At 40.0% G+C, this 51,064-nt stretch overlaps 1 protein-coding gene across 1 annotated transcript; it reads left to right on the top strand.

Moving 5' to 3' along the window:
- Positions 1-1,549: 1,549 nt before the first annotated feature.
- Positions 1,550-23,939, top strand: FAM91A1 (family with sequence similarity 91, member A1; the record flags this gene model as incomplete). Its single annotated transcript, XM_010011493.1, has 23 exons — positions 1,550-1,634; positions 2,362-2,513; positions 3,412-3,469; positions 5,177-5,244; positions 6,502-6,615; positions 7,665-7,755; positions 9,988-10,050; positions 11,130-11,236; positions 12,078-12,116; positions 12,222-12,334; positions 13,118-13,236; positions 13,653-13,765; positions 13,960-14,046; positions 14,824-14,956; positions 15,794-15,942; positions 16,395-16,529; positions 18,107-18,220; positions 19,025-19,097; positions 20,338-20,487; positions 20,963-21,070; positions 21,337-21,460; positions 22,329-22,398; positions 23,763-23,939. Coding segments are annotated over 23 exons (2,442 nt in total), but the record flags the coding sequence as incomplete, so codon positions are not given.
- Between the last annotated feature and the right edge of the window lie 27,125 nt (positions 23,940-51,064).

The following is a 51,064-nucleotide window of genomic DNA, read 5'->3' on the forward strand; positions in this document are numbered from 1 at the left end:
GGGGGGACACGAGGGTGCGCGGCCCCTCTGGGGGAAGATGTCTGTGTGTGTGTGGGGAGAACGGGGTAGGGAAGTGGTGCGGGGCGTGTATGTGGGGATAAACGCTTGTGTTCGGGGGGCTCTGTGGGCAGAGGGAGATGGGGGGGTGGGTTCTCTCAGCATGTGCAGACCCAAGACCCTCTGATGCGGGTGCTCCTCAGCAACGCGAGTGGTGAAAGCTGGCCCAGCGCAGGTGTCGGTGTTGGCCTGTGCAGCTCTGTTTCAGTAGCTTGGGAACTGTTGCAGTGAGTGGCTTGAGGAAGAGGAAACCTCATAAAATTTTGATTTGCTGGATTTGATGGGCCTCTGATAGCAGAGGGGAGGTATTCTGTCAAGTTGAGAGGAGGTGCACATCTCCATAGTCTTACACTGCATGAAGGCAGACACTTAAACAACTCCTGCTTGTGCACAAAGGAAGGACTGAGAGGATGAGTAGTGACTGCAGGCCCTGAGTGGCTGAATTCCTTGAATCTGGGATTTCAGGTGTTGTAAAAGGGACATGAATGATGATTTCTCTTTGCCTGCCCAGCTGAGTGCCATACTGTTGGTGGTGTGATTGAGGATAGAAAATATACTAGTATTTAATGTCTTATTTACTTTAATGTAAGTTCTGGAATACTGTTTAATTTAGTGTTAGAATAGTTTGTAATATATTTATACTTCAAGCAAATATTTGGACTCCTCTTTGGATATTTAATCCGTCAGACCCTGTCTGTGATACAGGGCATTTCTTTTCTGATACCAGATTCTGCAGTATGTGTACAACCTGTTTGCCCCATGTATGCAGTAAAGTACCTTTTTATGAAAGGTTCTTTTTTAATATAAGCATCATGAGGGAACCAGGAGAGCGGGGGGAGGGGGAAAAACCCCAACCAGATCACTTGTTGCAGATGCAGAGTAGAAAAGTAATATGAAGAATTTTAAGGGGGCAGTTTTTTAAATAAGCCATTCAAAGTATGAGCCAAAGTTCTCTTTTTATCTTCTTTCATGATAGTCAAGTAATGTGCTATGCTTGTGCCTTGATCTTGTGACCTAAGATCACTTGATGGCCTTGTTTGCATTAAGCTATAACTTGAGCTGTTTTCTTATTTATTTTTTGCATTGTAAGGTGCTTAGGTACAGCAGCTTTACCTGTCATTCACCAAGCTTGGTTTGTGCTACACTAGTTCTGGGTAATTCTTCAAGGCTGCAAGATGCTGAATGCTTGGTGAAATGCTTGATGCTTCATGTTTTCTAAACCTTTTATTTGAGAATTAGGTGCTTCCTTTTTTTATTAGAATGGTACTAGTAAAAAATAAATCTAAAGATTGTTGCTTAAATCTGCATCCTGTGTAGAGAGAGCTGTGTAAAGATACTTTTGACCTTACGCAGAGACTAAAGATACCATAACTGCTGAACTTGGGGACTCTCTGAGTAATGACATGCTTATGTTTGCTTTCAAGACACTCTGCAGTGGTTTAACTAAAAGGGATTTTGTGTGTGTCAGCTAAAAGGTCTGTGTGTTTTCAAGGGTCTTGGAAACTCTCAGAGGGAATATGAAAGGCAGGTTGTACTCTACAGCATCCGCAATCAGTTACGATACAGGAATAACTTAGGTGAGTAAAGAAGCTAAGTAACTTCTAATTGCTGCTCAGTTCTTCTGTGTGGAAGCCTGTCTTTATTGTCAAACTGCAAGAACTAGCCCTAATCAAAGTTCCTTCATCCTTCCCTGAAAATAAATACTTTTAAATAATAAAACATCAAAAAGAGTCTTGACTTTTGAGTCCATTTGGCAGCTTTTCTAGCAAAGCACTCTGTAATGCTGAGTTGACAGGTGAACTGAAGTCCTGTTGTACTTATGATGCCCTTTTCCAAGGAATTAAGAGATGTTAAGAGAGGATTTGACTAATAAAATAAAGCCTGTCACTAGATGAGATGCGGACTCACATGAGCTATTGGCTATGAGTTGTTTGTAGATTTTCAGTTCAGTTTTTATTGACTGTGTCCTTTTGTCTTCTCAAAGATAGATAATAGTTTCACTAATTAAAAGGTAGTTTTCTACAGCCTGCATGAGTTGTGTCTCAATGGGCTGCTTCGTGATAACCTGTAAGATAAATCTGCTCTGTTCTAATGTCATCCTGGAAGGCTCTGGGACTACTTGTGTGTAGAAATCCTTGGATACTGAATACCAGTCCTTTATTTTGTTCTTAGCTTTCTGTCAGTTGCCTCTATACTATTTGTAGTCCTCTCATTGTAACACTATTTTTGTTCGTTTGTTTTTTGGGTTTTTTTTTGATTTAACATCATAGGACAGTGTAACACTCTCTTTTTCTCCCCTTGTAGTTAAGCATGTCAAGAAAGATGAACGCAAATATTATGAGGATCTGTTAAAATACAGTCGAGAGCATCTCATGTTGTACCCTTATCATTTGTCTGACATCATGGTAAAAGGTCTGAGGGTAACACCATTTTCTTATTACACGGGCATAATGGAGGTGAGCATAGAGCTATGTTGTTTTCTGTCCTAGAGATGTTGGTAATGGCCCTGTAATGCATATGAGGCAGTGTCATGTAGTTTGGTTGGTTATAGTTAGGGTCTGCTAACAAGTAAGGACAGAGTAAGGAAGGTTTCTAGAGAAATGCTTGTGACTGCAGTTTTTTTCCCCTTCTGCCCCCGTGAGCCTTTCAAGAGCTGGACTTTGTCACGTGGAACTAGGGTGGGACTCACTCTGAGGCCTGTCTTTCTCTTTCAGTGTTTGAGATTTGTGACTCTTCACTTCAAACTGTAAAAGAAATACCTTATTCTATCAGCTTAATGAAACAAAGAGAATTATAATTTTTAAAACCCAGCACATTTGAATGGTTATTTTCTTCTGTGGCCTTTTTCAAAAAGAACACTTAACCATAGTAGAAGCTTTTTTAAAAGCTTGAAGCACATCCTTTTTTTATGAGAACAAAGATGGTTCTGTTTCCTGTCAGCACTCTGGCAACCTTCTGTTGTCACTGGATACAAAAAAGCACTTCTGATATCTTGTGCATAGTGATTGCAGGCATAACGGGTTAGTTGTTAGTTTGTTCTGTTATTACTGTTAGCAATTCCATGTGCTGTTTTTTGTGTAAAGACAGATGCAGTATTATGTTTATTCTTTCAATCAGCATTTTTTTAAAAGCTTGCATTAAACAGAAGTCTCATTTTTTTATGAGACATTTACACAATAAGTTAATGATTACTCAAGTAATTGGCAAGTTTGATAAGGTAACTGACTTTAATAGATTTGGTGTAATTTCATTTTGTTCTTAAAAGGCAGGCAGACTGCTGGACCTGCTTGTCTGAAATGATAACTTTCTTGATGCTGTAGCTAATTTTTCTTGGATTTTTTTTTTTTTTTTTAGGATATAATGAACAGTGAAAAAAGCTATGATTCATTACCCAACTTCACTGCTGCTGATTGTAAGTATTCTCTAGTTGCATTACTGCTTCAATGAGGTGGAAATAAGGAGCTTCTGAAAACAGATTTGTTGGCATCTGTTTGCTTGAACATAAGCATGTGAATGAAGGTGTAGAAGCATTTAACTAATGATACTAAGGAGTGTGTGCTCTCCATACAGAGTTCCATCCGTATGGTCAGTGCTGGAACTGGGCTACTGTGAGTGCAAGCGGGCAAAAGCTTGTGCAGCTTCTGGCCTTGCTTGTATTGCATTCTTGTTTGCTTGCACTTCTGGGAGTAAAGTCTTACTTGGCTGTTGTGTGTCAGCAAGCTGAGCTGCTGATTCTTCCCTAGTGTGTTTTTTGGCACATGTTGGGCAGAAAGCTTTATCAAGCCACTGAAAGGCTGTTGATGCTCCTGTGAATTACCATCAGTGAGGATTAAAGGATGATGTACCAGAAAAGAGAGAGAAGAGAATTTGGTATTTTATGACACTCCTGGGTGTCCCAGATGTTTTGTTGTGTTTTGAGGGTATGGGGTAGGGAGATTAGGAAAGAAAAAAACATTGAACTTAGTGGAGGAGAACTGAGTAAGAGCAGTAGCCTGCTGCTAAGTCTGACAGAGCAAAATGCAAACTGCTGTCTTAGGGATGGTGTTAATCAAATCTGTCTCTTAGAAGTTATTTATAGCTAGAGACTTAATTCCTCACCTTTAGTATGAATTTAAAAAGTTCTCTGTAAGGATAGTGTGCAGTTAGATAAGGAGTAGCGTGCAGCTTCTGAAAACAGTTTTGTTTGTGCTTTTGTTGGGTTTTTTGTTTATTTGTTTGTATTTTTAAAGGATATTGTCAGTCAACTGTCCTAATTTGCCTCTATATAATGTTCACACTGGGGAAACAGATAAGGAAAAACTTTTTCTCAGTGCCACGTAACTTGTTGGAAATCTGATGTTAGTCAGGAGTATGAAGAGAAGAAAGGCTTCCCTGGTTTTTGTTCATTTGTGGTTGTCTTCTCCCTCCTCCCACCCAGAATTCTGTTATTTTAGCAGTAGCTGTATGTTAGTAACTGTGGTGTAATTAAGTTAATCATCTTTATTAATAATTTTATCATAAAAACTAGTGTCAAACTAGAAGGTTGGAGTTAAAACTGAGACAGAATATGGGTTAAAACTAAGGAGTAGTTTTCTAGTATCTGTTCATAGTTCCTTAATGGTTGAAAGCTAGAGATTATGGTATTAAATTTTGATTGAGTTTAACTCAACTGTATCTTAATCATCTTCCTTAGAAGTTTATGTGGTCTTTTGTGCTCTCATTCTTAGTTTAGAGCTCTAATCCAGTGTGTGGTATGAGCTTTGTTAGGGGGAAGAAAAATTTACTGATCAAAATCTCATGCAACTTTAGTCCTGTTAATTTGAAGCATAGTTATTACCTGTTGATGTGAATATAGGAGAGAAAAGGGTTGGATTATTCCCTTCTACCCTGTCACTGTATCACAGAAATCTTTTTTTTTAATCTGTACAGAGTAAGTGAATGTAGATGGATTCTTGTTGTAGATGCACATGGTTCTCTGTCAAATTCAGTTAGAACTGTATTGAGCTACTATAACTATCCTTTCAGTTTGTGAAGAAAAAGTAATTAGAAATATTATTATAGAAGTAGTCTGATTCTTTAAAGAATATTTTATGTATCTTAAACCTGTCTTAAAAGAAATAAAACCTTCCTTACTTTTCAGGTTTAAGACTTCTTGGTATAGGAAGAAACCAGTATATAGATCTAATGAACCAATGTAGGTCTTCAAAAGTAAGTTTGTCTTTAATTTCCCCTTCCTTTCCTTCACCCTTTCCCCCTCCCGTCCCATGTTATTTCATAAGAAATGAAGAATGGAATGATTTTATGGGCCTGTTTAGTTTAATAGTGTGGCTAAGTGTGGCATAGTGTGTTATTAATTATATTGTGTTTCCTGAAGTTAAAAAAGAGCTTTCTAATTCAAAGTCAAAGTATACTAAAGAAAATGATGTTCAGTGCTATGTGTTTGTTTGGGGATTGGCTGGTTGGTTTGTTTACGCTTACATTTTCAGAGCTATATTTACTCTATGGCACCAGATAAGCAATACCTCCTGGTCACTATAAACATGGTAAATGATACTGGTTGTGGAAGAAATACTCCATGTGTCTATGGGTGCAGTTGAGATCAGAGTTTATTCTGGGACAGTCCTCTCTAAATTTTTGTAGCATGTGTGTTTTTCTTAAAGACAACAGTAATGAGTCTGAAGATTGGTGTATGTGAACAGCACATGCAGAAAACACTGCAGCGACTGCTGATAGAAATAAACCCTTTAGTTCAGAGCGGTTTCCTCCTTCAGGAAGCTCTTGCTCTTTCAGTAGCTTCATGGTGCTCCTTCAAACAAAAGTGTGAAAAATACGAAGCTGGTTGGGCGAACCAAAAAGTAATGGCTGTACAATGGAAGAGAAGCTGTTTAGGTCTATAAATAAACAGTATTCTCCGTTTTCTTTCTTTCTTGGACTGGCATTTACTCTTATTTTTTTATCACCATGCTTACTGAGAATGTGTGGTACTTTGTCCTTAGAAGTAAATAAAATATGTTCTTAAGGTTTTGGTTTGTTTTTTTTTTTTTTTTTAAGATCATTGAAATTCTTTAAGATCCCTCATTTATATACTTTGTTTGCTGTGCTTTCTGACCTGTTGACATTAGAAAATGTCATAACCGGTTAAAATTTGGACTCGATCCTAATGTGTTTGAATAGCTTGGCTTTTAATTAGTAACACATACAATACGGCTGAAAATATAGGTTTATGGGAAGACTTAACACTATCAGATGTAGATAATTTTTTTCCTTCCCACTTTCTTGTGATCTGAGAGAGGAGGGAAATTTTGACTAAATGACAGCGCTAATAGTGTTTGTGCGAGTCCAGTCTGTGAATATAATGTACTTAAAAAAGGATGTTTATAAAAATAAGCTTATATAAATGTGGGTGTCTGTCTGCACATGTGAAGAGCTCTTTATTACTATCTCAAATGGACTGTACCACTGCAGAAATTTTTCAGAAGGAAAACCGCTCATGATCTGTTACCTGTGAAACCCGTGGAGATCACTATAGAAGCGTGGTGGGTCGTGCAGTCTGGCTACATCACTGAGGATGACATCAAGGTATTTTAGTATGGATTGCATCTCTGATTTTGGTTGAATACTGATAACCCCTGAAAACAGGGTCTTCCTTATGTGTACGATACACAAAGACTATGTTGCAGATTTATAACAACTCTTTTATGGAAACAGAGATTGGAGCTCATGGAAATTGTGATGTTTTCTTTGTTGACATATTCTGCCTTTCCATCCTTTGTGCTTTCTGCACTGTGTACAGTGCTGAGGTGGTTTTGTGTCAACCAATCTGTGGTAACTAATAGGTGTGATAATAATGTGCTTTGTTGGGAACAAGCAACAAAATATGTTTTCTTAAATTAATATTTAAGCCCCAGTAGCTCAGTTTTGACTGAATCCTGTATAATTAGTGCACTTCATATATTTTCATTGTGCCTGCTCCTTGTGTCTCTCTTTTCATTGTTTGCACGTGAAAAACTTGTGAGCTGACTTAATGTTTCATCCTCACTCGACTTCCATTCTCACAGCTTCTTTTTATGGTTAGTTAGTCATTTGATCTGGATTTAATTCCTTCTCTGCAAGTCTTGTTTAGATTGGAACATTTAAAGCAGTGGTGGAAATTTTTTTTGGCTACTGTTTGGAATATCTTAGGCAGTGGCTACTTACATTCCGACATCCCATCAACCCAGAGTAGTTACCCTGAAGCACATTGGTAGTGTAATGGACCTTTTCCTAGAGTCGTGTCAGTTGTGTGGCTGAAGACTCAGTCTGGAAGTTTTAAAGAGCAAACCTATTACAGTGTGGACTTCACTTGCCAAATACCTGTTCAATCAAGTACTGTTCCTAGAGTATGTATAATTCTGTATGGGGACGAGTAAAATATGTTAAGACTTTTAACAGGAACTGTGGTGAACTCTTCAGTGCAAATATTTTTATTAAGAACATGGGTTACTTTCTATATTCTTATATTGCTTATGACTGATCTGAGGCTGGAATGTTTGGGATTTTTGTTTTTGAGCTGTATTAAGTAAGTTGCATAGACTCATGTTTCTTGCGCAACGTTTCTATCAAAGACTAACTTGATTTCTTTTGCTTAGATTTGTACTACATCAGAGAAGTCTGCTATTGATAAGATAATTGATTCAGGTCCTCAGCTTGCTGGTTCATTAGACTTCAATGTAGTTCACAGTAAGTTTTTAATGAGCGTTCCTTTTCTGTTTGTAGATCTTGCTTAGTAAATTCTGAAAATAGTGTCTGAAAACTAGGAATAAAAGGGGATGTAGACAACTGAAGATAAGAGGGGGTAGAAGAAAATAAAAGCTTGTGTGGGCTGCAGTCTAAATCTTGTAAATAATTTAACAATGAGCTATCAGCAGCTGTTGCTCTGTTATTGTTTGATTCAACAAATTCTTTCATTAGCAACCATCAGTAAAGATTGTGAGGGAGAAGGGTGTAGATGAGGACAAGAGAAACTAAATTAAAAATGTCAGAGTTGGTAATTCTGGGTGGTAAAAGTTCACTCCTTCCTTTTCAAAGAAGGAGACTTGTGATTTTTGTACTGTTTGAACACCATAAAAATGGGGCTTAAATCTGAGAGGCTGTCTTGTTTCTGCACCTGCTACTGAAAAATGGTGTATAAATGTCTCCCTGTTTCAGCAAGTATGTAACAAGTATTAGATACAGACAAATCATATTAGGCAAGGGAGTACAAATTCACTGGCAAACTTCTTGAGAAGTCAGTTGGTAAATGCTTGGCTTGCTTTAAACAATCAAACTTGCGCACTTAAGTTCGCCTGACAAATTGAGGGAGAATTCCACTGCTTGTTACTGAAGTAGAACAAAACAAAAACAAAAAAAGAGGAGGTATGTGAAATTCTAGCTCTGGAGTGCATCTGAAATAGTATAGGGCTTAAGAAAATTTAAATTCCGAAAGATCATGAAGTGTTTTCTCTATACGTGGCCTTGCGCTGCTTGTGGAGAGGGTTACAGCTCAGATTTAGTAGGTTTAGAAGGATCTAATGTACCTTTCTACACTAACTCATGGGTGGAAAAGCAATGTACAGATTATTAATATAAAGGACTGCCAGTAGGGGGGGATCTAAGGGGAATGAGGACTGTTCAGCGCAAACTGTGATGCCCTCAATACATTTTGTGTACAGTGAGTAAGGATGTATCAGCTATGAGAGCTGAATCTGAAGGAGAGACAGTGGAAAGCACCCTCAGCATGCTGATGGTGTGTAATGTCATCCTGATCCATTACAGCTGGTTTGTTGATACACCTCAGTTTGCATAGCTGAGTATGTGTCACTGTCTGTGCTGAACAGCAGCTGTATCAGCATGAATCCAAGTTAATGCAGGTATTTTATTTAAGATTTGATGGGGGGTAGTAATTTAACTAGATAAATTATAGATATATACACACATGCTATAGCTGGGCTGTGTGTATATGAAGCCTCCTGACAATTCTACTTCAGATATTTAATAGCACTTCACCTGAGGGTTCTTGGTGCGCTTACTTCCTTCTGTAATGAACATGGTGTAGATGCAGTGGTCATGGGTAACACCAAATGCACCACTGATGACAAGTTTGGCTTATTTTATACTGTGTAATTTAGCTTTCTGGTTTATTATTAAAGCAAAGCTTTTACAAACCTTAGGCTCTAAAGGTAACAATGCTGAAATGCTTTGTGCTTTCTTAAAAGCTTCTCACTGGCTTATGTACACAGCAGAACTCAGTTGTGATGCTTCATGCTCAAATCAATGTCGTGGGGAAAGTGTAATTTTAAAATCTGCCATATTATCGTCCTTTCTGTATGCAAAGTTCATCTGTATCTGCTGCAGCTTTGCTGATGCCTTGTGCTGAAGTGCCCCAGAACTAATTTTTGCAGTAACATAAACATGACTTTTGGTGAAGATGTGAGGGAAGGACATGCAAGGACCATCAGTACTGATGTGATTTAGTTTGTATCCGTGCAATGAAGTATGTGAATTCCAGCCTAAGTTAGGCAAGAACCAAAATGTAGCCAGCATCCCCAGCTGACAAAACTAATTAAAGATAAAAAACCCCACTTGACAGTACAGTGGTGATGATGAAAACTTAATATTTAGTCAGAGCTGTGTTCATCTTTCTCAAAGATAGCTGCTTTGATCTGTGGTCATTCTAGTGTGCTGTCCTGAAGTACTTGTAGAGCTCCAAGTATACTGCATCAGACTGCAAGTAAAGAACCCTGGTTTAGGGTGATACCTGGTTAATATTAGATGTGGTTTATTGATCCATGCTTTGCAAAGTAATACTCTACCTTGGAGACAGCTAGCAAAAATTACTTCAAATTGTGAATTGGCTGATGGGAAAGTCTACTTTGTATCATTGGTACTCTGGAAAATGCTTTTTTCTAAAATGTTTGTTTGTTTTTTGTAAAGGTTTGTATAACAAAGGATTTATTTACCTTGATGTACCAATATCCGATGACAGCTGCATAGCAGGTAAATAAATATTTAATGGAATTATACTGATGTTTTCTTGGTTTCATTTCAGTTATCCTGTAGTTCTCTTGTCTTGGAAGCTGCTTGTCTGTGTAGATAAGTTTGCTTAAACAAAACATTAGAGCTGTGAAATTTTTTCCTGACTAAATGTTTTCAACCCTATTAGAGCATTGTTTTTATTGTATATAGGATTTATTTCAACTTGAATTCTTAGGTTATTTTGTATACGTTTAGGTAAGATGAGATTCTTTTAGAGTTATGGCATGAATTAATAAGTACCCTCCTATACATCTGTAATGAAAAGGAAAAATAGCATAGAAAAACATAGTTTCCTTATCAAAAGGACATGGGGTTTTGACTCCTGTTTTCTAGACAGTTGAAATGTTTTTATAGATATCAGTTCCCATCCTTCATGGTCTTGTCGCCTCAGTTATAGTCATGTGCTGTGTCTGGGGACTATGTAGGAGCTTAAACTAGCACAGCATATGGGTGGCTTTTGAACAACTCATTATGCTGTGCTAGGTCTCAGGGGGTTCTGAATTCAGTATAATCTGCAAAGGCATAAATCATTTAGAATCTGGTCATGCGGAAGCACTTGTCATTGCTGTAGTGGAGATCAGTCAAGTGGAAGTCCTCTAAATGCAAGACACTAACTGCTTAGATAACAGCTTCGGGAATCTCATCTCGGGAGTGTGTGGTAAGGGTAGCTTATTTTATGTCCCGCTTCAGTCAGAGCCATGATTTAATCTCCATTCACATTACAAAATCATTTAATGGGCTGGATGACTGGAAATGATCCGTAGTGGATGAGCTGGAGACTGCAAGGCTATGAGGCAAGGTCGAGTGGCTCTAGTTTTTTAAGAAAACATATTGAAACCATTACTTAAGGAGTGAGAGAACTTTAAACACCATGTATACTGTCTTCAGGCTTTTATTCTTCCCGACTGGTAAATCCTCAAAATTATGGGTACAATGAAAACTATATAAGTAAGCGTAAACTTACTTTCTGGCTTTATGTGGTTTCAGTTTAATAAGGAAAGTTGCCAGACTGTAACTTTGCAAGTAATTTTTCTTCTTAGTGCCACCACTTGAAGGTTTTGTGATGAACAGAGTGCAAGGTGACTACTTTGAAACGCTCCTGTACAAGATATTTGTTTCAATAGATGAACACACTAATGTGGCAGAGGTAAGTAAAACCCTGTGTCAGGGAGATAGGAATATTTGAAAGGGCTTAAAGCATATTGCTGAAAATACTTAAGGCAGAGAGATGGATAAATATCAAGTGATTTTATCTAGAGGTGTTGCCAGGCTTAAGATCCTACCTATTTCTTTTATCTTGAATGTAACTTACAGTGCTTCAGGCTTGAAGTGGTGCCTTCAATTCAATGAATCAATTCATCAGCTGGAATGAATTCACACAGGGGTGACCAATGTAGAATATTTTCTACATCCTAGAACTGGAACACAGTCTGCTTTACTAATGTGCAATAAAAGGAGATAAATAATTTTTTTCTTTGGCAGTGAAAACATGCAGGGTGATGGCTTAGAGTAGGAATGTGACTTTTGCATAAGTACTTCTGCAAACATATTTCTTGTACTAAAATCATGCAAGTACTTATTCTCAAAACTTGGCGAATAAGCACCTGAAAAATAGCCGTTAAATATATCCTGGATTTTTCTTCTTTGACTGTCCTCTGATATACATGATTCACCTAGAAATCATAAAGTGGAAAATAACGTCAATATTTCTTTTGCATGTTTTCAAGTGGGACAGTCATAGAATAGCATCATAGAATAAACTAGGTTGGAAAAGACCTTTAAGATCATCAAGTCCAACCATTACCCCAGGACTGCCTTTATCCCTTTTTGCCCTGCTTTCAATGAAGCCAAAATTGCTCCTACTGGTGTAGATTGTGTTTAGAAGTAAAGAAAACCAACAAACAGATGACAAAGCCCACAAGTGGTGAATTGCCCTGCATTGTTAATACTCTTGTTAATTCTTCTTTCTTTCTTTTCTTCTTTTGTAGCTTGCAAACGTCTTGGAGATTGATTTATCATTAGTAAAGGTATGTGTGTATAATGCATCTGTTGAACACAATATGGAAAGTTCAGTGTCGTGCAACCTGGTTTCATCCAGCAGTTGTTGATTATGTGTGTGTGTGTTTCTGCAGAATGCTGTCTCCATGTATTGTCGGTTGGGCTTTGCTCATAAAAAAGGCCAAGTAATAAATCTGGATAATCTTCATCCATCATGGAAGAATGTTCCTTCAGTAAACAGACTGAAGTAAGTGTACAATGACAAGAATACTTGATCCTCTTTTTATTAATCTGAGGATAAGGGATATTGGGCTTTTTTTGTGGCTGTCACTTAGTGCTGGCTTTTTGCTCTTTAAATGCCTAATTGCTTACTTTTCAAGCAGACAAGTGTATGCTTTAGACTCCTGGGGCCAGAAATAACAGCTGTTACTGTACTAACACAGAGACAATGTCTCTTGGCACTGCTGTCAGTGAACGTGTACGTGAAGTTCGCTTGCTTGCTGTCAGGTACTATTGCAGTTCTGTCACTGACACTCATATATATGCTTACTTATATCAAATCCTGGGAAAGTGGTGTTAATACCAGTCAACAAAGGATTCTCCAAGTTGAAGTGCCAAGCTGCATTAATTAAGAATTGTCAGGCACTTCTAGCTTAATATCTATTAAGCCATTTAAAATGACAGCTATGCCTGAGTTTTCTTTAATGCTAATTCAGACCGTGAGATCAAAGTGAATTAGGGTGGTTCTTTTTTTTTTTTTTCCCCCATTGGATTTTTCTTCAACAATGGTGTTTGGATTTTTCAGATCTCTCTTTTTCAAAATCTGGTATTTTCAAACCCCCAGATAAACTTTTCTGCTGAAGCTAAAGCAGGGCTCTGAGGGACATCAAGCTTGACTGGTTTAGGGCTTAGAAGTATTGAAAGGCATAGATCAGATATGCCTGTGCATGGACTATTAGCACTGGAAGGCAAAGATACTTCTCTGGTGCTACAGTGACCGATAGATGTGGATTTTAATTCACATTAATAGGAGTACTTTGGACCCTCAAAAGATGCTGCTTTCATGGGACAGTGGGGAAAACAGAAGTCCTATACAGGAAGCTGGGTCATCAGCCACAGATACAGATACCAACAGTCAAGATGATCCAGGTTAGCACTAACAGTAAATTTTAATATATTAGGATTGATTATCTGAGATTTTTAGAGTGCCATAGGCTGTAAAGTGGTCTAGAAACAAGTAAAACACAGAGTGTGTAGACCTTTTTTTTTCATATGGAATATAGAGTGGGGGAGGTGGTGTCTACTACATGTTTAAAATCCTTAAGCCAAATAGCTTTTTTTTGTGAAGATGAGGCTGATCTATATTATGGATATCAGTTGATGCAAAGATACCGACTTCTGAATTAAGTAAATCAGTAGTTTAGCAGTGATAAGGGAATTCTGTTCTACTCAGTGTGGCAATAACTTTTCCCCCTTGTTTCTTTAAGATAGATTTTGCTTAAACTTGATGATTTTGCTTAAAATAAAACAAATGTGATCATGTATTTTCTTTTTGTTCTCTATAGCTGAAACAGCCAGCGTGAGCAGCCTGAACCTGTCTAGTGGACACACAAAGCGTATTGCCTTCCTGTTTGATTCTACTCTCACTGCCTTTTTAATGATGGGAAATCTTTCACCAGTATGTCAAAGTTCTTCAATGTATTATGCCAAGAGTAGATACATAGAGCTCTAAAATACCTTAACTTCAGTATAATACAGCTGTTAAAAAACCTTCCATATTGTTTGTTGTTAAGAAATGTTTTTGCGTAATAAAACTTCTACTTGCCCATTCCATTCTCAAAGAAATAAGACAGTTTTGTTTTGTTGTTCCAGAACTTGAAAAGTCATGCAGTCACTATGTTTGAAGTTGGGAAACTGTCAGATGAGAGTCTTGACAGCTTCTTGGTGGAGCTGGAAAAGGTAGTCTGTTACATGTTTGACCAAATGCTTTTCAGAACTTGAAGTGTTAAGGGGCCCTTAAAAACCCCAGTGTTTTCATTGTTTAAACCTGCTTGCTTAGCAATTCAGTGGTAAGAACAAGCATCTTATCATATTGAACCTAAGTAGTTCAGATAAAATGTTTCTGATTCACAAAATTTATACCTCTAGTGACTTTACAGGGACACACTTCATGCATGTGTATAAATATGGTGGGTCTGATGAGCAAAGTTGAGTTCGCAACCTGCATTTGCCCAAGTCCCTGTACACACACCTGTATTAGGGCTTGTTCAGTGGAAATCACTTTCTTTCTAGTAAGGTGTTAATATTTCTGAAACCTGCACATCATTTCTGTAGGAAAATTTGGCCATTATATCCTGGAATGTTTAATCTATCTACCTTTTAAGGTTTATTCCAGAAGGACAACTGTAGAGTTATGTAGGAGGATTGCTGTTAATTGCTGTATCATTTTATACCAGTTGGGATGACTGGACATTTAAATCCTTTTACCTAAACTCAGAGTTGTAGTTCTGATTTTATAGATACTGTCTTTGTGTACTTTTTGACTGACTGACTAACATGGCCAAGACTCATTTTTCATTTAATAATTGCTGTAGATCACCTTTGCCCTTAAGCTTCAGGGTTGTTACTCAGTTACAAAGCTTTAAAATTCTCATTTGTTAATCTTCCCTTTTGTGTAATTGATGCTTGTGGAAACAACTTGCCATTTTTATGCATTTAATTTAATTTCTTGTTTAGGTTCAAAGCACAGGAGAAGGGGAAGCGCAGCGGTACTTTGACCATGCACTAACACTGAGAAACACAATCCTGTTTTTGAGGCATAATAAGGACCTGGTGGCACAAGCTGTACAGCCTGATCAGCCAAATAACGGTACTGTGACACATGAGGAAATCCTTCTAAGTTTGCTTATCTGCCATGAACTCAGCTTTCTGATTAAGCTGCTATTTCAGGAAGCAATTCATATCAGAAAGCTGCTATTTCAGAAAGCAATTCAGAAAGCAATTAAGCTGCTATTCAGAAAGCAAAGTTTAAGAATATTTTAGAGCCAAAACATCACTGTTTCATCAATATTTGAACCTGCCTTCCAGGGTTTGCCTGTTGAATGAGAGCTGTGGTTGCCAAAGCTTGGACTTAACATAAAATTGTAGAATCATAGAATAATTAGGGTTGGAAACGACCTTAAGATCATCTAGTTCCAACCCCCCTGCCGTGGACAGGGACACCTTGCACTAATCCATGTCACCCAACAGACTGAAGCATAATGATGGCAAGAGAAGCTGAACTTGGGTTAGAGATTGTTTTCAAATCATGTGCTTCCAAAGGCTATATAAAGGATTCATTGTTTATTCAGGGTTGTTCTGTCACAGAAACATTTTTCAAGTCATGGAAGGGAGTGTAGTTTTCTAATGAGCATAGTTTCCTTTTGTTTTTCAAATCTTACCCTGCTTCCTCAGTATCTCTGTACTTATTTCCTGGCATCAGTTCGTTGGTGAGGAGCAAGCTGTAGTTCTATGCCAGACAATCCTGTATGACTTGAGTTGCTAAAATAATGTACAGATTTATTAGAATTCACTCAAATAATTTAAAACTCACTTGTGGAAAATACTGTGTTCATGGCTTTAGAGGAGAATGGAAAATCTGAAATCACAGTTTGGGTTGTACATTCCACTTCAAGTGATGATTTAAGAATCTTGCATTTTCATACAGGTTTTCCCTTGGACCTCTTACGATGTGAGAGTTTGCTTGGCCTGGATCCAGCTACCTGCAGCAGAGTTCTCAACAAAAATTATACTCTGCTGGTTTCCATGGCACCACTCACCAATGAAATTCGACCAATTAGCAGCTGTACACCCCAGGTGAAAAAATACTGGGGTTTTTCCCCCCAGTATCTAGAAATTTACTGTCTTCATAGCTTTGTTTTGGATGTATTTAACAGATATCCCTTTTAAAGTGACTCAGTTATTGGCTTATAGAATTGTATTGGAAAGTAGTGTTTAGTGAGGAAAAATGGGATTACTTAGTAGATTACATTTAATTTATTGACTTGTTAAAAGTAAATTGTTAATGACTGATATTTTGCTCTTGAATTTATATTCATCGAAAATACCTTATTATCACCTTTCTGTGGAGTCTTGCAATACTCAGCTAACTACCTAGGATATCATCAGTAGCAGAGTAATGCATTTGAACTCCTGTGCTGCAAAACTAGGGTTATATTTCTTTAGAACTGTTGATTCTGAAATGATATCTGTACATGTAACAGTTGCAAATATTAAGTTCTTTCTAATTTCTTGAATAATCTCTTTAGCATATTGGACCTGCAATACCAGAAGTTAGTTCAGTTTGGTTCAAACTGTATATTTACCACATAACTGGACAAGGGCCACCCTCTTTGTTGCTCTCTAAAGGAACACGTCTTCGGAAGCTTCCAGATATTTTTCAGGTAGTATATGTGTGGATTTATTCTCCCTCCCTTCTCCAAATGTTTCAAAGATGCACTGTACACTATTTAGGGATAACAAGTGAAGTCAGAGGTACAATTCATTGTAGATTATGTACTTTTCCCAGAAGCAAGTTCTTTGTAGTATTTTGGTTTGTGTTCTTTCTAGGTTTTGAAAAAGGAATGCTCCCTTGTCACAATGTGACTCCAGTGTATTTGACCCCTTTCAATTTTAGTGTAAAATGTGGTGCTGCAGTCACTGTGAATTTAATCAGTGCAGGTGATCAATTCATGCCTGAAAGACTTCAGATGCTGCCTTCTCCTGTTCTGTGTCTGAGATGCTAATAAGGACAAATTTGCCACAAAGGAGTATTGCTAGGTATTGTGTACATTAGTTAAACCTAGGTGGAAGTGGCTATGGCAACTTGCAAACTTGCCTGAACCAAAAATCATTGTATCTATTGACTTTGATTTGAAAGGCTGGGGATGCTTGGCAGTGTTCTTGGTGCTTACAATGGAATTGGTAAAATAATATTGTTCAAATCTATAGTTGCAGAGAGGCCTCCACAGTTTTCATCTCATGATTCTGAGTAAATACTTGAGGAGCTAAATACATTAAAATGGTATGGAGACCTTCAGCAGTCATCTCTGGCTCTAGGATTTTAGATGTATTTTCCATTCCTCAAACCTTTCACGTGGCCATTCCCTTTCCAATTTCAAACATTTTGTAGATACCTCTGTTTCTATAAGATTTGCTTTAAGATAACATAGGATTAAGTGAATCAAGGCTTCTAAGCAGTAGGCATTTCGTAAGGCCATTGGTGATGGGCTTGATGCAAACCCTAGTGTGTCAATAGCTTAAACTACCAGTAAATGTATGGATGGTGCAGTTTTATTTGTAAAAATCATTTAGTGTGGTAGCCTTGGAGAACTTTGGTACTGCTGGAATCTCAGTGTGCTGACAGCTCAGGTTTTCTTGTAGCATATGATCTCACATTCTGCTCTGTCACAGACTTACTAGAGCTATTTTCCTCTGCGTGCATATGTGAATTCTTCCCTCCTTCTGCTGTTTTTCAATGTCATTTTCTTAAGGAACTGTCAAAGATGTTTCTAGAAATCTTATGGAGATGCAGGAGAATTGAATCTTGAAAACTGAGAAACTAGGAAATTACTTCCTAGTCGGTGTTCTTGTCTTCCTGTCCTTCTCTCTTGGATAGGTATTTTGGGGATTGATATATCTTTGTTCTTTGTAGACAGTGTTACTTTATCTACCTTATATTTTGCTTTTCAATTTGTGGGATTATTTTCATCTCCTGTTTGCTAGGAGGCTGCTGTAATAGCTCTCTACCGGAATGAGTAACAGATGTCTCCTGTTCAAAATAGCATCTTAACTTTGAGGTTGGCAAACTTCTGTCTTTACCAGGAATATGAACTTGAGTGATCCTTGGTACAAAGTGTAATGCTGTGGAGTTGTAGTTACCTCTTGTGACTTCTTAATTACAATAGGCTAATGCTTAACTTCTTAGTAGTGCTTGGATACTCCATTGCTGCTCTAAGTACTCTTAATTTCTCTCTTCTAGGCTTATGATCGCTTACTAATAACATCATGGGGCCACGACCCAGGGGTGGTTCCTACTTCAAACGTGCTCACAATGTTGAATGATGCTTTAACACATTCTGCTGTTCTAATTCAGGTACAATGTGCTCTGTATAAGTGATGAAAACATATATGATATTTTTGAGTTAAGCTGTTATGTGGTAGGAGATAAACAGTAGGAGAGCTACACTTTTGCCAAGAGCTGAAAAATATGTTTAACTTCTGTAGCCAGTGCTGCTATGATTCAGTGGTGGTGAAGACATGGGGTTTGAACCGAATGCATATTATGTATGTATTGGTGTGTTACAGGCAGACAGAATTGAGTTTTGCTAGCTAAAAATGAGGTGTGGATTTATAAGAGTGGGAATATAGCAGACTGGAATAAAAGTGAAGACCTCACAAGCTTTTTCGACAGCAGTAGTGGAAGGTAGCTGGGAGTATGAACTGTTACTCAAGAACCACTTTTTCGGAGAGCTTAGTATTCTTATGGTAAAGTATGAACAAAACATGCCCCATAGATTGAGTTTGTCTGTTTCGAAGAAGTAAAATGACTTCTTCTTCGGTTTCTTCTCTCTGAAGTCTCAGCTGAAGTCTCAGAATTAATCATTTAAATAAATGTTTAATATTGTAACAAACATAGTATTACATATTCTCAAAGACCCACTTGTAACTAGAGAAAAGAAATTGCACCTCTTTACTGAAGTTTAACTTCATTATGTTTAATTTAATTATGTATTTCAGCTAACTGAAATGGGTAAACTGTTCAGAACTTTAATATAGAAATATATCTGTTCATTTGCTTCATCAAGTTCAATGTTACTCTTTAAAGGGAGCATAAGTAGGACTAAGCTGAGCTGATGAGTATATCTTTCTGCTTCTAATTTAATTTCTTGATGTTCAGGGGCATGGCATGCATGGAATGGGAGAAACAATGCACATACCTTTCCCATTTGATGAAGCTGAGCAGCAGGGAGGTAACTGACTGTCTTTAATGTGATCTCTATGCCACCGTATTTAACTTTCTTGCACATTACCTTGTGCTGGAAGGTTGCAGTAATCCTTGTAATACAGATTTCCTTGGACTTGCAAGTCAAGTTAGATAAGAAAATTGAAAGAACATTTAAATGGTTGACAAGTCTGTTCTGAGCTTGAGATACGGTCTTTTCTTTCCTGTCTAACCTGTCTTAATTAGAATGTGTTTTCTGGCCTCTCTTCTTTCCTAGAACAGATGTAAAGAAGTAAATTCCACAAACACCTTTGAATCTTTCTTTGTACATACTTACTGACTAGCATATTTATTAACTTCATAAATAGAATATATGGAAGATTCTAGCATCTCTTAACTGTAAGACTGATGAGACCAAAATTGAACAAACAATCTTGATTAGTAGCACTAGGAACTATTATGGATGGTTTTCCCTGGGAAGAGCTTAGCTAGCAAAATCTATTTCTCCAAAGTCTACCTAGCTCAAATGATTCTGAAAGGCAGGCATTAACATGCTCTGAAATACTAGTGAGTAGAACACAAGATTTGCATAGCTGAGGCCATAGGCTTCCCAACTGAGAGCTGTCTTAAAAGTATGCAGTTCCAGATACGAACTCTAAAATTACTGAAGCTATCACATAGAAGAATCTGGGCCAACTGGAAGTAAAGCGAACTTCCTAAGTTAGTTTTTACTAGGTTCAAAATGAGTTATTTTTATATTCATTCTCTGGGATGTCTGTGTTCTTCCAACTTGATGCTAGGTGAAAAACCTTGAAGGCAGAACCTGTAAGTTCTAGTACGAACAACTCCATGTTGAAACTCCTTGTTAACCTCTACTAGTCTGTTTTAATTCTGCAGAATTTCAGTTATGTGGAACATGTATCTTGTATTGAATTTGCCATGAAAAACTCTGGCACTGAAAGAGCTCCCTAGCTGAACCTTGCCATCTCTGCTGTTTGTATGTGTCTGTGTGTGAGAGAGAGAGTCTTCTGTTTGTATTTTTCATTCTCCTTTGCTTTTTTACTGTACTGTAAAATAGTGATGAGTGTTTGGTGTGGGAAGGCTGTGATCACTTATCTGTTATCCCAGACCTACCAATTTGATCGCTAAGATGGAATGCTACAAGAGAGAAAAACCCAGATAAGAAACTTAGCTTGGCCTAGAGATGAACTGTATGAAAGAGGAGGTTTCTCATAAAGTAAGCTGGAATATGTGTTGTTTTCTACTAGACTTCTCTCGTGTGAACATGGGTATTCATACGGCTTTGAAGATATTGAGAAACAAGGTAGACCTGCAGCACTTTTGTGGCTATGTCACTATGCTGAACCCTTCAAGTCGGCATGCTAACAGAAAGCTGAGTGATGCTTCTGATGGAAGAGGTTCGTAACCAATAATTGTCTTTTTTGCCTGTATTCCCTTAATTTTGCTTACAGTCACTTTAGCAAAGGATTAAATTCCTTGATTTGGAACTGTACCGAATACTATCCAACACAAGAACTCATTTTGAGTGCAGATCTATTGGCAGTAGGCTTACTTCATATTCTTTGTGACTAGCTCGGAAATAGCAGATACAGACTAAAAAAATCATTGGACTAGAACAGTCAAAAGAATTAAAAAAGAATAATTTCAAGATTGTGTCATTGTAATGTGCAAGAACTTAATCATTCATAAGCATGTTTGGGATCCTGAGGTAACCAAGTCCTAAAAGGAGTCAGGCCATATGTTTTTCCATGTCCCCTTCTCCAGTTATATAGCTGTATGGTGTTTAGGCAAAGCTTGTGTCATGTTCCTTACACCCAGTGGTAACTAAACAGGTTCATATCCATGTTAATGTAAGAATTACTTTACCTTTAGGAGAGGCTGACCTAGCATCAGGATCTGATGTAAACGGGAGCACAGAATCATTTGAGATGGTAATAGAAGAAACCCCAGTGGATTCTGCAGTCAAGCAAAGCCTTGAAGGTAAAAACATGTCAGATGGTTTGTACTAAACATTTTCAGTCCATTGAGATGGATTGAACATAGAGGGTTTGATTATTGTCTGGGACAAGTGGAACACTAACCGTGCTTCCTCCTTAAAATTCATATTCCCTTAAATCTTTGAGCAGTTGTAAATGTACTGTCTTAAAAAGAATGAATGGTCTAGTGGATCCTGATCTAACTGATTTTGGGGTCAGTATTCTTCCTGTGTCTTTTCTTTTGAATGTCTTTTGGTTTACTTCCTGTAGTACCCACAACAGAACTGGAATGGGTTCCCCTGGAATTATGCTTTGGCATTCCTCTCTTCAGCTCTGAGTTGAATCAGAAGGTCTGCAGAAAAATTGCCACTCATGGGTTATGTAGAAAGGAAAGGTGAGTTGTAATTCATCAGCTATTGGTTTAACAGGTTGTATGTGTTATGTCCAGAGGTTGTGCAAAGAAATGACACCTACAGCTCAATGAGTGTTAAGAGCAGAACTGAGCTAAGATGAGGAAATAAAAGTAAACTTGGGTGCCTTCCTACTCATCTCCCCTTCCTAGTGCAGGCTTGCTTTTTCCTCCTAACTGTTCAGGGGTGGGGGTGTGAGGGAAGCTTACTGGCAATGCTTTGATGTAAAATGCATTTAGCTCTTGTGGAAATTTTCTTTACTGTTGGTATCTTATTTGCCAAGTTTAGTCATGGTTCATGGTCACGCTATCTTCTACTATTTACTGTAGCTTTTCTTTATGAAAGTTTACTCTTCCAACAATGGGATTTGGGGGTTTATTTGTTGTTTGAGTTGTGGGTTTTTTTTTTCCTTCCCCTAGGGCATGGTTCTAGAGAACAAAAATAAGGTTGCTTGAAAACATGCCTTAAAGATTTTATTATAGTAGTTGACCTGCTTTTTAAGTGTGTCGCTAATCTGCTGCTTAAGTCGTGTTACCATACTTTTGTAGATAAGCATAAGACATGATAAATTCTAATATATTAATGTCTTAGTAAAATCACATTTTCCAATTGCAATAGTTTCACTTTAGTGTGGTGTAAATGGTGGGGAAAAGCATTTAGCTGTCTAGACTCTAGAGCAGATAAGTTGAGCACCTCTTCAGTAATGACAATATTACCAAGCTTTCTCTGGGAAGCTTTTAGCTTTGTCACATGATATTAGGTACTATTAGAGTTACTCTTGAGCAAGTTACTATGGTGGTACTAGTAAAAATTTGTGCATGTCAGACATAGCTTCTCTCTTGTTTTTTACAGCCTTCAAAAACTCTTACATTCCAGTAGAAAGCTGTCTCTTCAGGTCCTTAATTTTGTTCATTCATTCCAGGTAAGGAGCAGTAATCCAGATGTAAATCGTTCTGTATAGTCTGTCATCCCTTTTTGTCCTCCTACTTGCCATTCTTGGGTGTATGGAAACGTGCATGGTTTGGTTTTGCTTTTTCTTTAAATGGTAACTCTATAACAGTACTGTCAATGTCAAATGCTACTGGTAGTAGAAAGTGAGTACTTCCCTATTCTTTTTCTAGCCTTATTTAATACTTGTCTCTTCTGTGGTTGCTTTTTGTGTAGAATTACTTTCATTGCTTTTTATGGGATTTACACAACACAATTGTTCTTCACTCCTCCTGTTGTAACACAGCCTACTCAGCTGATTACTTGGTTGCTTCTTAGATATGTTAGGGAGACTTAGTGCAAGCTAATCTTCTGAGATTTTTATCTGTATCTCAAGTCAACTCTGTTCAAAAAAAAAGTCCATTAATGCGTATTTCATTCCAAGTTACTTCTTGCATTTATCCAAAGATCCTCTAGAACCTGGTGTTGAATGAGTATAAATATGAAAAGTTGCATACTCTGAGAGGACTATTTTAAGAGCAGAGCAGAGTGGTTTTGTGTAGCAAGTAAGGAGAAATGCCAGGTCTGCAGCCTGCTATAATTCTGCATGGAAGTTTAGGCTAGCAAAGCATGTCCACATGTAACATGGAATCTGCTTAGCTGCTTATGTCTTATGATACTTTCCTCTAAAACTCTGTTTTCAATGAGGAAGGGAACTTTCAGGTTACTTAACCAGGTAGTGTTATGAATGGGCTGATCCTGAATCTCCTTATGAGAATGTTGAAGATTTCAGGTAGGTTTGAAGCCTTAAAACCATCCTGTTCTAATCTGTCCGATGTTCTCTCTGAGATACACTTCTATTGCTGATAATCATAAGAAGAAAAAAAAAAAGAAGGTGCTAAAGTGATTTTTAAACTGAGAAAACCAAACTTCTGGGAGATAAAACTACTCCAAATATGATCAAGTCAGTGCCTCCAAATACATGTATACCTCTTAGCACAGTATGGGATAAACAGCAGGACGATAGTTGTCCTGAAGATTTTATAGCTTTGCATTCTTTTTGCTAGGTCTTTCCTGTACTTTTAAGCCTCGGGCTTCCCTGAAGGTTTCTTGGAAGCCAGATAATGCATGCACAGATGCAGCTGAGGCAGCTGTGTGCTTATTTCATGCTTCCCTTTGTTTATTCCATTTTTGCTTCCATAATGATTGGGTATTTATTGGATTAAAGTAACACACTTCAGAAACACTAGGTGTATTTGTGAATTAGTTCAGCCTGTCGTATTCTATCTGCTAAATCCTTTGTTGTTTGTCTTGCTTTTAAGCACTGTTTCAAGTTTTTTTTCTTCCTTTTGCTTTTAGGAAGGTATTTCAGCACTGGATCAGCTCCATGACGCTGGTTCTTCAAGTTCTCTTTTGCAGCCTTTTTCTGCAGATATGGGTGTTCCACTTCCTGCCAAGAATCTCGTGTTCAAAGAAGGCGTATTATCCGAATGGAACGGATGGTCCCCTTCCTCGGTTTTTTTCAACCACACCTAAGGAACAGGTCAAGTAGGGGTTCTCATGCATCGATCACTAAATGCCTTTCTTCTCTTATGGTTAATTCCTAGTGCCAACCACTAAGAAGTGTACTGCTGCTGCAGCATAACCCATGTAAAAGTAGTGTTACAAAAACGTGTTGTGTTGCAGTATTGGGGAAGTGCTTAAACTGTCTAGAACTTGTTACTCATTACTGCATATCTTGCTGCAACAGAGAGCTTTTTAGCTGTCAGCACTATTTTTATCTTGAGACAATCTTTCTTTTATAACTAAACACGCCCTTTCTAGGCTTTCTGATGATTGTTAAATTTCTATGCTGTCACCACAAAATTGCAATAGTAGTTTTCTATGTTCGTTACTCAGACATAAATTCTGTTTAGTTTTGTACTGTATTGCTGAAGATCTTTCTGTATAAAGGTAAGAGATTCGGCTCTTCCTCTGAAAGCTCAGTGATACCAACTGTTTAAAACAAAAATATCATGGTGATATGGGGCATTAAGAATTGTTGAATTCTGTAGTTCATCTTAACACTGGGGCCTTGGCAGATCAGTACAATGCAAAGAGTTTTGATGCTTGCAGGAGGCTGAGATAGTGCAGACTTGAAGGCCTGATGATGATTTAAGGCCACTTTGAAGACGAGTGGTGCACTTTCACCTCTGGCAAAATTTGATGGAGGTACAGAATTATGGGAGGGCTGAAGTGGTTGGCTCTGTTCATGGGGTTCTTCATGATGAGGGATTCATCTTGTTCTTTGTATAAAACCAGGAGAGTCTTGAGATTTGATCACACTAGGAGTTAGTCCCTTATTGTTACTTGAAGCTGGTGATGATTTCTATGGGAAAACCGATGTTGTAAGTTGAGTTTAAGGTAGATAACTAGATCTGTCCTGTTGATTAATGTTTGTAAGAACAGAGCTCTTGATAGTCATTAGCGAAGGAAGATGACAGCAGAGAATGTGTAGGCAGAGATGTCTCTGAATCTGTTTTCCTTGAACCATGAGCTGCTGCTGCTGTCAAACATTAACGGTGAGCTGTTTCATTTAAAATCATGTTCTGGCTCTATTTGTAGGGGGTGATTTTATGTAGCATGATTTCACTTTGTTTATATTAGGCATTAAAAAAATTTTTTGCCAGCTTAAAAAAAGTCTGTCCCATTTAGCACGAGGAGAACAAGAGATGTAAAATGTTAAGACTCTCAACCCAGCTGTCTAAAGTACTCTGCCAACTCTCTTTACTGGAACTGCCTTGTTTTAAATAGTCATTATTAAAAATGAGACTTAACCATCCTGTCATGACAAGCCTACAAGACGTAATGGACCAAGAATCTGTGGCATAGATGATGGTGGACAAGAGCAAGAAGAAAAATGGCAACATTTTGGTTTATGCCTTGTTCTGTGTGGCTGTAAGAAAAAACATGACAAGTTTGAAAAGGACAAACATACCACCACAGGATAATGCAGTGACTTCAGTTACAACTGTGAAAATCCCATTCTTCCTTTTTACCTTTGCTTTATATACATTCCTAAAGTGTAAGTGTAGGACTTGGGCTTTAAGAAACTGGATCTGTAGTACTTCAGTTTGCTCAGTGCTGCTTTCATACATCTGTTTTGGTTTTGTATTTTACCAACAGCAGCTGAACTTGGTATTCTGCATATATTACGGAGCTAGATTATCTATATAAAGTCGATCATTTACACTACAGTGACTTTTGTACTGGATGTGCATACTCTCCATAGTGTTTTTTCTAAGTTGCCTTATTTTCTTCAAGAGAAATTAAAGAGGAATTGGATGTCAATCTGCTAGAAATGCCAGAGGAAGCATTTAACATGAGAATTGTTATGTGGAGATTAAGCCAATATCCAAGCACTGTAGAGGAACTAAGCAGTAGGTGATGTCTTACACTTTTAAGTATTGTAGATGTTACTTTAAGTGCTACAGTGAGCTGCAGTAGATGAGCTAGTTTGCTGTATTGTATTGAATTTTGCCATGCACTGTCTATACTGATATGTAAAGTGATGGCAGTGCAACTCGTATGGAAGTTTGAAAATAGATGAAAATTTCTCATTCTCACTGCATAGTCTTCAGTGCTACTAAGTGAAGGATACCCTTTGTTACTAGGTTGTCTAAAGTATAAAGTCAAGTTTCTAAATAAAACTAGCCTGCTCTTCAGAGTTGTTAAATACCCATAATTTTACAGTTACTAGTGAGAATTCCAGATATATTACAGTTTCTTAGAACTGAAGCCACTCTAATTTAGGTGTTTTGACACTAGTTTAGGAGCTTGTTCAAGTCTGCGTATCTGAAGTTTACTGAACAGATTGCAACCAAAGAAGTCCATAAAGTAACTGAAACTCAACTACAGTACCAGTGCTTGGGATGGTCCAGAGGCTTTACTCAAAGTATGTGACTTTTGTTTTAAATATGGTGTAAAAAGTAAGATCTCAAAGATCTTCATACCAAAAGAATCTATTTTATATTGTATTGCAAATAAAGACAAATTAAATCAATTTCTTTTCTTCAGATAGTTTTATTGACAGTCATGAAAATCACATGCATTACACACTGTAAAGCTGTTTGAAATTTGTCTTCAGTGAGATTTTTAACTTGCAGAAGAGAGGTTGGCTTTGTGCTCTGGCACAACCCAAGTAGTGTTCAGTCTAGATGGATATAGCTAAAGATGTTCAGGAGCCAACTAGAAAGTGTTATGTTTGTTTTCAGGTTTTTTGATCATGACATTGCTTCACAGTTCTTTTTTCTTTTCTCTCAATTTTCTCATTTTCCTTTGCTTCCTTGTTCAGTGTTCCAAATGGTTTGTATTTTGAAGGTTTTAAAGTACAACTGGAACTAAACAGAGTTGTGCTCTTCCAGTGTGACGCTGTTAATATTATACATTGAACTGTACAAAGTCTGTGTTCAATTAAATTATTGGCACATGTAACAAATGTTTACAAATAAACTGTGGTGTAGGTTAAACCAATTGCAGAATCCTTCACATGCAGCAGTTTTCTTCTTGGGCCTGGTTTTAAATACTACTCTGTGACTGTAGTGCTCAAGACTTCCCAGTGTCATCAAAGTAGCTTTCCTGTATGCATGCAATTCTGCAGAAATGCAGTTTTATCAATGGAAATCTCTTATTTTATGCTTTAACCTCTGAGGAGGAGGAAAAGTACAAGAGGGTGGTGTGCACTGTATCTCCTTCAGCCACAGTCTAAACCTGTAAGTGTTCCTGGACATTAGAAAGCACTTGCCTGTGTGATATCTTACTTATTTTCTTTGACAGAAGACATTTTTGACTAGGAACTTGGAGGAAATGAGACCAAAGTTATTAATTGTTGGTTTCTTTAAAGCACTCCAGGCTGAGGAGTCATCTTAGCAAAATAACTGTGGAGAGTCTGAGTGTCTCATTACAATATAAAAAAGAAATACAGACTTAAATGATGAAAGAAACCTGATCACTTACTACTTGTGTCTAAACCTTCCTTTATTCTAGCTTTCTTGAGAAAATGTATTGTAACTTACATTAATGCCTTTAGCTTTGTCACTGTGATAGAACACAAGGCTCCTTCTGGACCACAGAGGAAATATGTCTGGTTTTATTGTTCAGCACTTAAAGCTGATATTCCCTCCCATCCCCTGGAGCAAAGCCAAGGTTTTTTTAATGCTTCTTGAAGAGGGCTTTGGGTGGCTTTGATAATCAAGATCACTTGCTTAGGAACTACTTGGTACAAGATGCCTCTTGGAAATGGGCCTTCTGATGAGCTGGGAGCAGGCAGGCTTTTGAAATTGAGCTGAGCTCAGAAACATAAAGTGCATCCAGGGCTGTAATGAGGGGCTCAGCTCAGGGTTCCATCTTGCACATGGAGCTGGATGATGTTGCGTGATGTGCTCAGGTGGTGTAGACTTGAATTGCTGTTTTCAGTAGCACATGCTTTAAGGCTCCAGGTAACTCCTTGTATCCTTGACTGTTAGGTGATTCTGCACAGCTTCACACAAGTGAATCGACGGTATCACTATGCAAATAGGATGGTGGAGGCATTAATTTATGACAGCTTTAATGAATGCTGATGTTGGATTCCTGCAAATTAATGGAGGCCTAATTTGTTTACTTGTTCTCTCTCTACATTATGAATCTATGTCAGGTACCTCTAGGCTCCTCCTCTCCACCCTTTGCTTTCCCCTTCACCCTCCCAGCCACTCAAAGAAAACTATTGTTCCAAGTCCAAGCAGAACTGTGGGAGAACCTGTGCAGCCTCCATCCATTGGGGTTTTAAAAACCAGACTGGATAAAGCCCTGAGCAGTTTTGATTTCATGGCTGACCTTGCTCTGAGCAGGAGGTTGGACTACAGACCATCTGAGGTACTTTTCAACCTCAATTATTCTATGTTTCTGGTTATATAAATACATGAAGTGATTTTATGCACTCATTTATAAGTAGGGCAGGGTCAATGCATGACAAAACTCAGGGTGTGGGATTGGAGAACACTGGAATAGTAGAACATCCACCCAGCACACATTTTTGTAAAACTCTAATTCATCGCTACCAAACTACCATCATTAGACCAGCTTTTTGTATATTGTGTTTGTGTGGTTCCGGCTGCAGGGAAGCAAATGAACCAGTGACAAGGGAACTTGATGGCAGCAGAAGAGTGGGGCTAGAGCCATTATGATAGATGTATGTTCACCTGGGGAACAGAAATGGAAATGAAAAGAAGTTAATGATGAGAGGGGGGAAGGAATAATAGTGAAGAAAAAGTGTTCGGAGAAGGGGGGAAGTGACTGTCTGACCTGTTACATCCTAGAGCTCACTCTTACAAGGTAGATAAATGGAAACACACCTCTTAGTTGCAAATCCTCAAGGACCATTCCTACCCAAAAAAACCTGGGAAAGAGGTTAGAAGTAGAGGTGCTGAGAGTGTGAGCAAGGAATAGAAATAGGACTGGAAAGTATTCTTATGGCTTGTTTTTCCAGCTCTCTGAACAATTCAGGCAATCAACATGAATTGGCCTGGATTGTATTTTCACTGGATGTAGAAAACCAAAACACGTTTTGAAGCGAGTATGAGGTATTACTGCAATAACTTTGTAAATCAAATCAGATCAAGTAGCTGTCATACTCTGAAATCATATGCTTGTTTGACTGGACCATACAGTGTGAGTGATGTAGTAGGATTTACCAGATTGAGGTTTCTAGACAAGCAAATGTTCTTGCCCTGTAGGTGTCAGCACTTCTCTTGTTACTGACTTTGAGTCACAGGCAGCATCAGGAAAAGACAGTGGATTCGTTCTGGGCTTTTTTAAATTAGAAGTATTATTCAAGTGGATGTTCTTTTGCTAGTGAACACTAATGTAATTAAACGGGCAGAGTTCTCCTTACTGGATAAAGATGCTTCAGCAAATAGACTTGATTAAAATGTTGCTCACAGAATACCATGTTGCTGTTTATAGAGCTCAATAATAGGACTAAGCCTTTGGCAAATATTGGTAAGACAAATGACATTCATCAGTTGTAATGAGCTTGTTGATTTCATAAGCACTGCCATATATGTCACTATCTCTTAGGTGAAGCATTAGCTGCAGGTTGGCCAAGTTCTGGCTTTTGAAGCAGAGCCAGGAACCTCTGAGAGAAGGACAGGGTGTAGGATCTTGTTACTCTTTCTGTGCAACTGATTCACATTCATGTTTGTTTTCTGTCTATATACTTGATAAGGATCAGGTGGCAAATTTAACCTCATCCACATTGTGGTAAGGAAGGGCAGACCTGTGAGGTTCCTGGATGGCAGAGTTGAGATGTCTGTGTTTTAATGAGAATGAAGGAAGAAACAAGTGGAGAGTTGCAAAGATGTGTGTTTGATCTGCTTAAAACGGCAGGTCAGGGAGATACCCTCTGAGCTTTTGGATTTGGATGAAAGCACTCAGGAAGGCAGCAAGGAAGGTACCAAAACTGGACTTCTCTGGACTGAACAGCAGTCAGGGTGCTCAAAGCATGAAGTGGATCCGAAACACTTGTCTGGATAGGGGACTGAGTATGCCAGGTTCATGAACAATACTTTGTCATGGTAATTTGAAAGTTTACCATAGTCCCTGCAGACTTCAGCTGAGCTCTATGGCATTTTGCTGTCATATCTAATATTTGCTTGTTTTTTACTGTAAGCAACTTCCCAGAGTGATTTTGTGAGCTGGCTTCCCTGGACTCAAGCTGATACTTTCATCAGACTATTCTGATGGCAAACTAATGGGAATAAAAACTCAAATACATGATGCATAATCATACTATAATATTTTATATCTATAAAACCTTTTAGACTGTTGTAGACAGAGGAATTTAGTATGATTTGTGTGTTCATTTATGTACAGGAATATTAGCTGGTATTACCTGTATTAGCAGCTTGTGGATGGAGTTGCACTTCTGAGAATATGATGCAGAAAGGATTAGAGGGTTTAGTGTTTGTCTGCAAAGAAAGTGATATTTAAGTGACCATCTTCCCCACAGTGTTTAAACCCTGCCTACTACCTTTGGCTCTGATGCTGGTGCCATAGTTCTCTACAAAGCATTCAAGAGCTGTACAGGGTGCTGGTATTTCTGTGAATGGGTTTAGTTATCCCCCTGAAGAGATTGAAAAGTCACTGAATTAGACTCTGGAGGAGCTGTTCTTAGTTTTACAGATCATTTGAGCATGGCACTTGCTTTTTCCAAAAAGGCACCTAGCCAAGCTGAAAATTTTAAGAATAATGCAGGGCTTTTTTGTTCTGGTGTTTTGTTTTTTTTTTTTTATTTTGAACAACAATTAAAAGAATCCAAATATTGTTTTTAAGTTAAACACAAAACTTTTAAGTTTCTAGAAATTTATTGAGCTGCAATTGCAAACCATGTCATCAGCTTTCTTACGTGGTTGAAGCAGATAGTGCTGAAAACCTAGAAATGTGTTTGGGAACTGGGGTTGCAGTAGAAAGTCTGTTTGCAGTAGTGATACTCATCTATTTGGTTCCACTGAGTGCTGAAGTGAGAAAGGCCATTTTCAGCATGGAGGTTTTCTGAACTGTAGCATGGCTTGAGCGAGGACGTGAGAAAGACAAGCTGGGATGGCAGCTCTTCTAAGCCCAGCTCACAGCATGGGCTGAGCTATGGCAGTGCTGGGCGCTCACCCACTGGGACATGAGCCCTGGGAAATGATGACTAAAACATCCCTGTGCAGGGCTGGGTGTCTGACACAGGGTAGATCAGGCCCAGTGTGGCTGTGGCCATAGAGGAAAGCACACAGCATTCCAAATTCCATGTGCAGTCAGAAGCGAGGTGTTGGGGGATGATAGGTGTCTGGCAGGGGATGGAGATGGCAGCTGGCAAGGCTTCCAGTGGGGATAGGGCTGTTCTTTCATTTGCCCAGTACAGGCAGGGACTGAAACTGCTCCTCTATAGGAAATAAGTCACTGTTTTGCATCCCTCCCATGTGCTCAGTTCTAGCCTGCGTATGCCATAAACCACAGCGTAACCGGCAGTGAGCCTGGGCTGCTGCCTGCCCTAGGGAAAGCCAAGGAGAAACCAACTTCTCTAGTGGGTTTTGGAGCAAAGCCCGCAAATGTTTTATTGGCCGAGATGCGTGTGACCTCTTGCTGGTGTTACATGTTAAATGCCCTTTGCATGTTTTTACTGTACTCACTTAAAGAAGCTGTGGATCAGACAGCATTATGTATGTGCATTCTCTAGTCTGTGTTTGAATTGTTCTTCCTCCCTTCATAATTCCTTGCTATGGAAATTACAGCTGAAAAGGTTTTGTAAGAGAAATACGGTCGAGACAGTGCCTAGGAGTGTCAGATGCTTCATTTCAGGGTGCTGCGAGACCTTCTTTGGAAACAAAAATCACTTGAAGGTCTTCCTTTGATCGTATTTTACTTATCCTGAAGTAGGCAGAATTTCATCTGCCTGTCATCTCCAACTGAAAAACTGGAAGAGTTTTTATATCTGCATAGCCAGCTACGGAGGAGGAGATTTGGTGGCCGTGCTGTGCAAATCCTCTGCTGTGCCGCATACCTCTCGCAGGTGTGCACAGGGGCTTTGCTTTTGTCAGCTCTTCCTTGGGATGAGCCACAGACAGCCACAGAAAAAGAACTGCCCTTGTTCTGCTGCTCAGATTTATCTGGAGATTTCACCCTCGCTTGATTAAAACATTTGCACACCCCTCTGCAGTCCTGCGCAAGGAGCGGGATGGCAGCAAGATTCATGCCTGCACCAAGCCTTAATTTGTTTTTGTCACTCCAAAGAATACAGATAAATGGTATTTTCTAGAGAAATGTAGTTAACCTTTATCAACACAGGGCATAAAACAAAGTTAGAGAGAACTGTTGAGGCAATTTTATATAAGAAAGGAAAAAAACTTCACTAATAGTGAAGTAGTTATTTACAGGGTATGTGATGGTTTATGATCATCCCTGAAAGAATCATCACAATGTTTTTAAACAATTGAGGCTGAAGTGCCACCCCATTTCCTTCCTGGTGCAGACAAGCCAGTTAAAGCTGAAGAACGGAGTTGAGACACTATTTGAATGACACATTTTTGACAAATAGTTCACCTGTTGTAAAAATGCAAATGAAACAGTCTTTTTTGCTGAATTATTTGCTGATTTAATCTAAATATATTCCATCATGAGAGATTTTGCCTGCATTTAAATTTGAAAAGTAAAAATAAATAAAAATCATGCTAAAATAAGCATTTAATCAAATCTCAAACTGATCAAGTTTACATTCTTCAGCAGCAGAACCAAACTGGTCCTCTCCTTTTGACTGCTGACCCACCATGAGACAGTTGTGAGGCTGCAGTGTGTTCCCCAGCTTCTGATGGAGATCAGTGCTGGCTGCTCCCCTGGGGAGACTCCTGACAGGTTTAGAGGCGCAAACACATGTTCTTCCATGGACCTTATAGAAGTTGCTGCTTTTTTAAGGGAAGAGATGCTGCATTGAATTTGTGGGGCAAATTTCCTCTTAGAACTGTAGAATTATTTAGGTTGGAAAATACCTTAAAATCATCAGGTCCAACCCTTAACATTGCTAAGTCCACTGTTAAACCATGTCCCTAAGTGCCATATCTACATGTCTTCTAAATACCTCCACGGATGATGACTCCACCACTTCCTTGAGCAGCCTGTTCTAATGCTTGACAAACCTTTCAGTGACGATTGTTTTCCTAATAATCTAATTTAAACCTCCCCTGGCACAACTCGAGGCCATTTCCTTTTGTCCTGTTACCTGGGAGAAGATTCTGACACTCAACTCACTACAACCTCCTTCCAGGTAGTTGTTGAGAGCTATAAGGTCTTTTATCCAAACATCCGTGGTTGAAGCTCCACCATGGAAACATCCTTGCAGGGGGGGATGCCCAGCTGAGGCTGGTGCTGTGCCCCATCCCACTGGCAGCCCTGTGGTGCCTGTGCCTGATGGAGCAGCAGCCACAAACCTTGATGAGCTGGTGGGAGCTGATCGGTGCTAAAGCGAGATTGCAACCATCTATGTCTATAGGCTTTTCTGTTGGAGAGATGTAAAGGGCAGAAAGACTTTTAACCTTCAATTTTCTTGACTTGCTGAGCAGCAGTGCTGTGTCCATGTGTCATCTGGCTGATACCTGGAACTATGATAGTTCATATTAAGGAGTGAAGACCTGGATGAAAACAGAAGGACAGAAGTGAAGCGATATACTAATTACAGCGGTCTCTACCAACCTCCTAGGTCTGATCCATCAGCTCCACCATCACATCAGTTTGGTGTATGTCATTGTGGTAGTCAAACAGTTCCTTTTATTTTAGGGGAAAAGAGCAGAGTTCTGTATCATCACACTGAAGTGAAGAAATGTTTATTTTCTAATTGTGCTGAATGCAAGATTGCTGAAACACTCCAAAGCCAGTATAGTAACCACAACAGCAAGTTCACCAGGAGCAATCAGGTAATGTGATCTGTAACAATAAAAGAGGCAAAATGTCTGTCTTTCAATGCACCAGATTACTTCCAAAAATACCTTGCAAATTCTTGAGTCTGGTAGTTCCAAATACAGGCTTGTTTGCATAGCATAGTTTGAAATGACTCTTTGGCAGAGAGTAAGTGTATTTCTAAATAGAAACACAGAATACACTGTGGCCTGCCTTTCTGTCAAATATTTGGTTAAATGGATGTTGTTAGGAATGTGCCCTGCTCTGCTGTTCTTGACGCTAGAGATTTGTCATTGCAAGTTAGAGGACAAAATGGTTGGTTGTTTCCAAAGATGATGATGGAGCAGGGGGAACCCACATGCCTGTCCTAGTGCTGGTTGCAGTACAGTTTTATCCCACTGTCAGCCAAAACAGGGATTTTATTTCTGCTGTGTACTTGAATCAGGGTATGAAAACCTATGAATGTTATTGAACTCATTGCTGCAGTCATTGCAGTATAACGGGACAGTAATACAAGGTCTAGCTTCAGCTGCTCTGACCTTTGCCTATAGGGACCCTTGCAGTCCTGAGTTATTCAAGTTACTGCTGGCAAGATTCAAGGCTGAATTTATCTCAGTATCATAAATCCATTGGAGCCTTTAAAACCCACAAGAGACGAGGTAACACTAGTCTTCAACCAGACATGTCATCTCTGTTCTGCCAAGGAAATCAGGGCTGCGGTTTGGAGGTAGAGAAGCCTGCAAGAAGAGACATGGGCAGGTGGTTCAAGGTGTCTCATGCCATGGATTTGCTTTATGGGAACAGCCTGCAGCTAAATAAATGTGCTAGTGAAGGTGCCCTTAGAAACCAGCCCAAGAGGGAATAAAGTGCAAAGGGAAAGCTCCAGCAACCTGGGAATTGTCATCACAAAAGAATAAAGATGGTTGTACCTTTCTTGCAAGTAAACTGCTTTTGGAAGTAGCTGGCCTAAAAGTAAAATAGGAAACACTGACACCACCCATCAAAGTCTTCTGGGGTGCATTTGCTCTGCATTCAGCACCTCACTGCCTGTCCACGTGCTCTGCTGGCATCCTGTCTTCCCAGGCTGCCCCAGCCATAACAGCCTAGCACCTGAGAGATGGGGATGGCAGAGATCCGAGATCTTGTTATGTTCTGGTTTGTTCTATTTGGATAACACATTTGTTTGCTAGCCCCAGACCCAGCCCAGCTGAGGGCAGTGAGCCTGTGGCTGCACTGGTTCAGGGAGCCCTTTCCTGGTTGCCCTATGAATATACTGTTATTTATATAGAGCAGAAGAGCAAGTTCAGGAGAGACTCGTGTTTCCCTTCTCATTTCATATTTCCCTAAACTCATAGTGCCATGGTTAGTGCACCCAGACAGGAGGCAGAAGAGTCGCCTCCCCATTGGGTTTCTATGAGACAATTACTTGACCTGGCATTTCCCACATTTTTATGGAAATACCTTAGTGGGTGTTGAGTGTCACAGCTTTATCATGGAAAACTTCAATTGCTCTATAGGCACTTTAGGAGAAATGCCTAGAGGTTTTGGAAGTAAAACCAGATGAGTAACAGGCTTTATCCAGCCCTTGATAAGTGAATAATTGACTCCTGAATATGTATGTTATGCTCCAAGGTATGATATTGTTTGCAGCACATGGTTAGAGCTTTGTGTGTGTTCCTGATGCTGCAGCTGAGCTTCCAGCTGTGCTGGAAATGGGTCTCTTAAAAAGGGGATGAGAGTTCTGCTGCTGCAGCTTGTGGGGAGAAAGGGAGAGAGCAGGCAGGCCCCGGGCTCTGCTTGCAAATGATTCTTCACTCAGAATGAAAGCAATTAAGTGACAAAGGATGTCAGTTATCCTTTGCTAAACAGCATCAAGCTTTCTTCCCTTCAATTCTGTTCTGTGTTTGTGCGAAAACATAATGACAGTTAAATGAGCTTTGTTAAATCTTTCATAAAACATGTTAGCTGTGGAGAATGCAGAGGTGTTAAAATAAAGCCTAACGTTTTCCCTGCAGACTTTCTTGCAGAGACTCCTACAAACACCAAGGTCTGCAAATCTATGATTCCTTCATGCAGTTGCTCGTCTTTGCACACACAAATTCCTGCAAGTGGCTGTTTCGAGAGGAATCTTGCAGATCCCGGGTTTTCTTCTGTTCCATCTGAAGTTATTTTCCTCGATCCAATTTAATTTTGGAAAAAGCCATGGCTGTAGGTGCTCAAATGCTGATATATATGAGTTATATCACAGGTGACTGACAGTTGTACTTCCAGTGTCAGTGGTTATCATAGTGCTGCTTGGATTTGGTTTGTACTAATGAAATTTCAGCATATCTCAATTTGTGTTGGCATCCTTTTATTAATATCTAAGTTCAAGTTGAAAAGTGTGGCTAGAGCCTACATGGTCCCTTTCACAAAACTAAATTCAATGTCTTGAAAAAAATATTTAAAGTCACGTTTATTGAGAAAACTGTCAGAAAACTTCTGTCCTTTCTCTCTTTTTTATCTGTGTTCCAGGATGCCCATTTTATCTGGCTTTCACATCTCCAGTGCAGTGAAATTCTGCTGCTAAAAGTAAAGCAATTCCTTCACAGGCCAACAAATGTGCTTCCAACCAGGAAGACAAGTATTTGGCTTCTGTGCTTCACTAACCTGGGCTGATGCTGTGAGGAGGTGGGTCGTTTCTGTGTGGATCCCAGCAGTGTTGGTGTGTTCAATAACCAGACATCTCCACTGTGACTTACAGCAGTTCAGAATAGCAAATATTATCACAAACTTCATTTTGTGCTGAATAACTGACTTGAAGCAATGCAGCTTTTTCTGTTGCTCCTTGTTTAACAAGGGCTATGATTTGTGCAGCATGTGTTCGGTATGGAAAGACAGTTTAATGGAGGCATATTTCCTCCCATTTATAAATCAAACCCTAATAAACAATGAGTCAAATCACAGGGAACTTAGGGTGATGCTTCATCTCTCATATGCTTTTTCCTTGGCTGGATAGTGGGTGCTTTGAGGCAGCAGCTACGTTTTCCTGTCTCTGGCAGTCCAGACAGTACTCAGTGGACTGTTGGCTTTAGTATTTTACAGAGTATTATAAAAGGAGCATAGAAGTGGCTTGTATAAAAAGAAATATCTCCTTTTACCTTTGCCTTTCATGGTTACTGTATTTTTAGTATAGTTTGAGGCAATGATCAGAATGAAGATGTCAAACTCGCACTGTGAAACCAGTTCATCCTGCAACCAGACTGCACACTTGGTGTTTGGAGAGGGATGGAGTAGTGTGTGCCATATACCTCCCTTCAGCCCTTGGTTTGGGTTTAAAACTAGATTAAAGCCTGGGCCCAAAATGCTCTTGTCTATTTTTTAAACTCTCAGTAGGGAAAAGACGCTGCCACAAAGAGAGCCTGGATCAGCATTTCAGGCAGCTCTATGTAGGTGATTAAAGATCCCCACCACAAAATGAGAGAACGAAATGGTGCAGTGTATGAATGAACAGGATTGTGGTTATTATAATTATTCCTATTAGGGGTCTGGTTGATGAGGATCAGGTTATGGGTACTGCAAAGCAAAGGGGCAGCCTGTGTCCCACCATTGTCCCACCATTCATGAAGACCAGCCTGGGTTCAGTTTTATACCGGAGTGATGTGAAAAGTGAAACCAGTGAAGAAAAGGCCATGCCACAGGGTCTATTTATAAGACAGTGCACTTTTACTGAAGCATGACCTGGTTTCCCAGTTGCTTTTTTCAGGTTTTTAAGCTTTTTGGGGCAGGAACTATCCCTCTGCATAGTTATGAACGAGTCCTAAGACAGTGGCACCGGAATTTTAGTGAGATCCTTAAGGAGTAATCACTCTTGCTAAAACAGAGACACTCATCATCAGCACTTAGCAGTTGCCAAGGCCATTCAGGGAGATGTAAAATATTTGTGTTTGGGCAACAGCATCAGCATCTTTCTAAGGAAGAGACTTGAGTGACCAGGGTAAAAGATGTGAAGTGCAAGCCAGGGGAAGCAAGGGAGCCATGGGGCAAGGCTGGTCACATCCACAAAGGTGACTCTGTTGGATGATGTTTGCTATCTTGCCATCTCCTTGTCCTGAAAAGGGAGATGAGTCCCCATGAGCCAGAGAAACCACCCTCCTGGCTTTGCACATTCTAATCTGAGGCTGCACCTGCAATAATGACTGTTTTAAGTACACATTTGCCACAAGCACAAGGAAAATTCTCATGGCTGCAGCACTGAAATAACAAGATACTTCCTCGATTCAGCTGCCTGTTTGATGTTGACTCAAACTGGTGTGAATGCACCGTGTACAGGGGTGTTGACACACCAGCCTACTTGGCAGAAGCTCCCAATTTATATTTGTACCTGGCCTACCATTTGATCCATGTTACAGAAGCTGCACCACATAACAATCCCAATGGCCTGACTACCAAAACGAAGCCAAGAACTGAAAAATAGCCATTGCAAGGGGACAAACTGAGTGCCATCAGCAGAACTGTAGATAGGAGTTTGCATTGTATCTCCTTCCCCCTCTCCACGCTATGCCTGAGTAATTGGCAAAAAGTGTGTCAAATTGATTTCTCAGCCTGTAGGTGGTTTTGCTGCACATGTGGATGAATTTTTCTCTGCAAGAAAGCCACACTAGAACTGGAATATTTAGGAAGAGGCTGAGATTCTCAGGTGATACTGTTCCTACAGCTCAGCCTATTTAAAAAACAAAACAAAACACAACACTGGCAACAAAAGACAGAAAAGGAGACTCTGATACCTTGCAAAACCTTTAGTGATAGAATCATGATAAAATAAAGATAAACCTGATCCTGGAAATACTTGTGAAAAATTTTTGGCATTGATCCTGTCAAAGCAGTGACCCTGTACCCTACTCACTAGGAGAAACCCCGTCCAACTTGCTGCCCTGATATGAGAAAATGCAATATTTGTCCATCGTTTTCTTCAACTGAATTAAGCTAGTACTGGCTGAGTAGTTTGCAAGAGCTAGTGAGATCTGAACACCATCTGGGATGCCTAAATCAGGGCCAAGTAATCAGATGTTCGGAAGTGCCAGTGTGGCTATTTGTGAAGATGTTTGCGATGTCCCAGAGTTACTGCAATCATCTGGAAAGCTTGTTTGGTGGCGAATCCACTCCTGAATCAGCTGAATCACAATCTGCCAGTTCAGAAGCAATGTTGGTGTTTTCTAGCCCAGGTGACCCACACGGTCAGTATGAGGAACAGAGAGCTGTTCAAGGGGGGAGTCTTTGCCTCCCTATAAAAGAGAGTAGCACCTCATATTGGTAAATGGGACCACATTTGAGAAGTCTCTATCAACCATATTGGAAGTTATTTTAGGGCCTCTGAATTACAGGGTTTGGGGAACTGGGCATTTTGGGGACTGTAGTACCTATGCTGGAGGCTGAAGAGGCTGTCTGCATGTGGCCGTTTGCCATATTTTGGTTTCTGGAGCTGGTCTGCAATGACGTTAGGGCATCAGGAAGGGAGCTTGCTACCTATTTCTGCTGTAATCTCCTGTTTAAGACCTGCATGAAGCTTTGAAGCTGAGCCATATGAAGACATCACCATTCTGGTCTCATTCTGGTTTGAGACATCACAGAAGAAAATTAAGTAAGAAGGCAATATAAAAACTGCTCTACAAATTATCCCACAGGTGTTATGAAGGCAAAGCAGGGCAGATAAAATACACAAAGCAATTCCAAATCCATTAGCAGCGGCTGTGCTTAGAAGTCCCATGGAAATTTGTGGGCAGGTGTCCATAAATTGATAAAAATGAATAACCAGCAATGCTCACAAAGCTGAGGCTGGAACAGTAATGGAAAAGCTGTGCAAGGCACTGACACTAAATATTCTCCATAACTATGCATATAGAAAACAAAGGTGAGGCTGGGAAATCAGAATTAATGGCAATCTAACTTGAGAAGGAGAAGTGATACTTTCACAGGGACTTAGAGAAGGAATTAAGTAGAAATTAGGAAGAAATAGAAGAATCATTGTGCATAATCAGGGACTCAGTCTGACTCACACCAAAATCAAAAGCATTTCAGAAGTATAGTGTCTTTGCCTCATCAAGCCTGAACTATGGAATAAGATCCAAACAAATGGAGAAGCATATGATGTTAGAGATACAGTAACTACTTGGTCATGCAGAAGGGAAGAAGGTATACAAATGATCCTACGGGCAATGTTACCTTTAAAGCAACTTGTTTGTAGATAATTAGGTTCAGGGGCAACAGAGGAAGGTAATAATATGAATTTTGGAAAGGAGAATGAAAGATTACTGTGGGCAATGCTGTGTGAGGTTTTAAAGCACAAAACACTCCTTCGTCCATATGATGAAGCAGCTGAGGCTTGGAAGCTTGCCTGGAGGTGGGATTTGTATCACGGACACTGCTGGGAAAATTCTATATAAGCTTGTTTCTGTTTGAGTAAAAAAAAAGCAAAATAGGCATCTACTGACACACGAGCATAAAAATGTCACCCACAGGATTTCAGGTTCAACTGAAATGAATAAACCTGTTGTGAATTAAATAAACCAGCAGAGCATATCTATATGGGATACCAAGAAGCGCAGTTGATAAAAAACCTGCCTTTCCCTTTCCTAACACAACACAGTCAAGTTTTTAACACACAGTTATGTTTTTAACACATGACTTTGTCATGGTTTTAACTACAGTTTTGCAAACACAACTGTCTGAATGGTTTATACAGAATTTTATCACAGAAGGAAACCAAAACATCTATGTCTGAGCTGCATAGGAAGCTGTAAGAATGCAAATGAGGAGAAGAAATCTGATTGATTCACATGGGAGAAATCTGGCCATGTAAGTTCCAGTCTCTCCATACTGTAAGTGAGAGTGAGAAAGGGATGCACGTGAAGCAGAGACATCTCTTTGTAGGATGCCTTCAAACCATTGGGAAGGGCTCATGTGACAGCAGTGGGGGCTCCAGGTACAACCCTTTGTAAACTACATTTGAGGCTACTAGGTGAAGGAACCTCTTTGCCTGTGAGGCAGACAGATAGGCGTCAGTGATCACACGCAGGACAGGTCAGTCTGGTGCATATTTACATGATGTCCTTTCTACTTGATGCCATCTGCAATCATTGCAGAGCTCTTATGTGGTGTCAGCTAATGAAGTATGGGGAAACTGCATTTGTAGCAAGACTATAGTGGTCTTGCTGATGGGAGTACATCAACAGGAGTAACTTCCTTCACAGCGTTAGTTACTAGATACGTGTTCTTACTGTGCCAGTAAGTGTAATCTTAATACCACAAAACTAGGAAGGACTAATGGGGTCTTTTATTACACCTTCTTTCCTGGGCCATGGCTGCAAATGTTGAACCCAAACCTGCTGTAAGAGCTCAGGGGGTTCCCCTGGCATGCCCACACCTGCATAAGTTCTCTAGAAGTGTGCTAGGTCAGCCAAGCCCTCAAAGTGCTTCTTCACCTCCACTGACCAAGAGGCTCCAGATGATTAATTCACATGTGAACATTTAGTCTGTGGGCAGCTGGAGTTAGAAGAGGTGCTGGGCTGAAGTGCTTTGCTCTTCCTTCTCTCCCCTCCCATTTCAGCTGCTACAGACCAAGAAAAAATAAATCCAACTCTTGGGGAGCTTGTTCCTCTTGCAGAGTTTCTGAGGAGTATGCTCTGCCATCATACCCCAGCAGATATTCCTCTTGCTGTATCTGCTGCTGCTATCTCTACTAACTAATTCAGAGAAGAGAAACAGGATGGCTCCTTACTTCCCTTTCTCTGGAAGACTTGGACCTGCGGGAGAACTCATGCCCAGGCTTGTGCTTTATTCAGGCTGCAGCCTCCCTGATATGCTTCAGAATGCACAACAACTTCAGATAGGCATCATGCCATCTCTGTGCCTTGGGGGGTTCCTGTTCAGAAAGCAGAGAGAAAGGGGCCATCAAATTTTGATGTCAGTTCATAGTTAATTTACATGAGAAGTCTTCTTCCATTTCAGTGCATGGAAAATGTTGTTCATAGTAGGTGTGCATAATGTCTGTTCCAATCCTTTTACATAAATAAACATCTTTTCAGGACTGAATTTATTAATGAAAACCCAGCAACTTCCTTTGAGAAGTCTGAACTGCTTGAGAAGCCGAAGATGGTGAATATTAATGGTGAATTTGAAAAACCTTTGCTTTAAAAACCTACTGTATTTGAGAACCTTGTACTCTGCTCTGAACAGAGCAGCTTTACGCTGAGCTTGTTCTGATACAGCAACTTTACATGGTCCTGTGCTAAGTAGCAGCAGCCGAACTGCTTCATCTCTTCAACACTGTAGTTATGATTCTTATGCAAAGTGCTTCTACAGAGAGAAACAGCGAGAATTGTTTCCTGCTTGTTTTTGCCATTCCTCTGATGGCCCTAATGTATCCCACCCATTCGTCCTTTCCAAGCATCACTGTGCTAATTGTTGTAGCTGTAATTTGTCTGGAAGCTACATCGTGCCCTCAGTCACCTCAGTCATTCTCCCCTGTACCCTGCCAGTTTCTGCTGTCTTCTTCTGGGAGAGCTGCACAGAATATTAGACTGCACAGAACATTAAAACCAGGTCTATGGAGTGGCATAATACTTCTTGTCACAAAAAGAAGAAATAATGGATACTTTTTGCACAAAAAGGTCTCTCGGACACAACCAATGCATAAAAAACCTGTCCTTGTAAAGAAATCACAAAGTGATTTTTCACACTAAACCTTTCCATTTGTGTTTCTTTCTCCTTTCCTTCTAAAGTGTATGAGAACCTCTGGAGCTTTGCCTCTTCCCTAATGGAGCCCTTTTCCTCATTGCCTGTTCTCCCATTTCTGTCCAGCAATGTGCTTTACCCAGACTGTGCTTCTCCTCAGCATTTCCATGCACTACAGCACATTACTCAAACCTTTCCTTGCAAGCATAACGACACTGTTCAAACTAACAATGTGTATATAATGAAAGCCAGCCACACCTTCTGGCTACTCTTACCTAAACTCCCTAATCAACTTGCCTTGTCAGGGGTTGAGGAAGCACTAGTGTGTAAACACGTCTGAGTCACAGCGGTTTCTATAAATCACCTGCCTGGGGAGCAGGAAAGTGCCCAGGCTCACGTAAGCCCTCAGCCAGGGAGCTCTCTCCTGTCAGCATTGCATGGCTGGAGAAGGGTCCAGGTAGACCTGGTTTTGCTTTTCCCCCCACACTATTCAAACACAACAAAGTTTTCCATGTTTAATCATTTGGTAGCCATTTGAATTATTACTGTCAATTAATACCAATCCAAATCCTGCTGTTGGAGGATAGCAGAAGTCCTACTGTGGATTTCCAATTATCTCTCTGCAAAGTCTATTTGTGCTACAAAAATACCCTGCTATTTTGGAGTATTTATTAACCCTAAGATACTGGCAGAGTGGAAGCCTGGTATCAACACATTTCTCCTCTTCCTTTCCTCCCCACAGACAACAGACCATCACCTCCAGGGCACTGAAGTGTCCCTCATTTCAGTTTAATTTATTTCACTTCCAAACTTCAGCAAATCAAATCAAATTACTGTCACGGTAATTCTGAGCATGTGTCTCTGCACAGAGACTAATGCAGTTGAATTTGTCCACTTAAAAGGTTAATTCAGATTAACACCCCTGAGCCCCCTGTGCAGTAGAGCCATCAGTGATCTCCCACAGTGGCAAGAGGCTGGCATCTTCCAGCAAATTAGAGACACAAAAATGCCTATGGTGAGATCAATGTCACTTAATCTCATTTCAGGGCGGATGTGAGGAAGAAATCTTTTACAATAAGGGGGGTAAAATACTGGCACAGGTTGCCCAGAGAGGTGGTGGATGCCCTGTCCCTGGAGACATTTAAGGCCAGGCTGGATGTGGTTCTGGGCAACTTGATTGTGTTGAAAATGACCCTGCTTATTGCAGGGCAGTTGGACTAGATGATCTTTAAAGGCCCCTTCCAACCCAAACTATTCTATGATCCCATGATAAAGCCCCTTTCCAATCCATGCAGAGAAGTGAGGCACAGCTTTTCTGGCCTCCTCTGGACAGGCACATTACGAAGCACCCTGGAGCACAGAACTGAGAGCATCTGGTCCCTGATGGGTATCTATCTGGCACCATATGAGATGCTTCTCCCTACTTAAGATGGGTCAATATCCTAAATGTGAAGGAATTCATTACGTCAATTCTGTAATTTAATAATCAAGTAGCAGCTACAATATGTACTGAGTTAAGTGCGCTCTAGAAAAATGCCCCAAACAACTATGAAGTGATGGGATATGGGATAGAGGTAATTTTCTTCCTAGTAGTTGATGCAGTGCTGTGTTTTGGCTTTAGTCTGAGAGTAACGTTGAGCAAGCAGCTGTGCTTAGGTCATGACAAGAATTCAGCACTGTGAAAGGCAAACTCTCTGCAATGTGGGAGCTGATAGAGGTTCACCCTGAATAGCTTGGAATGACTTTCAGAAAATTGAGTTTCCATCTTCTCTTTTATTTGAATCAGTTTTTGGAACTCAGCTCTGCAGCGTTACCTACTGAAAACTGCTGGGTCTCACTCAGATCCCCTAATGTGCTGTGTCACAAGCAAAATTGGAACTGTGTTAGCACAGGCACATAGTGCCATTAGGGATACCAGGGAGCTCAGCCACCCACAAGAGTTGGGAAGTATAGCACAGGATCCATCGGACACCCGCAGAGCAGTGAAGAGAGACCAAGCGGGATGTCCTGAAGCACTGATTGCCCCTGTTGAGGCAGAATTTCTCCCTTTGCATCCTTATTTCGGAACCTGGATCCTCTCCTATCTCCAGTTGCTGTCCAGAGGAGCACCCACCCAGACATACCTAGAGCCCTTCCTCAGAAACCCGCTAGAACTGCTTTGTCAGAATAAACATGTCTTTGGGTGAAAGAAGGAAGAAACAGCTCTTCTGGTACCTGGTACCTTCAGAGACCACACAGGAAACCTGTAAATCTAGAAAAAGTATTTAAGATTTGTGGTTTCATCAGCACTGGAACCAACCTGATGGCTCCATCTTTCCTCCTATCCTTCCTCCTGCTCCCTGCTGCTTGATGGCTCTCCCTTCCTTTCCTCTTAGCTCCAGACTCCCTGGTTTCTCCTGCAAGACAGTTCCAAATTGTCCACTCATTTCTGGTAGATTAGTGAGTAAAACTAGTTCAGAGCACTGTTGCTATAGCTGGCATAACATAAGCATCAGGAACATGGCTAAGAGCAGAAGAGGGGATTGGTGAAGTGGAGTGATGCCCCCATCCCTTCTCAGCAGCAGTGAGCTGTTAAATTGATTCAGATTGCTGGATGAAACCCCACCAATGGCAAATGTCTAAGCTAGGTGGTATGACCATGTCTCTGTGTGTTTTCCTTAGCACCTAGAACATCTGTGCTGAGTAGCCAAGTGCTAAAACAACCATAAACCCTAAACAAATCAAATAAGAAAATCCTACCAAATATTAATGGCCTTTATTGTGTCCCTCTGACACAGCCTGTTTTAACTGAGATAAAAGCAGTTTCTGTTTGGAAAGACACGAATTAACCTTAATGATGTAAGACATTCATCTTGCTTTTCTTTTCTTTCCCATTTGCTCCTCAACACAACCCCTTGGCAACTCTCGAGCATGAACAGCAAAGCTACTGAACTGAGGATTCTGCTCATGAGTACTGAACAACGTGAGCCAGGTCTCCTCTTTTTGCACTAATTGATTAATTGCAGCATTTTGTTCATCCTTTTGTGTGAATGACATTTTTTAATATGTGAAACAGGTTTACTTTTGCACAGCTGGAGAGCACAGTGAAGCGTATATATATATTTGATATGAGAGATCAAATGATCAGCTAGTTAGCACCCTCTGTACAACCTCACTGAGCACTTGTTCCAATGCTGGACTCTCCTCACCATGAAAACATTTTTTGTATATCCAGGACATATTTGGAGCAATATCCCTAAAGGGAACTAAACTCCTGAGCTTTTTCTTGTGCCTATCCACTCCACCAGACTCTAATTTTGGACAAACTCCCATTGATGTCATTGGGATATTTGTACACAGGGGAGAGTAGCCTGGAGAGAGTGTCTGTGCGTGTGGAGAAGGACCAGGAATTGTATTAGTGCAGCAAATACCTGAACTGCACAAAGCCCTGTGGAAGGAAATGCATACCCCATTTGTGCATCGTCGCACCCAAGAACATCAGGCTATTGTGTTTCTGGAGCTGTTCTATGAGCCAAAATGCTGGCTCAGTCATAAGCTGGTTCCACTTGACCACAGCAGTGGGGAGAACCCACTCGTGGCAGGAAGGAGAAGGAAAAAATGTCTCTGTAAAGGAGCACAGTGAGCCAAACCCAGAGTTTTGCAAGGCTTTGCTAAGCAGCGAACTACACTTGTACATCTTAGTGCTTTAGGAAACCTTATCCAGAGTAAGAGTCACGAATATAATGAAGTGTTTAAACAGCCTCACCCTACCCTGGCAGATATCGCAGTGGATTAATCATAAACGCAGGCAGAATCCCTATGGCAGTCAAGAGAAGAAGAGTGATGTGTCTTGCAGGTGCTGGATGAGTTACTGGAGGCCAGTTTGGCACCAGAAAACAATAAAGTATAGGAGATGGAGGAAAAAAAGCCCAGGTAACAGCTCCTCTATTTTTCCTCTTTTTTGGAGAATGGGGGGACAGTGAAAATATAAGACATTCTGCAGTGAGAAAACTGAGGTTTAGAAATATTTCAAGACTTAGAATTTTAACACTGAGGTGCTTGTGTGAGGGTGTCATTTGTGTCAGCAAGTTTTGTGTTTATTATTTTTATACTTTAAAAAAATCTTTAAGGGAAGATCATTAATTCTACTGAACTGCAAATGGGAGGAGCTGGATATCTCTGGCAAACATATTTTCTGGTGTCTTTAAGGTTTTCTTTTCCTGTCCACTGTTTTTTTAGAAGTTTAGTGTCTTCGGAATTACCCTGGTTCACACTTGGTGGGCATCAACCCAGTGGCGCAAGTAAGAGAACAGACAGAAATCACTTGCATGCTCTGGTTCAGGGCTTTGGGTCTCAAAAGCATAAGAGTGGCTTCTATGACCACATCAGCTGGTCTGACATAACTTGTACCTCTCCTTGTAGTTCTGTGATTCTGCCTTGAAAAAGTATGGGAAAACAGCATGCCATGTTTCCCAGGTAGATGCATGTATGCTCCACTTTACCCAGGAAGAACTGTTTTTGATTTCAGTAAGATGCATCTAAGGGCAAAAGTTGACACTTAAACCTTTTAATGCTCAGATGCAGCAGCTGGAAATAACCTTATTTTCCTGAAACAAATTTAAATCACAAGCTGAGGGTCACTGATTTGTGAAGTGATAGTGGATAAGGGATAGAAACTGCTTTTTGGCTGAAACAGAACCAAGGACTGTATGGTGTTTGCACCTATGAGTGTAGTATACATATATAGGTATATATCCATATTTATTTGTGTGTTTCTGTATTTCTGTTTACAGTAAGATTATTTAAATATGATATCTTGCTTATAGAGTATTTTCTTGTTCCTACCTCCTTTTGCAGTAGAGCTGAATGTGGTGCTAGCAAACAAATTTTGCCCTGGCTGTAGTAGACCAAACCCAGAACTTTTTCATGGATTTTGTAGCGTCTCCACAGTCTCAGAGATGTGGAACTGAGACCAAAGGTTGGCCAAAATGTTCAGAGGATTTGCCTGAGATTCTACCATAAATTAGTTTACATAAATAGTAGATAAATGGTAGTGGTTAAATAAATTTAATGTACTGATGAATTTTAATTTGTACCTGCCCTAAATTCTAGGACAACTGCACAAGGGTTTGTGTGTGAAGAGAAAGCTGTGTTTTGTTTCAGTAGTTTGCTTCCTTCATTGAAACAGGTTAACAAAATGTACCTAACTCTGGTAAGATTTAGATCAACTTTTCTATTCCTTCTGCTGAACTGGATTTGTTCTGCTGAGAGTATTGCATGGTTTTGGAGTCTGAGTTATTTACTGTTTCATGGGTCTGATCCTGCAGACAACAGAAATCTCCATCAGATGCCTGGGGGATTGGATTAGTCTTTGCACCAGAGAGTTCTCAGTCTCAGGGTTTTAAAAATACACTCTGAACAATTTACTAGCTTTGGAAAATGGCAATAGTTTGGTTTTCATGGATTAGATACATCTGGTTTCAGTCAGTGTAGCTGGATTTTAAGAAACCATGGTCATAACATGCAAAGCATCGTAAACAAGCGGTGCTAAAGCGCTCAGGAATCTGAATTGTTCACAGGAAAATGTGAAATAGCACAATGAGAGGAATCTAATCTAAGAATTAGTCCTACCAGTTCCTTGTGGCTCATTTGCTTAGATTGCTTTCTGACATCAATAGATTTTTACTTTGAGGATGCTGAAGTACTTAGCATTTCATTCAGTCCATGGTCTTGTGTACTGCTATTGTAACTTCAGAAGTGACCTGGGTTTCTATGGGTAGTAAGGAAATATGGATAATATTAGAGCTGACATTCTACTTATTGATTCTGATTTTCTCACAGATGCAGTTCTGGGATAGCTCTAGAGAAATAACTAGTGGCACAAGCTAGTCCTTGCGTGTGAGAATGGAGTTTCTTCCAAACTTGTCTTGAGTTGGATTTTGACTAGCACTATGGTTGGAGGTGCATTGCTCAGATTAGCCTTTGGCTGTTGTGCTGTTATTTCTCCCCCACAGCAAACAGCTGTGTGTTACCTGCCTGCAGGTTAAGCCACAACACACATGTAGTTGTGGCTGGCCTTTGCTCCTTCCCTGATCAGCATCTCCAGTGGGTCAGCTGGGGCTGAGGGGCAGCAGCAATGCATCCTACCTGTAGCCCTTGGAAGTCCCCCAGGATTTGTCTTAAGCAGTAGCCTATCTCTGCAAATAACTGTTTAAGGTGATGTTATATTTTTTCTCTCTCTCATGACTAGTTCAGGACCGAAGAAGGAAGAAGTTTATTTGGCCTGACAGGCTACAGGCTATCCAGAGTGAAAATCAAATCACTCTGCAATGATTGCTGTCTGAACTTGGACACAATTTCTGTACCAGCTATTTCATATAATGTTCAATTTAAACTTGGTATCTATAGAAAGTCTGAAGGTAACATCTGCTCTTCTGGCTTTCAAAAGATGTAACGTGTTATGAAGGTAATCCTCTAAAGGAAGATTAATTTGAAAGCTGTGCAGAACAGGAGGTGGTTCTGGAAAATATAACTGTTAAGCTAAGCATTCTGAGCCAGAAATAAAGGAATTCTTAGCACTTTTAAGAGAAGTGAGATGTTCATCCTGTTTCAAGCAATGTCAGAAACAGCTGGTACTAGCCTCTTCATCTAGGAGTATCATCTTTTACATTTGTCAACGACTGTCTTGTTACTTATTCAGACTGGGACTGAAGTAGGACAATAAGAACAGATTTATGATGGAATGATAGATTTAAGAAGGAAAAAGATCTAGTGTTGGTGATGTGAGATCACAGGGACATAGAAAGTGAAAAAGTGTTGTCAGCACACTGGCAATGCAAAAATCATGACTTCAATCTCATATTATGAGCTTGAGAATTGGCAGTAGCTTTTGGTAAAGCTCTGGAAGGGCAACCTCCATCCATTATCTTCAACATCTGCCCATCAATTCCCACACAAACAGTTTGGGTTTGTTCCTATCCCAGAAAGGATTCATTTGGGATTATATCAGTCCTCTGCTGAACAGCTAGCAGGTATGTTCCAGTGCAAACAAAATGGTGATAGAACAGAAGCATCTTTTCAAATGTCACTGCTTAATTGGTATTCACAGAATATTTTATATGTTGCCACTGGAGAGTGATGAACAGCCAGAAGTATGGAGCTCATATTGGTGGGCTGTAGTTTTGGGCTGTGAGTCTTAATAGCTGTACTGAGCAGAAGGCAGAGCGTCATTTCCACATCAAAGCAGAGGAAAGCTCATGGCTCTGCCTTTGGGACTGTCAGGGTTTGGTACAAAATAGGGCAGCCCTAAGGATGTTTCATATCCATGGCCCAGGCAGCCTTTGATGACTGGAAACACATGAGTGTGGAAGGGAGTGAGAGGAGTTAAACCACTGTGGCTTAATTCGTACCTTGACAAGAAACTAACCTGGGACTTGGGACTGATCCTATGGCCATGTCCAACCTTACATATTATTGTGAGTGAAGTCCACCCCCGTGGGACTTATTATTCCTCTCCTAGCTCCACAATAATTTGCTGACAAATACTGCCAATGGTCTTTGTAAAGCTGAAGATTAAATATGTTAGAAGTACTGTAAAATAACAGGCCCCGTAGGGAGAAGTGGTATGCATAGCTGAGCTGCAAAACATGGTCTTGAATGCTGAGACCTGGCACTGACCGTGAAGAGCTGAACCACTGCCGTGAGAAATGGCTCAGTAAGGGATACTTGTCTGCCTGACTTCTTGGGAACAAAGCTTGGCCAGGAACAATTCCTGTCCAGGATGGAGAGCCAGGCTTGATTTTACACCCACAGGGCGTAAGAGAAGGCCTGTTTAAGCTTCTCAGTTTTTCTACCAGATATCACTTTCTCTCAAATAAGGTTGTTCCAATTCTTTGAGGGCTCCCCAGCAGAGACGAAATGTGTTTCATGTTCTCTGACATACCATAGAATGAATTAACTACTGTTTAGAGCTGCTTGCATTTGGCAGCAGCATGCCCAGTTAGGGACCAGTTAGAATCATAGAATGGTTTGGATTGGAAAGGACCCTTAAAAGTCACCTAGTCCAACCCCCCTGCCATGAGCAGGGACATCTTCAACTAGATCCCGACCGGTTTGCCCGGACCCCTCCCCACCCTGACTCAAATGGTTCCAGGGATGGGGCATCCACAGCCTCTCTGGGCAACCTGTTCCTGTGGCTCAGTGGAACAAAAGGCACCGGGTCCCTTTTCAAAGGTGATTGAGAACAATATTCTGCACCCATTAGAAACAAAGTGAAAATAAAAACATGTGGATCACAAACTGGCTATGGTAGCTGCAAGGAACCATACTGTTCAACCTTAGATGCACTGGCCCATCTCTGTAAACACTCTAGTTTTCATCAGAGCACTTCTCAAACTTCTCTTAAGTCTCCTGATGATCTTCCCATGGGACAGGTAAACTTTTTAAATCCATTAACTGAACAGGCCACTGACAGCTACGTAACTTTATGGACGCAGCAGGTATGAGGCTGGAAACAGCATCCT

The sequence above is a fragment of the Nestor notabilis genome, unplaced genomic scaffold (genome assembly GCF_000696875.1).
Source record: "Nestor notabilis isolate BGI_N333 unplaced genomic scaffold, ASM69687v1 scaffold2073, whole genome shotgun sequence".
In the NCBI taxonomy this organism is placed as follows: domain Eukaryota; kingdom Metazoa; phylum Chordata; class Aves; order Psittaciformes; family Psittacidae; genus Nestor; species Nestor notabilis.